Raw genomic sequence first — 71,773 nt, forward strand, 5'->3', positions numbered from 1 at the left:
TTTCTAGTATATCAATGATATGATCCTTTTATTTCCCAGCTAGTTGAATGATTATTACAGTCTTCAAACCAATTCTCATTTTTCTTTAATTGCTTCTGATGCCCTTGGTCCTGTGGAACGACAGGGTCTGCTGCTCAGTGAGTTACGAGAGGAGTTCATTGATCCTAATGCTGGTGGTTTTATCTGGGCCAGAGAGGATGGGGAAAGCAGCTGCCAAACGAATTTTCCAGGCAGAAACTCATGCTACTGCCTATGTGAGCCTACAAAATCTATATGATGAGCAGCATGTCTGCATGTTTTTATTGAATTTTCTTTAGGAAATGCCAGCTCTAGAGTGCAATTTGTCATTCCCTTGAATCTTGTGTCAAATATTCAGTAGTATAAAAGATTAACTGAAGCCAAAACAGAAGGATTTGTGCTCATAAAAATAACACCAAGAAAAGGGAGTGGAGGGACTTCTGTCACTGGGATGCAACTACTCAAAGATTGGGAGTTTTCTCCCTCTGTACAGAGTAATGAATCACCATCACCTCAGCCTGGACCTCTGACAACACTGTCCATAGCTACTGCCTAGGCACTGAGTATCACAGTGACTTCACGTGCAAATTCTTTATGCACGAGCACACTCACACATGTGCCATGTTGAGGCTTCTCTCTGCAGACTTACAAATTATGGTGCAGCTCCTTAGGACAAATGGAGGTCCACCTCACAGGGCGATTTTCCATTAGCAGCTGCAGCTGACCTTTTGTCTCCTCAGGAGGGAGAAATCCCAGAAGCTGTGTCTGCACTGTGGCCTCCAACAGCTGCTGATCACCACTGCTGATCCTTGCCCCTGGCAGCCGACTCAACATAGCACTGCTTTAGCAGTTGCCTACCATCAGAACGAACCCTTATCTCTCAGCCTGCAGTTTGTGCTCCGTCTCTTTATTGTCCTCATGTAATCATCAGACATTTCTGCATTTCATCATGATAAATACCAGACTGTTGAATCTCTAGGGCTGCCAAGAAATGCATCTCAGCATAGCACAAATAGAGCTGCTATTTTTTTTTTTATTCCTTCCTTTAGTTTAACATTTGTTCCTGGTATTGTTGTCCCTAGAAGGATAAATAGGGCTGCATCTTGCTAGCAAGTTACTCCAAATACATTACATGGAAGAATAAATAACATGATGTACCAAAGGCTATGAAGACTAACTATATTATTTAGAGATAATCATGCAAAGGATGTGATAATGTGCTATTCATTATACAGGTGCACTGCAGGATTAAATTAGATTGACTCATCTGTTGGTCTTGCACCTTACACTGCTCAGAATTGGCAGAGATTTTCCTCTGTTTGTACCAGCAGTGCACTGAAATAGGAGCACGTCAATCACAGCCCTGCACACCAAGTAAAGGTTTTATGATCACACTACATTGCACAATGTAAGGCGTGAGAGATCCTGGTCATCACCACTTTGGTAAAACATTTGAAGATGTCTTTTCTGTGCCCAACTTTTTAAATGCCATAGACTTCTCTTTTCCCTATTCTCAAAGAAGATAGGAGATGTGCAGTGTGCAAGAAGATAAGAAACACATGGTACCTGATAGACAGGCTGGTAAGTCAGGCATTACTCAAGTTATTTGCACTAGATCATCATCTGAAGGTGCATTCAGTGATGCTGAGTGACTCTCTGAAGTGGGGATGCTTTGATAGACAAAACCAACTCCCACAATCGCTGCTTGCCGCTGCGACGACATGCACTGCAATTTCAGACAGCAGGACAGACAGTGTTCAGTCAGGCTCTGTTTCCTCTTTTCCTCGGTTCCAGTCCCCACTTTGCCAGCCTACAGTCATCATTCCCAAACCACTTCTGCCACACAACCTAGCTACAACAATTCTTGTGCTCCAGAGAACACGTTCCTCAGGTACTTTTCTCTTTGCTGCTGTCTGCAGCTGCATTTATAGCCACCCACTCCAATTGTTATTTCCACTGAAAGGCTAGAAGCCTAATCTTGCATAATCATGCAGTCTAAAAGATCTCTAAGTGAATTCTAATGGTGAAGGGAAAAAAACAGTACAGATATATACAGGAATTAGAAATAGCTGTTATGTTTCGTGTGGGGAAAAAAAAAAAAAAAAGTGAGATGCATAATGCGATACAAACTCACTTGTGCTTGTCTCTCCATACCTCAGAGGCCATGCCCAGGATCAGACCATGCTGTCCTTTGGCTGCTGGGGGAGCCTTGGGGTGGCTCATCCCAGGAGTGGCTCCTGAGCCCTTCTGGCTCTGGTGGCCCTTCCCTCTCCAGGTGACAATTGTTCCCCCTTATATTTGTTAAGACAGATCAATATATGAGCTTTAAAAGGAAAATCCAGACAACCTCACACAGCTTGTGGTATCTTGTTGTACCACAGACAGAAAGACTGATTTTAGCACACCATTTCTTCCTCTGAATTGCATTCACGCACACTGCAGGACAGGGAACCCAACAGTAAAGCAAAAGACCTGGATTCAATTTTCTCGTGAAAGCCTGGGCTTCCCTTCAAGAACATCCCTACAACCCAGAGGAGCAGGAAGCAATCCTCTTTCCTGCCTGTATTTATGAAATGAGTTATTATCCAGAGTCTGATCTCCTGTTCTTGAGCCATTTCCAGGTGCCATGTTCAGCCACAACGCCGAACACTTCTGCAGCTAGTGATGGTCCCTGTACTGACCACACAGCCCTGCTGTTCCAGCCCAGCTGTGGAGCCAAGACCATCCCGAGATCGTTTCTGTGAGGCTGTAGTGAATGCTGTGGCACCTTTGATCTCCATCTCGAGTATCTTCCCAGAGCAAACCCATCCTTCCATTCATCCACAGGTAGCAGCTGTGGGTAACATACATCTCAGCTTGTTTGTTGACTGCTGCCAGCAAAAAGACAGAAGCATTGCTATAGGAGGATTCCATATGGCATGAAACCTGTCTGTGTCCTTAAATGCAGGGATGGAGACACTCTCGAGCAGAGCTGGAGGGGGAAAACATCAACGTGTGGCAGAAAGCAATGGGTTCGGTGAGACCTCAAGTCTCAGCTGGTGTCCCAGGGCTTGGGATGGTGATTTTTGACCAGCAGCTCATGGAGAAGTTTGGGAAGAAGGGACTGAGGTTGTTCAGGAGTAGCATATAGGGAGTGCAAAATGAAAGGGTAGCAGAGGATTCCAGACAAGAAACGTCTGCCTTGATAGCGGGGAACAGAGGCTGTGGTTAAGCAGGCTGGGGGAGGAGGGAGAGCGCAGATGTTCCTTTCTTTTGGAAGGAACCAGCAAGATGCTTTGTAGAGACAGAAGCACAGAAGGAGGGGAGTGTTTCAGATATAGTTTTTTAGGTGGTAAGAGATAAAAATTGAGAGAGTATTGGATGAAATGGGAAAAATAAGGATTTTGCAGCTTGACAGATAATGAAACCAAAAGAGAAGAGGAATAAGCTGACCTCCCCAGTTACTTCCTCACACCCAGGATGCAAGGAACATAGGGCTGTAATGACTGTTAAGGTCTGGGAGACATGGTGAAGAATGCCACCAAACACTGCTAGAATACTTTTCTTGCATTGTGAGGATTTAGGCATTTTCCCTTTTTAAAATTTCCTCCAAACATTCTGAGTCTCATCTCCTTCTCTCACATCTGCAAGAGTTTATATCTTCCAAAACCTTGTAGACAGCTACTAACTACATCTTCCCTCGCATCATTTACTATGTAACTTCAGCTAGGAACAGTAAAATGACAAAACCCCAAAGAAACAAAAAGGCAAAGAAGCAACATGGACGTTTCACTGCATTTGGCAGTAAATCACAGTGACTCTTGTAGTTCAGAGTGCTATCACTGCTGTGCATTTAAATTACATGCGCTTTCGAGGCATGCAATAAAATAAATGTCACAGCAGATAATTCAGGCCTAGGTGCATTTGGAGCTTTGGAGCATCCCAAACCATCAGCAGTGCAGGAAAGCACTGTTTCTTCCCCACAGCAAGGTGATCCCAACACTGGTGGGAGCAAGCTGCTCCACGGCCACCAATGCTCCTGCAGAAGCAGAAGACCAGCTGCTTGCTGGTATCAAACCTCTTGGAGCTCTGTATCTCTGGAATCGCCTTTTCCCCCCAATTAGGAGAAATTTATCAGGGAATTCAAAAGCTATGGAAATGACCCAAAAGGCAGGCTGACGATGCAAATTGCTGAAGCTCTCTTTCCTTAGGAAATCAGCCTAAAACACTAATGACTGGAGAAACGGCTTCACAGCCCATTATTTGGTGGCCATTTACATTTCAAGGTCTCTGTCTCCAGTGAGAGAGCATGTGTGAATCCTTCCTTTCTCATAATTAAAGCTTATGAGCTGGAGACTCATTTTTAAAGTGCCTTGTTCTATTGATCTGTAATGCCACTTTAGAGGTGAAAACTAATTATATTAGATTTTAATCAACTCAGATTTGGTCATGGATAATGCTTTCAGCTGGAGGAATCAAGTTAACTGTCTCTTGCATTTTCCTATTTACATTTTAACTGCATTGTGCAAGAATAATGTCGCATTTTCATTCTGGAGGAATTAGTCACTTACTGTATGTAGAAATCTTCAGCATGGAGTAATCTCACACATATTCAGCCAAGCAGGTAAGCACATACTGAAGTCTACAATTAAAATCCTTAATTAAATCCCTAAATTAAGCACATACTTAAATGCTTTGCTAAAGAGGGATATAATCTCTAACATGCTTAAGATAAAGTACGTGTTTAAGTGTTTTATTGAACCAGTGCAACACAAAGTACATTTGTGAAGCAATGCTGCTATAGGTGTCACCCCACTGAAACACCTGCAATTTGTCTGTGAAAGCCTGCGTGCATTTATCAACACCAACTCCACGTGGCCCGTGCTGGCTGTTCCCACCTGCAGTTTGGGACCTGTAAAAGCCTGTGTAGCTGTGGCTGGGTTGGAGGAAGCTTGGGGTCTGGCTGGTAGTCCCTGCAGAGCCAGAACCTGTCTCTGCATGGCTGCCAGCATCCCTCCTTGCCTCCAGGAGGCTGACACGAAGCAAATCTTATCTCTTGCAATTGCCACAGCACACGTGACTTCTCTGCCAGATCCCAGTGCTGCTCAGTGTGCAGAGGGAAGCATATTCCTGCTTCCTAGTTTATCAGTGCAGCATGCTGGTAAACACTCTGTTTTTTATCATGTGTTCGTGGTATAAGCATTAGGTTTTGGAGGCGGGACTGCTGGAAACAAGCTGCAAAAGCCTGTCTGGGTACAGCTGTGTGTGAAGCTGGGCTTTAAAAATACGCTTTGCCCCTCAGATGCTCAATGGGTTTACAAGATCATTCCTTCTGCTTGCATTGCAACTACTTTGGTGGACTAATAACGTCACCATCACCCCAAGTCTCACAAAACAGTCCATGAAAGCACAGCAGAGGAACTTTTAAAACAACATACCGACTTTGAGGAGTACCCTAAGCATCGTCAGCTTCAGCTTCAAACATCAGTGAGAGGTAGTGAGGTTCCCACAGGTGCTGCCCTCCATACACAGGAGGAACTGCAGCTGTGAGAAAGGCCAAGAAATTGGATGTTTCAGAAATGCAATTCCATTGGGACTTAGGGGTCAGAAACTGAAAGAACTTTAGTACTGGGGCTGGAGGAAGCACTAGGGAAGACAGAGTAATGCTTTTAATTCCAGTGAGTGGTTTGATTTGGCTGTGTGGCATTTTGTGGGTGTTTGCTGTGCTTGGCAGCATCTCAGCACATCCCATCCTGTGACTTCCCCTTGTGGGATGGCCTCTCCATGCCCACAGTGAGTGCCCAAGTCCAGCAGCCACATGGGCGCTGCTGGCCATAAATCACAGCAAATCTAAAACTCTGGGTCACTTTCACTTAATGCTGCTCAGCATTTGGAAAGCATTTGCGTTCTCTCTCTTGCACCTTGATGTCATTAACACTGACAGGCACATTGTTGCATGCACCATGTTCTGATTTCCGTGCAGGACTTGCACACGTCCTGGAACTATCTCCAGGGTGGTAGCACCTGTCCCTCGCAGGCCAGGAGCCCCACCACCTTGCACTTATCAGAGAACGGAGACCAGCCAGCAGTCCTGACTCACCACTCTGCATCCCAGCGTTGGTATCACACAACATGGGAAACACCAAAATCTTACGCCGTCCCTTCGGGCTGTGCTTCAGAGGCAGTGCTTGTCTGTGCCTGTCCATGAATCCAGGCAGATGTCTTCTTGTAGAGATGCCAGGTCTGACTTCTGGGGGGAGCTTCTCACCCCCTCATCGACGGATCCAGGAGCCCCATGAGTGCCCACTGCCCATGGCACTGTACCCGGCTTTCTTCTGGCAGAAACAGACACTTCTTAATGGCAATTAAAAAAAATGTTTTCCAGGAGACAATTAAGACCAGCCAGCCTGTGCTGCAGGGAACCTCTGTGCCCTGGCAGAGCTGCCCTGGGAGGCAGATCCCTACCGCTTCCAGCTCCTGCCCGTTTCCATTTTCAGTGCAAAAAGCCTCAGGTGAAGAAGTAAAAGCCATCCGAGCATTATTTCTGCTTCTTCCCATCCTCTATTGCACCCCTACTTCCAATGTGATTCATAGCAATTAACGTAAGCCCAGTCAAACTGAAGGGCTGCAACCACATGTGTCTGCGAGCGGCAGCAGGACAGTTACTCATTTATTTCTGAGGGCAGCAGTTTGTTTAAAGAAACAATTTCTAATATTCAATAAATGGCAGTTTTAATTTCTTCTTCATACATGATCTTAAAATGAGATTTTAAATTTTTTTATTTATTCCATAAACAATATAACAAAACTCAGCAAGTTAACAATATGACATTTTCACCATACAGAGTCAGTCACAAATATTTAAAACCTTTGCAACAAGAACAACAAAACCAAAAATATTACAAGAATAATTTACAAGAGGATCTATAAAACAGCAAAGCGCTCACAAATTTTCCAGTTTCCTTTACACAATATCACTACACTCTTTCACAACATTTCTTTTTATTACAAAATTTCCAACAAAAGTTTAATTTTTTTCTTTGTATTTTGGTTTTTAAAACCAGAAACTTTTAAGTATACATCCTTTTATTAACACCCGAAGGTGCAAAAAAAGGGAAACCTCACACATACAAACACTTCACAGCACTTTTCTAAGAAAAATATACACTTACAAAATATTTTACAAATTGGCACACTTAAAAATATACAAGATTTTGTAGGCGTCTTAGAGTGATCCTTAAGAATTATACTTCAATTGACTCTACAGAATATTTATAAAGCTTATTCTAAAAGAAAAAAGGCAAATAATTTCCAAACATGTTAAAATTGCAGTGTAAAATGTTAAACAGAAATGGATATGTTACATTCATAAAAAGGGCCATTTAATATTTCTTAAATGCTCAAGGGGGATAAAAGTTTTCTTTAGCACCATAAAACAGTAGCAACTTACTCGCGAGGTGCCTCTAGTTCTATGGAAGTTAACTCAAGGAGCAGTACATTCAAATCTCTGTAGGCAGCAGTCAGAACAGCCGCAGCCGGCGCTGTGGGACGTGAAACAGAGCATCTCCTTCAATTCCTACCCTGCTTCCCACGGGGAGTAAAAGACAAAAGGAGTTTAACCAGAATCTTTTTTTTTTTTTTTCCTTTTTCTATTTTATTTTAAAGTCTTCCCTTTGTGCTTTTGAAACATACGTTTTTTTTTCTTTTTTTTTTCCTATCTATCGAAGGGTAGCGGTGAATACAAATTTTATTTCTTGTTTCCTTTTGCACCAAGTGTTCAAAGGCTCAGTAAACGTGTCTGGCAACCCAAGTATCCTGCGGGATGGAGGACATCCTCCTTTTCTAGATCCAAATTCCCTTAGATGGCTCTTACTCCACTGTCATTAGTGTCACTTGTTTACCTGAGAAACAGATTTGAAAAGCCTTGCTTCTACCACAGACATTGTACTTTGTTTATTCTATATATTTTTTTTTGCATTATTTTACACGCTGAAGAGATAAAGAGGCACATTCTCAAATAGATGTCAGCGCCTTGAACCACGCAACTGCCACCGGACTCCGGGAGCTGCACAGGCAAAGTCCAACACACCGAGTTGAGAAAGTAAGACCAAGGGCCTGATCCTGCACCGACTGAAGTCCATACACCTGATCCTCTCCTCACATACACTGACTTCAATGGAGTTTTCTCTTGGCTCACGCCAGAGCAGACTGTGGTCCAGGAAAGCACTTGGGTGAGCGGTGGCCACTTGCTGCAGGAGCTTCTGCCCAAGTGCTTTGCTAGACTGGGACCTCGCAGAAGGAATAATAGGGTCCAACGGGCATGGGATTGAAACTCTTAGAATGTCATGATTTTGGTTCCTGGCTCATTTGAGCTGTAATGCCAAAAAAATAACAGCAGTCTTGATTTTTTTTAAAAAAAAACAGCTGCACAGCAACTGCTGCACAAGTGACTGAACTTGGCTTTCCTCTCCATGCAGAGCTGGGCTCGGCAGGACAGAACCGTGTGGCATGGCTCACCTCCCTCCACCAGATACCTTGCTAAATCTAGTCTGTAATTCACAACTCTCCATTTTTCAAGAAAACCTCTTATGCTTAGAAATTAAAAACAAAAAGCGAGATGTAAACCTGTTTTTTTTTTTTTTAATGATTATTTCAATCCCCATTGTTGACATTTTTCTATTTACAAAACCTCTATATGCAAGTACCTCCAGCAAAACTGCCTATTAAGGGTGAGCTGGCTGCTGTCAGCTTGCTGTAGGGTTTCTCGTGGAAGGACATTGTCCTTGCAGTGTATTTCCCAAAGGAGAATGGCTGCTTTCCCTGTCCTCGAGGAAATGCATGCTCTATTGATGTTCGTGTTAAACTGTTCCAGTTTGGTCTGATCTCAGCCCATTTTTACAGTCGTTTTTTGTAAGCATCCACTTTCTTTCTAATGTTGCTGCTGATTATAGTTTGCTCAACTGCCGCGGTCCCGCACGGCACAGTTCAAGAGCAAAGCATTACACATCAGGGTCCCTCCACACAATGCCCCTACAGCAAGAGTGGAACAAGATCAAGTAGAACAGACATCCTAAGGGATGATGCAGAATAAACATCTTTATGTAGCTTGAAGTAATCACCCTGAACAGCCAGGAGCCTGACAAAAGATGGCTGGAAGTGCACGGAGATCAGAGAAGATGACAAATTTTGGATGGGAAAGCCAAAGTGAGCATGGGGAGCCTGAAGGGTGCATGGAAAGAGGGTGGAGGACAGATGGAACAAATATCCCATGGCTGCAAGCAGCACGTGGAGAAATGAAAATTCAACAATCCTGACAAGGGCAAATCGAAAAAACTGAAGTTTTATGACAAGGGCAGAGGTGGAAGTGATTTAAATCTTGAGGTAGTGATAGGCAGGTGGAGATCAAAACCAAAAGGGAGAAAGACAAATGTTTGGCTTGCACGGGTAAAACTTTCAGACACAGAGAAGGGCTCGAGGGCTCATGGTGTTCTGTGAGGGACCAGGGGTCTTGAAAATTTCCAGTCAGACATTTTGCTGGGGATGTGGAATGGCAACCAAAGATGGCAGAGAAATTAGAGTAAAAGAAGTGAAGGGAGAGCAGCGAGGATAGGCAGCAGGCATCTGTAACCAACAGTGTCCTAGAATGTATGGCAGCTGTGTTATTCCTTGGTATTCCATATTTTGGAGCACCTCTCTTAAGAATAAATGCTGAGAGAGCTGGGCTTGTTCACTTTGGGCAAAAGAAGGCTCCAGGGAGACCTCACTGTGGCCTTTTCTTACTTAAACAGAGCTTATGATCAGGAGGGAGAACAACTTTTTACACTCTGTGTAAAAGGACAAGGGGGAATGGTTTAAACTAAAAGAGGGGAAATTTAGATTAGATGTTAGAAGAAAATTCTTTACTTGGAGGGTGGTGATGCCCTGGCACTGCTGCCCAGAGAGCTGTGGATGCCCCATCCCTGGAGGTGCCCAAGGCCAAGCTGGATGGGGCCCAGGGCAGCCTGATCTGGTGGGGGGTAGCCAGCCCACAGCAGGGGGCTGTAGCTGGACGGGCTTTGAGGTCCCTTCCAACCGAAGCCATTCTGTGATTCTGTGATATACAATAAAATAGCTGATATGTCTTATGACTTATAGTCATGCCCTATTGCACATTCCTCAAATGCAATAAATATTGCTGCCTGTTCCAGTACAACTTCCTTTGTTATGGGTCACACAGCTAAAACGTTCATCATGAAGAACACAGTGTGGGCCAGTGGAAATGTGCTTTCAGAGGATGGTTCTGGGTCAAAAAGAAAGGACATGCCACACCCTAACTCCAGGCCTGACCTGTCTCCACAGGAGCAGTGGCTGCAGTATACCAAAGAATGGAGCCAGGAGCCCTTCATCCTTCAGCGTGCAGGATGAACGTGTTCAGGGCCTGGATCTTGGGTGACTGTATGGATAGAAAAGACAGCTACAGGGGGATGCAGGAGAAAGCACCATGGCACAGGTAAGCCAAACACCCAGGGCTGAAGCCCTGGCACAGTGCTTGTCTCCAAGATCCTGACCATCTTCCAAACCCCAGGGGTGGGGTGGGATCAACACTCGTTCCTGCCTGCACCAGCTGTTTTTTCATTAAACAAAATGTAATGCGATTTCTGTGCTGTGCTCTCCTGTTGGAACTGCTATACCTCAAGATCTGAGAATCTGCAACTGCTGGAAACACTTTGATGCCAGTCTGACACTTTGCAACTCCAAGTGTTCAATGAGAAACAGTCCACGTTTTTGCTAAATCAACTCAAATCTTGTGTTCAGCCACTCCTGATGCTTTGGCCTTCAGCATGGGCTTGTACAGAGAACCAAGCCTAGTCCTGTGTGCAACACCACCTCTACGCTCGTGAGCATGAGAGTGAACTGCCCGGCTGTATTAAGGCTCCACTTCCTCACCCCTTTCTATTGCATAAGTGTGTCTGAGCCTCACACCCCTCTGCTTCCAGCAGCTCCCAGCTAGCAGGTCTCTTGCATATCAAGGTTTCATAAGAAATCAGCAGCAAAATGCACAGGCTCTCAGTTGCAGAAGGAAAAGAGATGATTTGTTTGTTTGCTTGTTTTTGTTATCTTCTTGGAGGGCGAGGGTGCAGTATGTAGGGTTACAAATAAGGCCTTTCAATAATACATTTAGCATTCAATTCTTAACGCTGTCTAATAAAGTCCAGTCATGTATGATCCGGCCCTGATCAGTGAGATCACCAATAGTTCTGATTTCTTCCCTACGTTATGAACTGAATCAAAGGAAAGGCTCAGAGCTGTGTTTAAACTAATGATTCTGATTTCAAAATTTCAAACTATACTGGCATTGCAAGGTTAGACATTTAGGAAACACCAAAGATATGAAATGAGAGCGCTCTTGACAGGCTCCGCATCAAAAATATTTAAGAAACTACTCAAAGTAAAAGTAAATAGCAATAAATGTATGAAACATATTAGTTCCGTTTTTATAATTATTTTAGAATTTATCCCAGGTTATTATAAAATATATAAAACTGAGATACAAAGAATTAGCAATGTAACTTTGCATTTCAAATGCTCTTCAGCTACAGGTTTTGCTTTAAGAAAACAGACACTTGAAAAGCAGCTGTTTCGTAGTCTCTAGATGCAGACACTCGAGTTCCTGTCAAACTTACCTGGAGTGGTGTTCCGAACTCCTTCACCATTTCAACTCTCTCCTATAATGAAACTCAACATTTCACCATTATGTTTTTCTGCTCATGGTTTTAAAGAGAGGACATTACAATTTCCCAGCATCGGTTTCAAAGTTCCTTTTTTCTTTTTTTTTTTTGTTTTTCTTTTTCCTTTTTTTTTTTTCTTTATGAGCTTTAAACCACAGGGTGAATCCATGAGATGAGGTAAGTAAATTTGGCACACTTTTAGTCATGTCCATAAAACTTTTGGTAAGTTGTATAAGTGAACAATATTGTTTTCATTGTGAGTTACAGGTGCTTTCAAAGGGGGTGGTTAGTACTTAATAACTGGAATGTATCTAGTAAAATCAAAAGGCATAGCTGCAGAAAACACTCACAACCCAATGTTGATAGAGAAGTAAAAATATATACAATACAGTCACTTGTTCATAGTTTGGCACAATTTTTTGTTGTTGTGGGTAATAGTGCATAAACTACTGTACAACAGTATGACTTTTAAAACAGTCTTTCACAGAGAATACCAGGTTAGGTTCGCTTTCAAATAATAAATTCCCACAATTTCAAACTCTTCGTTTCAGCACTTACATTTCAACATACCACAAGGCATATTTTGAAAGGAACGAACGAAAAAAAACGAACAAAAAAAAGAAACATCAAACGTCTTTTTTCTAGAAAAGGGAGTCTCTTCTTCAAATACAGGAAAAACCAAAAATGTTGTTTCTGCTTTAAGAAGAATGGAGTCTGATTCCCTGCAGAAAAACCAAACATTTTATGCCATCTTAGTTAGCTTGTGTGGAGTCACCACGACAGGATCAAATGTGCTAAACTCTGACACAGGAGATGAAGCTTTATGATGCAGGTTAGGAGATAAACAGCAGAGGGGGCTAGAAAGCACTCAAAATTGCCACATGAAGCTCAATTATGAATGAGTTTTCATTTTCAAACTAAAGAGCCTTTAGTTTAGAGATCTTGGCTTTTGGATGCATAACCTCTTTTTTTTTGTGTTTTGTTTTTTACAAAATGTTCAAAAAAAAGTCTTTCCTTTTCAAAATCATTAAAAAGATCGTGTAATCTTTTTTTTCCCCCAATAAATAAGTAATTAAAAACTGAAGAAGCCAAACAGCAGAAAAGAGTAGCCTTGTTAGTGTTTTTTTTTTTATAACCCCAGCCAAGCCAGAAAATTGGTCATTCTTTTAGGTAGCTTGCAAGTAATAAGTATTTTCATGCATTTAAAAAAAAGAAAAAAAGAAAAAAAAAAGAAAAAAAAAGAAAAAAAAGAAAACAAAAACTGTAAAAGGGGAATGTCTTTTTCATGCAACTTTTGCTTTCAGGAAGGAAAAAATGAGGAACAGCGGGCTTAGCAGGTAGTAGGAAAGTTAAAGGGGCATTCCAGCCAGTTTGGTGCAGCATTACCTCAGTTTCTCAAAAGAAGCTGTCACAGGTGGGTCCTTATGGGTCTGTTCACGGTCTGTTCGCTTTATCTTACAGTTCTCATCCCTCAGTGATTTAGAACTTGATTTATGACGGTACAGTTTTTTATGGGTAGGTCCGTTATTGCCTAAAGTGCTCAGGTTACTATAGTTTTTATCAAAAAAGGGAGAGTGAATGTCTGTATTGTACCCAGCTGAACAGTTGGGGCGACCGGGGTCGCAGGTGGCTGCTTTGCTGTTTTTACTCGAGCCCTTGTTGTTCGACTTGTGGTTCTTTGCCATTCCCGGCGAGCTGCTGTTCGCCTTCTTCTTAGACTCTTGGGGTGTCCCTGCTAAAATTTTAAGGGTTTTCAGTTTCAGGCTGTTCGACTCGGGTGATCGGAATATGTCTGGCACGCTGTTGTGGTTGACGGGTCCCCACAGGGGCTCGATGGAGGCCATCATGAACCTCTGGACGTCTGCCATTCCCGAGGCAATGTTGGACAGGATGTTGGAGGGCTCCTCGAACTCCCTCTGGTCATCATCCAGCAGGCCTGTGGTGCTCCCGAGGCTTGTTTCTGACCAGGTTGTGCCACTGTCCTTCCCCAGTGCCCATTCTCCAGCCAGGCCGTTGTGCTTGCCCAGCTTGCCAGCGGCTGGGCCGCTGTGCTGAACGCCCTCAGCCAGCCCCTTGGGTGCCGAGGCTGGGTTGGCCAGCTGGCTGACAGCCCTGCTGCCACCCACTTGGGCCTTCTCGCTGCTGAGGCTTGCCGCGTTCTTCCCCTTCCTGGTGGATTTGGGTGCCTGCCTGGAGTTCTTCCCTTGCGGTTTATCGGTGCCTTTGTTGGTTTTGGGAGATTTTTTCCTAGTGGTTTTCTGGGAAGAGCTTTGGTTTGTACCCGCATTCTTGCTGGATGAACTTTTCCTCTTAGATTTCGACACTTTGCTATTGGTGCTAATTTGACCAGATGGCTCATTAAATGTTGACAAGCATGGTCTTTTTTCAAGAAGGCTGACAGAATCTTCATCGTTGAACATATGGAACTGAAACTGGTGATTATTTAAAGTAAACCCATTATCTGCCTGCTCCTCGGTCTGCAGGACCCCGCAGTTCCACTTGACCTTCTCGGAGCTGCTCAGAGCAGCCTGGGCGCTCTCCGGGAAGCCCTTCAGGGTGCCCAAGGGCTTGGTGTCAGAGCCAGCTATCTGCGGGGAAAGGTTGGGAGTGTCTGGAGGGGACATCTCCGAGAGCGATGACTGGCGGAACTTATCGGGTGTGAAGTTAGAAATATCTAAAAGGTCCGTGGACTCCTTCAAAGGGGTTATTTCATCTATGCTTTGCTGGATCACTAGCTTGGGACTGCAGTGGGCCAAGAAATCGTCATTAATATCATCGTCGCCATCCTTTTCGCAGGACTTTAAAGAGCTGTAATTGCTAGAACTAACTGACAATGAACCCACTGAATCAAAGCTAATGAGTCTGCCATCATCTGTACTTAGTGTACCTCGCTGGAAATGAAAGCGCCCCTCTCCATTATTAAAATGACACGACTGATAAGAATCATCAGGCTGCACTTGCTGGCTATCCGGCATGTAATTTTTTTGGTAGAGCAACTTGCTGCTATTCAGATTGACTTGAGGGTAGCCAGAGGCCGGGAGGCCATCGGTGCCCGCTGCACCACCAAACTCGCCTGTCAGCGCTGCAGTATCCCGCAGCTCGCCAGCGAATTCCTGCCGGTTGCCGCCAGCAGCCTTGCTGGCCGGCCACACGCTGCCGAAGGTGCTCTGCTCCATCTCCAAGTGGCCAGGAGACTGCTGCAGCTCGGACTCGGACGGCGGGGACAGCACACAGCTCTGCGATGGTTGCAGGGTGGTGAATGGTTTGTCTGCTGGGATGATGCTGGGGAGCGGGTGCTGCTGCTCGGAAGGATGCTGTGCGAAGTACGAGATGCCGGTGCTGCTCGACAAATCCGAAGCATCTAACAGTGTCTGCAGATACCCTCCGGGGATCAGGGGTACATTGGTGGTGATATTAGCAGATGGCAGAGGCTTGTCTGAAGAGGAGGTGGATGGTAGGAAAGGAGAATTTTTAGCAATCTTATCCTCATGGCACTCTGGGAGATGGGAGCTGTCTGAAGCACAAGGTACGTTTTCATCCTTCAGATGCGCCGCAGAGTCCTGGTTTCCCAGAGCCGGGCAACCCTCCGCCACGCTGGCAGCAGCTTTGATTTTCTTGCATTTCAACCTGGCTTCACTTTTGAATTTGATCCGGCGGAGCACTTTCCTCTCCGTCCCCTTGTATTCTCGTTCCTGCGATTTGCATTTCACAGCAGCGATGTCCGTGATGTCATTTACGTGTAATCCGTTCGCACAGCTGGGGGTGGCAATGGCTAACGCCTGCAGCCCTTTCAGGCCTGCATCCTCCTTACTGCTGCAAGGCTGCTTGTGATCAGAGGAGCAAGAGCCCAGCTTGTTCACTGACTGCTCAATGGCTTTAATTCTTTGAATCCTGTGCCTGTTTGCTAGCTTGCATTTTCGCTTCCGTGGGTGAGGGAGGAACGAAGCATCTGAGCCGTTAAGATAGAAATTCTGCTTGTGGTAGAGAGACGATCTGAGCAAATCCAGCCGGCTCTGCTGCCTCTCCTGCCAGAAGCCCTTCAATGGGGCCAGCTTTTCATATTTGCTGAGCAGCTCCTCGTTCAGGATAACAGTTGTCTCGTTGGCATCCACTTTGCTGAGCTTCACCAGCATATGCTTCTCCCCTTTAAACCTGTTAATGATGATGTACTTGATGATAACGGGGGGCTCCTTGCGAGAGACTTTTCGCCGTTTCTTAGGGCACCACTCGTCGTCATCCTCCTCCTTGGGCCCATCCGGCAGCCACTCCTTCTTGTCCAGGATCTTCTCGTTTTCGATGGAGTCCACATCGTACAGGTAGTCGTCACTGTATCGCACTTTCCTCTTCGCCCGTAGCCCATAGTTCTGCTGGATGAAGGAGCTGGAGTGGTCCCGGGACAGGTACCGGCTGCAGTCCTTTATATCCCGCAGCACATCATAGGAGGACTCTGTGCACGTGCTGTCGTCGCTGAACTCCCCAGAGTCTTCCGTGGAGTTCACGGAGTCCAAGAAGTGGCTCCTTTTGGGGCCCACATACTGCACCACCTCCGTGCTGTTGCAAGATTTATTTAAGGCAGCTTTCTCCTCCTCCTCACCATCTTCTTCCTCGCCATCCTCCTCCTCCTCCCCCCAGATGATGCCTTCCTCAGACTTGAATTGAGAAGGGTCGGTGGCACCACCGGGCCCCCTTTTCAGGGTGCTCCTGCTGTCCCTTTTGGTGCAGTTGCCGAAGACACTGGGGAAGAAGTTGAACTGGGCGTCCTCTTGTAGGGCAGTGGTCTTCTCCCGCACGTTGTCCTGGAACGACTCGTATCTGATCTTTAAGGAGCAGACATCGCTTCCCAAGGTCGAATCATCATCATCAAACATGTAATTATCCACATCTTCCTCAGAAAACAGATTTACAGAAAGCTCATTTTTGGAGCATAGGTCAAGCAGCTCAATTTTACTTTCACTAATGAAAGATTCAAAATAGCCCCATTCCTGGTTGGGATTTGTTAGTAAGGGTTCCTCACCATTGCATTTGTCTAATAGTAATCCCTCGTAATAATTTTTCTGAGTGGGGTCCTCTGAATCACTGTCAGATTTTTCTGCATCTCTTTTGTCCGCTGCCCTCGATTTATGCATAGGGAAGCTTAAAAGCTGGTCTGAAAGCAGTTGATCCCCATATCTCATGGTTTCTCCTGTGCTCATGCAGTGAATCCCTATATCAGAGACCGAACAGGTGTCATAATCCCTATTTATATCCCCCACTTTCAAGCTTATTCCCGGCTCCGCATCAATGCCGTCCTTTGATTCAATGAAGCAGCCCAGGCAGGTCCTGCTCGGCTGCATCAGGCAGTCTCCGGTCAGGGCGGACATGCCTCCAGGCTCCATCATGCTGAAGGGAGCCTTCTCGCAGTCGCCCGGCAGAGACCAGGAGCTCATGCCCTTCGTCACACAGGACGTGAGGGAGATGGCGTGGGCCGAGGAGTCGTCCGACGCGTGCTCGGGGACATCGGTGAGCCGCAGCGGGGATGGCGGGCTCAACGAGCAGGGCTTCTTTGCAGGCAGGGGTGGCAGCACACGGTGGCACGCCTGGGTTTCCTTTGGGGCTGCTGTCAGGGCCGGGAAGGCGTCGGTGGAGTCGGCAGCGCTGTATGGCCTCTCCTCGCCGTCCGAGGTTCGTGGCTCTGGAGCAGTGGGAGGAGAGGGAGGGAGGGAGAAAGAGGAGAGTTTACATCTCGCAGCCCTGTCACCCTGCTCCCCCTCTCCCCGAGTTCAGGGGTGACTCTTCCCCACTGTAGGGTGGCAGGCTCCTCCCCACAAGATCGCACTCTCAGAGCTAATTAATTTCATGATGTACGAAAACCAAAGAGGTAAACGCTCTGCCCCCCACAGCCAGCTGGAAGAGGTACAAGATTATGTTTAAAAAACCAAAACCATCCGCTCTTTCTTCCTAATATACATACCGTTACCTGGATACTGCCTTTCAAATCTGACAAGGTTATTAAAAAACAAAACAACTCTAATAAAAATGTTCCCATTAACATTTACAAAATTAATAGAAAAATAAGATTCTTAAAGAAACAAAACATCCTCCCAGCAGTGCCTGCAGCTGAAACGCACCTGAACTGCTGCAGGGTCAGAGTTAGGGCTGATTTAAATCCGGCATCCTTCCTGCCACTGTCCGTGCCCAGGGAAAGCAGGCGGCGGGGTAGAGTTTAAAGCAATTATTAGAAATACTGTTGTTTTTGCAATTCTTTCCATTTTACCTAATCTTTAAAATCTCTTTTGCATTACGTAAGGATTTTTTCCCTTAACTTAAGGATTTTTATTTCCTTTGCCTTATAATAGTCTTTTATGGCAAAGTAAAATTATTTATCTAGCTTCTGGCTCAGCAGATGGTATGACCCTTGAAATGGAAATGTCTTTTCATCCATGAACATGCTCTGATATCTCCATATTAAAAAAATACACAAATGTGTGATTCATAATAACCAGAGACCTCTGCTACCCTCAAGATGACTCCCAACGCTCACATCCCAGCACGCCTTACCTGTCCAGCCATTTCATGGAAAGCTGCAGGTTGGTGGGGCGAGGCCCCACTCTCTGTGAGCAGAGGAGCACTGAAAAGCACGCAGAGGGGCACGGCCTGGCCCCACCAGGAAGATGGGGTAGCAGCCTCTCCAGCACAGCCAGGAGTGGGATGCTCACACATAGCTGGCAAACATGGCAAGGAGCACCCCACTGCATAGTATGGAGCTGCTCTGCTGCACATGTGTTGCACAAAATCCCACCAATCCGACCCCAAAAGCTGCCACTAGTTCTGGGCTCCTGGTAGTCTCAGGAATGGAGCCATCGTTTAAGACTTAAGTCAGGACAAGGAAGCTACAGAATAGGCTTGAGCAACTTCACAAACTCTAAACAAACCGAATCAGAAATGCAATGCAATGCCTGTATGCATCCTCAGCAGACAGACTTGCTGGGGATTGGTGCTGTTTCCCTCCCTCAGAAAGGGTTAAAAAGCAAAATAAAGCTCATTCCGGGTTCCTCCCACTATTTTTAGATGAGAAATGCAGAGGTGGTACCTTTTTCCTTAAGCAGCAAAACAAATTAACCAATGCACTTTCACCTTAGAAGTAAAAGAAAATAAGAATCAGCTTGGAGCTGGCAGGAAGCATGGAAAATTTGAGGATAAAAGAAGACTATGAATGCTGCAGCACTTGAAGAAAGGGGGAGGTGGAGAGCTGAAATTCAGTTTCAAATGCTGCATTCAATACACAGAGATGCTATAACATAAAATATACTGTCTCTAGGTGTGTTTTTTTTAAGGTTTATACTTGTAGAAGTGAACTTAACTCCTGTGAAATACAAATGCCAAAACTTGATTTTGTAGAGTTTTTATTGTCCTAAAATCAGGCATGCATTCAATTGAAACTCCAGAGTAAATAACGCTCCAAGAGGACTACCATCAAAAAAGAAAAAAAAAACAAAACACTGGAACACCAAAAAACCTTTTCAGGTTTAACTCAGCAACTGCCCAAAAGCAAACAGGCAGCCTTTGCAGAAGAACACTGGCCATCCCACTATGAATCAGCTCCAAAAGGAGGCCCATCCCTGAGTGTGCATGCCCCGTGGGCTGCTCTGGATTAAGCTTGGCCAGTGCAATGAGCACCGACTTACAGTGAGGGTGAGATGATTCAAGAAGCACCAGCAACACCCCTATGTCATCAACAGGGAGGTGGTGGCATCGGAGCTACTTAGCGGCTCACTGCTTGGGATTCAGCAGCAACTCCTACACGACAATGTTTAATTAAGACCTGTTTAACTGGATTTCATAGAAGTGGTGTCAGGAAAATCAGAAATCACCTCAGTCTTTACTGAGGAGGTACTGTCTACCAGATGAGATGAGCGGAGCGCGGCTAGAAAACCTCCTTGTAGTTCTTGCAGCTGCCACAAGCTGTGGCCTTACCTCCTGCCTGCATGTGTGCATCCCCAGATGTGATGGGCTGGCAAAGACAGAGACCTTCAGAATTGCATTGTACAGGAAAGCACCGGCATATGCTTCACCTGCCACCAGCACATGTTGTGGGGTCCTCGGGGCACCCACATATCTGGAGTTGCTCCAGGTTTTCATTGATGAATGAGAACAACATTTGCCTCTGTGCATTCTCACTAGAGTAAACCTCACGTTGGCAACACAGAAGGATTTGAACACACACAGCACTGGAGAACAAAGTACTAGATACCTTCCAGGGACCAATTTACACACACTGCAAGATTTGTAGGTCAATACAAATTCTGAAAAGCCTTGAAATTAACCATAAAAACACAAAGAACTGAAAATATTGAGCTCTGCTTCAACGCCAGACTGCCGCTGCACTTACTGTGGCTAGTGACGGGAAGGCCAAATAAATGACACAGGAAAATGCTCAGAGGAATTTTTATTTCAATCAGGTTTTCAGGCAACAGAGCGCTGCTACTCCTACCTACCTAATGCTTTCAAAAGCAAGTAAGGAATAGATTACACCAACACAAGTCAGATACTTGGGGCAGGCCGCTAGAAGAGGCTGCTCGCTCCCAGTGGTGTTGCAGAGGTTCCCAGTTTGGTGACCGTGACCAGCAGCACGCACTCCTGCACACAAGTGTTCCAGGCCAGGCTGGCCAGCAATGGGCTGCAGAACAGAGGTGGCACTGAGCTCCCAGGTCTGACCTTCTCTGCCGGTCAGAGCTAACCCAGCTCAGTTACTTCTGCCCAAGATCCAACTTGCCCTAAATTTGCAGGGACTGAAAATCCTCTACCAAATCTGCCTGAGAGTGGCTTATGTGATTGTGAAGAGGGGGAAAGATTCCCAGCAGAGGGGATACATAATCCCATGCGACTTTTTTTCCCTAGGAAACCAAACTAAAATCTATAATTCAAACTGCGTGTGCACAAAAACATTTCCGACCATGCATATGCATGGGCAAAAGCAGTACTTGTTAAGACCTAAAAAGCTGTAGATCCATAGCTGGAGTGCAGAAAATACCCACTTACTCTACTGCTCTGCATCGTAGAGATACCTGCAAACCACTAAAATTAAATACACGAAAGGCATTAGAAAAATAAGTTGGCTTGCGAGTTGTCACTGCTCCCTCACGTACTGTAGTTAAGTTCCTTACCATTTTCTTTCACCCCATTAATCAGGATAGTTTCTTGGTCTTCTGAGGCACAATCCTGCTCTTGTTGGTCATCCATCAATTTAACCTCTTTCTGTTCATTCCATGCCCCACTGCATCTGGCCAACCTGCACATTTCCAGAAACATAACCACAGTCAGTACAATTCCCAAAATCAGCTCAAGGAACCGTGAATAAAAAATAACAACAATAAAAATAAACACACGACATTACATGCTGCCCTTGCCCTGCTTAAGAGGACAAATGCTATTTTTTTAGGCTATCGTATTTTCACTTTTCCACTCCAAAAGCCAAGTCCAACATATTTCAGCAGGGTTAAAATGATATATATCCCCATTTCCTTCCCCAAAGTCCTGCTTTAGAAGGTGGAGTGGTGCTCTGCACTTCCACAGTGCCTTTCACATCACCTGAGATTGCTTCGCTAAAGCAGGTAAGCGTTACTATCCCCATCTGGCAGATGGGTTAGCAGACATGCAAAGAGTAGGGGACTCGCCCCAGGTCTGACAACAGCAAGCAATTCTGTGGCAGAGTTGGAAGAAAAAGTCAGATGTGTCAACTGCTAACAGCTCGCACAAGCTGCCAGATAGTGCCCTCCTCCTCCAGGCACTGCCAGGCACGAGAAACTTCACCTTAAGGAGCTTTCTTGAATAAGTATCTCCAGCCTCGTTTTTCACTGAAAACACTTCTTCACCACCAGAACTCCTTCAGAGAGCTGCTCCCGTTCCCGTGCCACCTGCCAGTGCTCACAGTCCACACCACGTTCAACTTCATCTTGGCCCCATTTGCATCCGCCGTTTCTCGGAGGCACCAAACCCAGGATGAGGGTCAGGGTTAGGTTCTCTCCATTCCTCTGCTGAAGATGTGCCGTGTCGAAATCGCCGCCCGTGCCAGGAGAGGGACGCGGTGCAGCAGAGAGACATGGCTGAGTCCTGGCACAGGCAGCAGGGAACAACCTGATGAGCAGGACCACACCTCTTCAACCCGAAATTAAAGACAGAATCTGCTCATAACTTCTGGCAACCTGAACTCAACTTTCGCCCCCTCTCACAACAGGTAACAGATGGAAGCACTGTTTTTTTTTTGTTTTTAAATCAGCGTTTGTCAGTGCCTCATCTTCCCACAGTACTCACTGCCCTGGGTTCAGCAGCCAAACTTCATTCATATTCAGATTTGCAGTGGAGCCCTCTTAATTAATGTGAAATCTTTACAACCGTCTTAGTAAGCGAAACCTTCACCGAACTTAAAGATGTTGTGACACCAAGAGTAAGATAAGAATAACAAGCATCAGTAACCCAATTCCTCTGCATATTTAGAAGAATATTTAACTAACCCTCAGAGTTTTACTTTGATGCAAATCCATATTTCAAAGCTCACGACAAGTCGCTGGTTCCAGTAAGCCTCCTCTCCCTCGCCTGCAGCCCGGGCTCCCACCAAGGCTGACAAAAGGCAGCTGAGCTCAGCTGAGGAGCTCCAAGCCTCACACCAGGCACCGGTTGGAGTACTTGAAGAAGATTAACTTTTAAACATGAAAGCTGCTCAGCGTTTTCCAGGACCGGTCTGTAACATCATGCCTCCTTAGTAACATTGGCCTATTGAATCGGAGGCTGAAGCGCTACGTGGGCCAGCGGGGCTTCTGAGAGTGGCTGCTAGTGGCATGAAGCTTTGGGAGAAGGAAAAGCTGAGTTAAATAAAGAAATCCAATAGGCTGTAATTGGCTCGATGGGTTTTGTACACCTTCACAGCTTGCGAGGCGCGAGACCTTCCATGTGAATTGACTGTAGGTGGATCAGGCTGGAGTCCGGAGTATTTGGCTACGCATGCTCACAGATCTCAACCTGCTGCTCACGGTTCACTTCAAAGCACTCCAAGTGCATTTGTGGATGATCAGACTGGCATCTTCACAACACAAACAGATCAGCATTCCTGTCTACTCTGATCTCTGCTGTTATTCTGAAGCACAGAGGTAGTGCTCCAGGAGAGTCCCATCCTCCTTCCCCGTGGAGCAGGAGGCTGTGCCAGCAGGCACTGCTCTGCCTGCAGTTCCCCTGCCCGTCCCCAGCCGCAGGGATGGCTGCGCCCTGGCACGCCAGTAATTCCTGATGGTCACCAGCAGATGCAAAGTGAAATGGAGAGGCTGTGCTGCAGCACTTCACTTGTCACACTCTGTACCTAAGGGACTTCTGGGTTCAGAGATAACATCCACACTTTAATTTTTTCATTTCCCAAATTATTTTCTACCTTACTGACATCGCTGGCCTCCCCTGCACCTTGTGGTAATGCACCTGGTACTTTCTGTGCTGTGTAAAATGGACTGGCTTTTGCTCAGTTTCAGCCTGCTGTCCTCCAAAGGATGGGCACTGTTTTCTCATTTTACAGCACCAGCAGAAATATGGCCTCAGTCCTAGACAGGACTCGGAGTATGACCGTTATACAAATATTTAATAATAACAACATTCATTAGGAGAGTCACGGCAATATTTCATGTTATCCAAATACTCATCGTAGATGAGGATACCACCAACCCTTTTCTCACTGTTCAATGTTTAACCTATGGGAACCAGGCTGAAGGACAAGAGATGATCCAGAACTTGCTGCAGAAAGATGAATTTTGCACATCAAGCCTCTGCCTAGCAGCAAAACAAGCTGAGGCCTATGGCCACATCTTCCATCTACCCACATCACTCAGAAGCACGAGCACCATCTCTGCATGGGTTTGCTTACCTGATTTTTTGCCAGGGTTTATCTGTTTATAGCAATTTGGTGTAAAATGCCACAGGTGGCCTGTTTTCAACTGGTAACATAATCATATTAAAATAAGAGCTTGCGATGAATAAAACATAATACAAAAGCAGAAACAATGATTCTCCAATAATGTGGATTTGTCACTTGCAGTGCACAAAACATCTCGAGAGAGAAAACAGTAACGCGGACATAAAACACCAGCAAGCTTACAAAGAAGGATCCCAAGCATTCTTAGGAAGGCATTGTCCTCTTGCCACTGGGACTTCTTGAAGGAAACAGGAGCAAGGTCTTACGTGTGTGTCTGTGGATGTGTCCCTGCCTGCTGGCTTCTTGCTGCTGGGGTGCGACTGGGTTTTGTGCTGCCCTGGGGCTGCCTGCCAGCTGTGCGTGTCGGAAGCGGGATCTGCAAGCGAGATGTGAGGGCAGCTTCGCTTTCTGCCCCTCATTACTTCTCACTGATGCATCACAGGCAAACCTCACGGAGACAGCAGAACTCACTGGGCAGAAGCCAAGCTACCAGCAAGCAGGCAGTTGGGTGGTCAGAGGCAGAAAAAGACAGTCTATAGGAGGGGAACCCGGGTAATTTTCATCTCCTTTTGTTATTTTTCGGGATGCGACTGCACAAGAAGGAGGGAAACGCAGAAGGGAAGTTTCTGGTGGATGTGATCCAAAGACTGGAGAAGACAAAGAGGACGATGAAATGCAAGACTGAAGGGCTGTGCCTGCAGACAACTGCTTGTCTTGACTGAAGTACCTTGAGTGTGGAGCCGAGCTCTAGAAATGAGCTGGAAAGAACTGAAATGAATTCAGACAGGGGATCTTCAGATACGGCTGAAGAGAGATGAAGTGCAAACGAAACAGACAATTTGAGGTTTGCAGAGACCTATTGAACAAGAGGACCTCTCCAGAGCACTGTGACCACAGAAGGTCAGCTCCCAAGGTGGACAGGGAGAAACACCAGCAACTGCGAAATAAAGCTGACAAAGGGGCTTGACGCAATGCAGAACAAGAAGAAACTGAAGACTGGGAATAACAAAGCAGAGAAGAACAGCTGGGTCTCTGGGAAGAAAAGCTAAACCAACAGAGAGCAGGGGTATAAAGGTGATCAGCAGAGAATATAGTGGGTAGCAGGAGAGCCAGAACAGAGCCATATGCAGACAGAAGAACAAAGGGGAGAGGCTTCGGCTTGCAGACAGCGTCCAGCCATTGAAGACACACACGACTGAGGTCACGCTATTATGAAGAAGCAGCAGGAGGAAATTCAGTCACCAGCTTGAAGTTTATGAACTTGACTGGAGCTGGAGTGGATGGAGGAAGACGATGGTGAAAGCCGTGGAGTCGGACGAACTCCAGGTCTCTGGAGGAGGAGAGCAGGAGCACAGCATGCCAGGCTGGGCTTCAAGGGCAGGCAGGGTGGTTCAGCCATCAGGAAGAATTCCTAAGAACAGCCTTGTCCCGACTGCACCACGTACTCTGGGGTCTGCTCAGATCACAGCTGGTGTAACTGAAAAATTTGCTAGCTATGAAAGGAGATGGAAGGGAAGGAGCTGCAGAAAGCTAGCACTGGAGCTAGAAAATAATCCAACTAGCTTTCAGCAAGAGATGGACAAATTAACGGGCAGAAGGACAGGAAACAACTGCCTGTGATAGCAGCACACACGACTCTGTGACCCTTTCAGTCCTGCAGCAGATGTCAGCAGAAGGACTGCAAGTGCCTCAGAAAAAACCTCAGCACCACAGCTGAGAAAATTCTCCCCTCCTCACGTCTCCTGTACATTTTCCCACTACTCATGATAACGGGGTTGTGCAAAAGCTGTTAGCAACAAGATCGTGTGCAGATGTCTGGCAGAACACCAACGCAGCACCCAAAGTGGATCCTCCCGTTTACCTCCTGTCACCTCAGGAGCAGGTCCATGGCCTCATGAGCAGGTGTTCTTCAGCCCAGCTGGCCACATAACCCAACATTTTTGTGTGTTTTTCTTTAAAAACCCACCTGGTGCTTGAGGAGCTTTATGGGCAGTGCTACTGCTGGAGCAGCTGTCTCAGAAGACAGACGTGGTCAGAACGATGCCCAAGCTGAGGCTCCGTGAGCTCTCTCTGCTCCTGGTGACATGGCAATAGCCCAAGCACACTCAATAGGACACATTTTGTCAGTTCTTTGGAGTAAAATGAATGTAATTCTTTTCCTATGAATGCAACCAAGTATGCAAAGCAACAACAACACGAGCAACACTCCCTACAGGAAACAAAACTGAGGGGTGCCAATTATTTACCTACAACAGAGGAGGAAATGCTCGAATTACAAAGCTAAAACATCTGGGCATGTTTCCACGTTCAAGTCAAGTAAAGGACAGGCTTTATGTGCACTTAAAACAGACACATTTTTGTACAGCCTGGATTTAAGCACTTTCTTACTGTATCCATTTTACAAGGGTGGAAGATTTACACAACTGCGAGGGAAAAATGCCTCTGCTCAAAGCTTGTCCTCTACAAAGACAGCACCGAGCTGCTTTGCTTCTTTCTCACCCCCAAAACACCCTTTTTCCCCAGCAGGGAATCCTGAAGGCTGTCTGCACAGTGCACAGGTGAGGGTCCGTCCCTCGCTGCTGCCGGAGGTGCTGCGGGGCGAGGATGTGCCCTGGGGCTGCCCATGGAGCTGCCCTGCAGAAAGCCTTCTTGCTGCCTGCGCTCTCTCTTGGGAGGCAGAGGGGTCTGGCTCCTGGCCCCCTGCAGCAGCAATGAGCTCAGCAGTGGCCTGGAGGTGCTCAGACACAGCTGGCTGTGCCGGCCATGGAACCAGTGCCTGGCGGTGTGGATGATGCCCATGGCACTGAACATCTCCTCGTTCAGATGCCCCCAGCACCAGCATCATCCTGTTGGAGCTTAATATACTCCCGAGCAGAGAAAAAAAATCCACCAGGTAAAAATAAACAGCCTACTAGAGTGACTGAAAGCCCGCCTACACAAATGGGAATTGTATTAGCTGGACTAGATTATGGGTTAATGATAGCTGTTCCATAATTAAAGTTGTGAGAGTGTTTCAGCTTGAAGCTGAATAAACAAAAGGTCACAAGCACCCAGACAAAGCCCGGCGTGCCAATTCCTATTTGCGCACACCTTTTACATACCAAGTGCTTTTTATTTGCTGTAGATCATGAGGGTGGATGGAGAGGGAGTATCCACAGTGAAGGAAAATCTTTTTATGGAGAAGTGGGGGAAGAAGTGAAGCAGAAGATGTGGTTTTTTCTGCAGAGTTGTGAATAAGCGCAGGTGTTGGAGCGAGTTCTATATATGCAGTTATATCGTTCAAAAAAAGAGCTTTAGAGAAATTAATTACATGTCAGAGCCTCTGACAGGTCTTTTAAGAATTATGATACTTTTGAATGAAAACATTATATACTTAAAAAGAAATACCATGTAAATGTCTCTGAGATATTTACATTCAGTGGAGTAATAGTAGAAAAGAATTCAGCTCTCTCCGCGGTACAAATGGATGCTGAACATGCTGCACTTCTCCTAACAACACCTTCTGCCCTAGGTGGACTTCATTAACTCTCAGGCAGAATTAAAAGATCGAGTTCAGGGCCATCTGCCACGAATCAGATGCAAACAGCAGTAACGCTCTCTCAGAACGCTCCCCGGGCTGCAGCCCTGACCGCACCGCTCCTTCCCACAGCAAGGCCACCGCCTGCACGCCTCCTCTGCGCTCACCAGGGCAGCGAGACCTGCAGAGAAAAATACATTTTTGCCTTCTCTTTTCCCCTCTCTTTTTGACCCAATAAAACCTGTGCACACTGTAAGATAGAGAAAAAAAAATACACAATATACGTGAGGTTTCCAGAGCCAATATGTTTCGAAAGGCGAAGTTCCGAAGGAAAGATACAGCAGGAAACGATCCTCCCACTCTGCCCATCCTGGTGCCCATCACGGCCACCGATCCCTGGCCATGGAATGGATGCCAGATTTCAGGGTCCCAGTTTCAAAGCTAGAAAACTCTCATGAGGAAATCCATCTCCTTGTAGTTCTCTGCACTTCTGTCCTATCGATGACAGTGACCATGGGAGAAAAGGCCAAGTGACGGAGAAAGGCAAGACCAAGGTCTTAGAGAGTTCATTCCAGCAGCAAGACATCTAAGGCCTGCAGAGGAGATAGGGTTCGACAGAATAAACGTTAGCTGAGAATGGGTTTGGCAGTCTAGATATAAATATGGATAAAAGCCTCCAATTAGGAAAAAATCCGGGAAAAAATGAAGTTGATAAAAAAAGAGCTCGCAGAGAAAATGGAGAACACAAAAATCATCACAAGAAGAAACAATTTAAGAACTCGTGTGTTCCCAGAAGGTGTAAAGGATGGATGGCTTGTTAATATTCATAGCAAGCCTCCACTTTCTTCTCAGCTGAAAGCAGATGCAACAATTATCACAGAGCCCGAGCCCCAACTCCAGCAGACCCTGAGACATGATATTAAGAGCTGACTATTTTAGAGCAGAATCTGAAATAAATGGCAGTTTCTGACCTTACTCTGGGAGGACTTAAGGTGCAAGTGTATCAAGACCTGTCACAAACAACTTTAAGGAAAAGGGAAGGAAGTGAACAAAATTATAGCCTTCCTGACAAAGCACACATAAAATACAGAAGAAGCTTTCTCTGTAAATGTATTCTCACACATCATGAACAGCAGTATATCATAAAGGGAAAAAGGCAGCAATTAAAAGCCTCGAGAAGCTGAAACGCGTGAAGGAACGTCTGAAATACAGCGCGTTTCAGCTTAATGGTAGAGGAGGGATCGCTGCTAAACCCAAAAGTACCAGGAGATGAGAACGGGCTGAAAGAGAACGCGGGTGTGCAAGGGGATGGGGTGAGACTGAGGGGAACTGGGGAAAACCGGAACCTTGTGGGTAGAAGAACGTACAAGCATCAACGTGGAGAGTGGAGAAGCTGAAAAAATGAGAGCAGCAAGGACAGCCAGAGCCCAGCAACAAACAGCAAGGAGCAAGGGGGATGGGAAGGCAACGAGGAAGCACAGACCCGGCCTCAGAGCAGGGCAGCGCTGCGGAGGAGGAGACCGCTGACCCCAGCCCGGAGAGCGCAAGCGAGCAGTGGGTAAGCTCATTATTTAGGTAAGCAAAGTGTGAGGCTGAATGCATCCGCAAGAGAAGAACCCAGGCACCCTGCACCACGGCACAGGCACACAGTTTAGAACTGATGTGCTCTGTAGCTCCATGAAGGTCACAAATGAGCTGGGCTCATTATTTCCTAGCAGACCCGATTTGAGTAATTAGGAAATCAAAATGCAGCCAACGCTCAGGAAAAGCACAGCTCTGCACTACGCTGTCCCGTGCCACAACATCTCCGCACAGATTTTCAGAAGTATCTAAGAGCAAATTGCTAAGAAATGGTTATGGGAGGCTGGCAGGGCCAGGACGAGAGGGACTGACTACACACAGCTTCAAACCTCAAACCACAGCCGCCAGCCATGAGCCACAGAGCACAACTCGGGCCCGAATGGGGGAAGTGAGGCCCTTTGTGAAGCACCCCTGCCTCACCGCCTGCATTTCCCCACTGGTGCCTGGCCTGCTGGAGCCCTGGGCACCTCAGTGTGGCCACAGACAGACCACAACACCACTGCCCTCCTTAAAAGCAACAGCATTCCGAGCGTGTCGTTCTCACTCAGTCGCTGGATCTGAAGTTAAGATCAATCAGAAAAGTTAAGGGCCTGCGTTTCTGAGAAAATGAGGCCAGAATGATTAAGAACTCCAGCTCCTGTAAACCTGCAGAGGTAGAAAATTCAGTGAGATGTAGGGGTGTTACCTTACAAAACCACAAGGACCTCTCCAAAGCTAATTACGTATCAGTCCAGCCTAAAACAACAGAAGCCATTAAAGAATAGTTCAGGGTGGAGATTTCTTGATGCAAAGAATTGCTTTATTTAAATAAACTTATTTTACCAAAATTCTCTTTCTACTGCACTATTTACGTATAGGTCTACGAGACATTATCTTAAAAGCTAAGCAAACCCTTCCTGTGAACCTAATCAGGAAATACAAGAGACCAAGGTCAAGTACATTAATATTACCGAAGCTTTCTAAGAAAAGAGATGCTTCACGGTTCCCTGCACACTGATATTATCAAATAACTCAGCTGAAGAACGGTGTGTAAAATGTTGTTTAAAGGCGTGGATTAATACAGAGCCAGAATAGCATGAGGAAACGCATTTCACAGAGGTCCACTGAAGAAAAAGCTCAGTTCTAGACTTCAAGATTCCCTGTTAGAAAGCAGTTTCTTCTCATTGCTGTTAACAACCTGGCTTTAAAAAAAAAGAGAGAGAGAGAAAAAAATCTGTATGAATTTGTAATACATCGAAGTTTGGACTGAAGACAGCAATTAAGCCGGGTAGTGTTGGAGGATAGGAAAGCTCCTCAGGATATCCGCAGTAACCCCAGTGGGGTAAACATGTCTCTTTTCCAATACCTTCAAATTAGAAATTTTATAGTGAAAAAGAAATCTTACAAAAGCTCATTTGTCTCTTATTAGCAATTAATATACACGGACTCAGGATAAAAAGTGCTCCTTTCTAAAATCTGCAGAATTTTCATAAAAGCACGGGTAGAAGGACCACAGAACTGAGTGCCTGGATCAGACAGGGGAAGGAGCAAAGCTGCCACAAGAGGAGGAAGGGCTCCTTCATCCTGTGGTCACACAGGGACCATGTGGAGGAACGCCGTGCTGACAGTCCCCACACAGGGCACACGAGGGGCCCTTCCTGCGTGGCTGCTGTGCCCAGATGTGCCCAGATGTGCCCAGATGTGCCAGGTGGGAGCACTCCCAGCACCACCCAGGTTGCAGGGCTGCGGGCTACAGCAGCCCTCGGGAATCCAGGTGAGCCAGGCTGCCAGGGAACAGCCAAAGATGACAGTGGTCCCCAGAATGGCATTACTTCCCTCATTCATGTGGAACCCCTCAGTCATTAAGGGTGATTTCCTGGCCAGTCCCTCTGGGTCCCCCAGACAAGGTGTCTGCAGGAGGGACGTGCGCACGGCCCTGTGCAGCACCCACTGACCTGAGCGTGTTTCACGGCAGAGCAAGTGGGCTCAGCCAGCCCGCACAGCTGGAGCACCACGTCCTACAGGGAAAACAGCTTCAAAGTCTCATCCCGTGATGTGCTTCTGAAGGAGCTAATGCTCCTGACTAAAAAGGGAATAGGGGTAGGTAGAAAAAGCAAATGATCAAAACACTTATCACACAGCGAAAAGAAGTTATCGGGCCTGATAAGGTGTCTGAATTGATGATGATTATAAGATACCATCCATTTTTAGCTAATAATTCAGAAAAAGGATGAATTATTTGAGGAATAATATGTGATCATTTATTTAAAGACTTATTATAATGTATATGTTCTAGGAAGCAGAGTTAGGGCTGTATGAACACATTAACACTTGCTCATCTGGGCTGCTGTATGTTCAACCAAAGGCAGAGATTTAATGGCCCTGGACGAGGTTTTAAAAGCGAGTGGCTGGTTTAGTTTATAGGGCTCCTGCATTTATAAAACAGCAAGTGATTTTACAAGGCTGTTTTATACACACTCTACTTTCCCTCCACTTCTCTATTCACGTTCAATAAATGTGCCAACATTTGCCTTTGAGAACTGGTTCATTTATTTAAAATTCCCAAACAACCCCATCCGCAACTCCGCATGCCTTAGCAGTTCACCCAATTAGTCGAAAGTGTCAATTAAATATGAAGATACGTCTCTTAATTTTCACTCGGAAAGATGTTGGGTTCAGCCCAGCACCGGGGGTGATTTCTGAAGGCAAAATCCTGCCTTGGGAGAGCCCGCAGCTCCTAAGATATCGGTCCAAACCTCTGCCTGTATCCAGGTAACAATTTGGAATGCTGATATCTAAGAGGAGAACTATCTGGACAGCTGCCCCAACTCCCTAGGAAGCAATGTTTGGTTAAAGTCTTGGATATCACTGAAAGAATATGTGGAGATGTCACACTGTGGCTGAAGCATTTTTTCAAGTGCTGAATTATTCACCCGTGAATCTCTGATGTGAAATCCAAATGCTCCGGTACTGCCCTGGCTTTAGACAATGTCTAATTCCTTTCTGTGTCACGGCGGGGTCCCTTCATCAGCCTTCTTTCATCTCTAATCACAGTGAGGTCATGGATTATTACTCATATTCACCACACAGCTCGGAGTCGCTGAGCCTGGGACTCTCGGTGCTCCGCCTGCACCAGCCCAGCACCACCAGCAGCGCGCAGCATCCCGCCCGGCCACCCTTCTGCAGCCAGGACGATGTCAATATGTTTCCCTGCTCCTTCCCTGTGAAAGCATAGTGGGAGGAAAAACCATAAACAAAGGCATTTATCAGCTTTTGCTGGAGGTGTTGCTCTGCATATCGAGTCGCGCGGCTGCCATTGTTTCATTAGGAGGAGCTGGGTTACGTCTGCAACGTTAACGAGTCTTGGAGAACAGAGGGAAAGAGTACTACAGGCATTGCCGCGGCGAAGACAAATAGGTAAACATCCTGCGCCTGACACTAGTTAATACATCACAGCTTTATTCACTTAAGGCAGCCACGAAATCAATTCTTCAGTAAAAATAAAAAATTTGTATCCAAATCTGCGCTCAGTGTATTAGTGAGGCACGAAGCGATGGAACGGGAGGAAATCCACGTCTATGCAGCAAGCTTTGGGTCTGCCAGTGTGCCTCTGCCTCATGCGAAGCCCCGCTAAGGACTCTGTTTTCCACAAACCATCATTTTTTTCCTTCATTTTTCCTCAAAACCAAATAATTCATCTTTGTTCAGCTTCCTCACATGGCCCCGCTGCCGCGTTCTCAGCCCCTCGAGGACAGAGCCCACTGTGGCTGGGAAAGGATCTTGGGCCAACCAGTAGCACTAATGGAAACCACAGGAACTACTACAAGTAAAAAACCCTTCTCTTTGAAAATGCTAAAAAAGAATTAACAAAACACATTCTAAACTGGTCAGAATCCCAGCTTCATTCTGGATAAAATCCTGGGCCTTACACCCTAGAGAGTGAGACCAAGACAAAGCCAAAAACCAACCGGCAGCAGTCTCCTCAAGTGTAACCCCAAGGGTGAAGTCATGGCCCCTTTTAGGCTGAGGTTCTTACTCCTCGGACTGCAGTTAAAAGATGCACAAGGAGATCTTGGGGATCCCGTGCTTTGCACAAACAACTTGAATCCCATTTCAGATTTTGCAAACTATTTAGCGCTTTTTGGACAGCAGTTGTCAATTACATGGGGGCTTGCATCTATTTCGAGCTAAAATTGATTGGCAATTTTTGAAGAATGCACTGCAAATTGCTCTGCTAATCACAGCAACTCAAGCCATGCAACTATATTAAAATAACATTAGTGCTAAGCCAGAAGCCGAGGACATCAAAGAAATGCTGAGTTCAGGTTTCCTGCTCTGGGTTCTTCATCTTGCCCACTTGTATCTGCATGCTGTAGCCTCTGTGGCTTTCTCCCAATGCTTTGAGATTCCAGATGGCTGCTCACCGATTCAGTGCTAACACCATTTTGTGTTCCGATGATGCTTTCGTTCCGTAAGCGCTGGGACATGCTTTCAGAGGATGGCCTTGTTGGGAGCACTGGGTACTGACCTCCCCGGGCTGCTGGCACACGGCGCTTACCAATACAGATCAGCAGCCCCGTGGTTTTACAATGCAAGCATCAGTTGCACCTGGAAAAGACTTAGCTGAAAAGTAACATGTCCCTTCAAGGAAACACTGACATGCAAAATAAGGAGATGTTAAATTCCTTTCATGCCAAGTTGCCTCCAAGACCTTTAGTGGAGACTGGGAGAGACGGGGACACCACAGGTACACAGGTGGATTGCTCCTGAGTGCCAGTGTCTGCTCTGCCTCCCTCCCAGCACTCCAGCCCTGAACTCCAAGAGCCCTGCGGAGATGTACGACCAAAGCACCTAGCCTACAGTGTGCTCTAAAAGCACTTTCTTTCCTGTGCATTATTTTCCAGCTATGCAGTTCAGATGAGAAAGAAATCAAGATGCAGAGCTTCATCCACACAAAGCAGACTTCTTCCAGACAGGCACCCAAAGCTGGTTCCAGTCACACCACACATCCCCGTCACCGAGCACCCCCATCATTGGGCATGCCCATCACCAGCTGTCCCCATCACCAAACCAACCACCACCTGTCCCCATCACCGAGCGCCCTCGCCAGCAGACGAGGACAGGGGAACAATTCCCTTGCCACCAAGGTGACAAACACAAAGGTGGCGAGGGAAGGAAAAATCACCCAGCATTCCCCTTCCGTGCATTTCACTTACGCTGGTGGAAAAGTCTCCACAATGGATTAAATCAAAGTCCGTCGCCAAGTTCAAGAACACGTTTAATGCAGATCTATTCATTTCAAGGAGGGTCTGCACAATGAATAGCTTTCCCCTTCAAAAATTATTCAGACCCATGTGCTTCCTTTTCATTCTTCTGTATCTTAACATTTAAAAGAGAAATACAGCATATTTGTAACTGGAGAAACATTGCACAAATCATAGCCTGCTGTAAAAGTGTATTTCACAAAGACTTTACATGGTGAAGGGACAAGGACCACTTGTTGATAAATTACTTTCACTCAGAGAGAGGAATGACATATTTGTGTGCACTGTAAGTGGTGCTATTGTGGAGCAATTTGATGGAAGTCCAGTAAAACGTGGTGTGCTGGTTCCATTTAACCTCACCTACGTCAAATTAATGGACAGGGATGGTGTCGGTGGGCAAAGCAGAGTGCTGTGTATGCACGGACCAAAGCGCCAAAGCACCCATCCTGAACTGTGCCCTGTCACTCCCCTCGTCCCTCCAGACCTGCCCACAGAACAAGGAAGCGAGCGGCTGCATGCTGGGGACACAGCGACGGCCCACAGGAGGAACTTATCAAACAGCAATGCAGAAATTAAGTATTAAAGTGGTGCTCCAGCTTTGTCTACAGCTCTCGTTTAAGGCAATGTTAGCACAACATCCTAAAGTCACTGAGGGGATCCCTGTCTGTTACCACAGAGAGATGATGCTGAGAACAACGCAGCAAGCAGAGCCTGATTTTTCATCCTGGATCTTAAAAATGGGGATTGGCACGTCGAAGTCTACCCGAAGGACGGAGAAAGGCTGCTCTCACAGCAGGACAAGGCCTGCAGCAATTTAAAGTGATGGCTTTTGGCATGCCACGTTTGAGAGGTTAATGGAGAAGGTATTGGATGGCATGTCTCAGCCTGTTTGTTAAACCTACATGATGTCCTGGTGCACACTAAAAATCTCTGAGCAGGAACTGATAAATGGGCTGCAGCAAGCTTCCAGCTCCAAAAGCAGACCCAAAGAGATGTGAGCTGTTTCAGAAGAAGCCAATTTACCCCGGGCACAGTGAGGTGGAGCTGGCAGCGCCAGGGGGAGCTGTGGCTGCAACAGGTCAGCCCCATGCATGGGGACAGGAGGAGCTGCGAAGGGCTGGGGTCAGGGTATCCAGGCTGATTTGTGGGTTTGTCGATATTTCAGATCAGGTATGAGCTGCCTGAGAAAACGGGACAGTTTCAATGGCAAGCAGAGTGTGACTTCCGCCCCAGGAGTGACAGCCAGGCTCACCTCCAGCTTGGCACGCTTTCATGGGACTCTATGGGATGGCAGGTTTGGGGGTCATGGGTCAGGTTCACCCCTACCTGAAAAACACAACAGTCCTGACAGAAGAGTGGCTTATTATAGCAAAAACTGATCACAAAGGAAAAGAAGTAATTAAACCACTTGGTGAATAATCTACAACGCGTCCTCACTGCTATTTGGCTGGGAATAACCTTCTGGAAATGAGAGAGCACCCCAGTGCACAACAGGTTCAGGAAGCTGCAGAAATCCCAGATGGCAACATGACAGCTCTGCAAAGCCCAGCGCTCCCACGCGTCTGCACCGACCCCACCACTGGAAATCCTGCTCCACGGGAAAGGGCACGGGGAAGAAGTGTGCACAGAAAGATCCCTGAGTGACAGGAACCTGCATTAAGAAGCAGATCCAGCCCAAACGCAGATAGGCACAGGGCTTTGGCTGAGTGGTGCTTTTGCAGAGGGACACACATGCAGCATCAGCAAAGGAAGCCCAACCCAAGCAAGCACGGAACCACAGCTGGAGGCTCACGCTGACTGAAGGCATCTCCAGCAGCTGACAGCACAAAACACGGCCTGGTGTTTTGGTGAGCACCAAGGACGTGCCCCGCCAGGACAAAGCAGTTCTCCCACAGAGTCAGGCACAGGGCCGGGTGCTGTGGGCGCGGTGCCACGTCCGTCTGCTAGGTGACAAATGCCCGCAGCACGTCACACTGCGCCAAGAGCCCATCAGAAATTAATGGGCCTGAGGGAAATGACGCGTGTTTTGTTGCACGATCTCCATGCCCATTACGCCCATCACTGGCATGTACACCGCTGGTCACCTCCACCTGCTGACGGACTCTGGGCCTCCCTGCTCTCAGCGAGCGGATCTCGGGGGTGAATGGCACCAGCAGGTCAGGTCACCGCCACAATTCCTCAGCCTGCAGCACGCCGCTGCTTTTCCAGGTGTTGATTTGCTAATATTGCACTAATACATCCCTGATAGGGGTTCTTTGTATAGCTCGGGAAGAAATGACACCATTACTCTCACTCTTTAGATCCGATTGTGTGCGGGAGGTGAAGTGCCACTGAATTTATGCTAAGATTTTAAAGGATGCTATCAATTTGAAACTCACAAAGTACTTCAATTTTTTTCACCTCAGTTAACAATCTCGCAGCACTGCAGAAGTGAAGGGTTTCAAACCATCTAAATTTAGTGCTTCCCGCTCCCCGGCACCACCATCTTCGCCTGCCTGGTGTTCTGCCTGTGCTTACGCTCCTGGAGTGGGTGACAACTCAACAGCATCACCTGCACCACAACACTGCGCCCGTCCTGTGCTGCGGAGGAACACTTCAAACGTGACCCAGGTACAGCTTGGAGGCTCAGACAGCAAAATCACGCCAACAGAATAAAGATTTGGGTTCTTTTATACGACGCAATTTAAGCTGGTCCTACAAGTGCTGTGCACCGAGGGATTAGCCCCGTCCCTCCTGCAGCACCCCGCCAGCCTGGCTGCTCCGCACCCCAGCTCGTCCTCCTGTGAGCGGCTGCTCCAGCTCCTGCCCCACTGATCTGCCCGGGATGCACAGCTGCAGGGTGCCGAATTATTCCCCCTTCTTAGAGAGCTCCAAATGAAACAAAAATTATTGTAGATGGCAAATGGAGTTGGAGAGAACAGTGTGCAAATAGGTGTATATGGCACCAGTTCACTACACAGAGGTCTGTGACCTGTGCCCATGCACGTTATCATGCCACACGCTACAGGGAAACCAAAGGAGTGCAAGATTTTCTTTGCAAGTCTTGAAAACCTTATAACATGTAGATGCATATCGCCCAGAAAAATATTCCAGAGCAAGTTAAAATCTGCCTTATAAAAACACAGCTCTAAAACGCTTCAATGGATGGAAACCATTTTTGGTTTTCATTTTTTTTCTTAAATTGCATCTGGGCTGACAGCTTGAACACTGAGCTGCAGCTCGTGAGACAGAAATACCAACTCCGTGCTAACAGCAGTGCTGCTCCCATCGCTATAATGATCTTAATCAAAGCGTATTGTGATAAAAAAGGGATTCTGGTTTGACTGCCTTCAGCATGCCCTAGCTATCCGAGTGTCCGGATTCCATGTTACACAGGGAATCTGCCTCAAAGGTTTTCCAGGAATGGCAGTGACAGCTTTTCAAGGTGCCAGTGCTGTATGACGGCAGCGGGTGAAGAACAGCCCCTGCACGGATCCTTGCTGTGTGCGGTCCCCACGGCACCTGGGCAGCACCCAGCCCCATGGCAATCAGCCCAAACTGATGGGCCGGACCATCCCCGCTGCAAACACGGCGCGCTCTAATTTGTGGCAAAATGCAACAGGTGCTACAGCACAGGCGGGGGAATGTGAGGAGGAGGAGAGCAGTGCAAATGGGAACAAGCGCCAGGAAAATGAGACGTGCAGAGGGAGATGCTCTATTTAAGCACTACGCCAGCTAAAAGTTAAGCAAACAAGCTGATGAAACAAATAATGCTTTCCTACCTCCCACCTGCTGCTAGATACCATGGCAGAAGTGGGTCACACAAGTGCAGGTACTGACAGCAGGCAGTGGAACACGCCGTGCTACGCGCAGCCCTGGGTGGCTGCGGGCATGCTGAGGTGTTCCCTCTGCCAGGCTGCTGAGGAGCGCGCCGGTTTGTGGCCAGAACACCACAGCTGGGCATTCAGGTTGGACATTAGGAAAAATTTCTTCTCAGAAAGAGTGGTGCTGCACTGGCACAGGCTGCCCAGGGAGGGGGTGGGGTCCCCGTCCCTGGAGGCGTGTGAGACCGTGGGGATGTGGCACTGAGGGACATGGTCGGTGATACGGTGGTAACGGGTTGACGGCTGGACTTGGTGATCTTAGAGGTCTTTTGCAACCTTGACGATTCTATGATCCTATCTCATGGGCACCAGGCGTGGAGCAGCGCTGCAGTGCCAACGCGGTGCAGCTGGAAGGCACTGCACACGTGGGCACATCACGCCCTGGGCTATCCAGGCATCCCCCCAAGGCCGGGGGCTGCGTGCCCCACTTCCACGCTGACCCGCTCTCTTCTCACTGAACTGGTTTGCACTGGAGGAAGCCCAACTGCAGAAGTGGTTTGGCTCCACAGTGGCATTTCTAGCATCCCGCTGTACAATCGGCTATGAAAAATAGGAGAAATTACAGAAATTCAGTCCCCTTCATGCTGTCTCTAAGCGCTGATTAATTACTGTGGCTTAGATAATAGCAACAGCTCCTGTGCAGAGACAGGAAGAAAGGTATTTATGGGCAGCCCTGAGACGTGGCCGAGCCATTACATTACAGCTGTGACCTGCAGCTCTCCTCCCTTTGCAAGGCACAAACTGTCCTTTCCTGAGTTGCACGCTGAGCTTCCTCCGTTCATGAAGCTGACATTTATTCCACTGTATTCACCAAAGAACCTAACACGCAGGATGCTGTTACCCGAGTGTGCTGGCACTAAAACAACTCTGTAGATTGCTGGTTGCAGGACAACTTGAAACAAAACTTACATTAGATTGCTGTAAACGGCTACAAAAATAAAAAGGAAGAAATCACGCTGCTGCCTGGTGAGCATTGATTCTGTGCTGTCTGGGCACGATCTTAGGATTCATTGTGAGATGTACGAGGCTAAAGCAGAGAGCAGCAAAGGCGTGCAGGTGGGGTGGTCCACCTCCCAAGCCCCCACGTAAAAAGCAGGCTTCCTTAGAATTTCACAGCCTCACAGACACAACCAGAGAGAAGCAGGAGACATTCCTGCCCTTTCCCAGCAGCTAATGTATTATTCCTTAAAAATAAAATAAAATAAAAAAGGAGAAGAAAAAAAAATCGGAGAAATGCAGTGCCTTTATCCCCTTGTGTTGTTTAAAGCTTTTCTCACGGCACCACACAATGAGCTTTCTCGGGGAAGCAGAGCAGCAGCCTTCCCTAACCGCAGCGACGCAGTTCCAGCTTCAGTGCTTTGAGAAGGTGCTGGGTAAAAAAGAAAAAAAGGAGAAGAGAAAGAGACCAAAAGAGAGAAAATGAATGAGAGCACAATAGGGAACATGAATTGCTGAGGGAGAGGGAAAAAAAAAAGGAAGCAAGTGTAGGTATAATTGCAAAGCACCAGCACGCTTCTGGCACTGGGGAAAAAAAGAATTGCGGATGATTCAGGAGTATGACAAAGAATCCCTTCAACAAGTTGTCTTTTATCACAACTTTGCTGCTATACGGCTACACTGCAACAGGGAGAAATTGCATCATGTCAACAGCAAGTTTATAGAGATAAACTGACTGAAGACAGTAGCAATACGCTGGCAGTTACTTTGTGTTTTGCTTATCGTGCTGCAATAAATTCACCGAGAGCAGCATAAACAGCAGATTAGAAACAAAAATACGTCGCGCTCAGGAAAGCCAGCTCCTCCACAGCCTCCACTGCTGCCCAGCCATGGATGTGGGCCACCCCTGGGCTCTCAAATCCCAGGCCTGACGAAGTGTGGCGAGCAGCTCTGGCCCCACCAGTGCAGGCTGGGGTTGCAGAGGAGCCCCCCGCTGCTCCCCCGCTGCAGCCCCGCACTGCTGGGAGCTCTGCTCCGGCCCGGACACGGCTCCTGCTCCTCCTGGTCTGGATGCAAATAGCGAGCACGCAGTTGTCGGATTCTTTTTTTACATTCTGAAAGCTGAGACTTCTAAGTTTATCTCAGAAGGACACTGGAAAGATGAATAGAGAGAAATTATGCAGAGAAAGAGAAAATATTCAAAGAGTAGAATTATGTATGCATAATTGCCTGGCTCCCTGGGGTGCATGGGCGAGTACACCAAGTCACTTTGTGAAATCATTCCCCACAACTCCTGTATCCTAATTATAGTGCTGTAAGTGGGGAGAAGCTAATTTTTCAACAGTCCTGACGGGGTAACGGGAAGAGCCAAGAGGACGCAGTTAACCCCTCGCCTACCGCAGGCCTGCAAGCAGAGGCACAAACACAGAGGAAAGAAGCGTGCAGGAACCACACACCCCAGGGCAGGAGGATCATTTGGCGCTGCCAGTGCTCAGTTCAGCGCTCCTGGAGCCCAGCCAGGCAGCCTGCATGATGGATGTGGCTGCAGCATCAACCGAATCCCGCTGCAGGTTCCGAGCAGCAACGCAACCACGACGGCGCGCCCGACAGCTGGGCTCCAGCCAGGCGGCAGCTCTCGCAGTCCCTGTCTGGATCTGTTAGAAGGGCCCTGTGCCCCAGGACAGCCCTGCCCAGCCCGGCCCACCCACTGCTGGGGCTGAGCCAGCAGAGGAACCAGCTGCCGGCTGCTGGTAGCTCTGAACGCACGCTGCAGGTTTACGCTTGCTGAAAACGCTCCTGGAAGTCCCTAAACTCCCCTATTTTGACTAAAGCTGTCACTACTATTTTGACCACAATCCCTCTAAATTTCTTGTGCTTGTTCTCATTTACTACAAATCCCTCAGAAGGTTCCAGTTAGGACTGTTTATCAGAACAGATGCAGGTACACAATACTGAAAAGAAGAAAGATGCAATTGCGCTCCATCTACCCATCTGGAGCAGGCAAGGACTGCTTTTCCTCAGCAGCCCGGACACAGTGCCACCCAAAGCACAGCAGTATCACATCCAGCTTCCTCACCAGGGATGGAAGGCTGGGCAAATACTCACTCCCTAGGAAAGCTGTCTACAAACTTTACAGATATTCACGGGATTTAAGACAGAAGGGACCACCAGCTCATTTAGGAGGGCCTCCTACTATAATAGGCAATCACATTTTGCCCGGTCACCTCCCCATCGAGGCCAATTATTTGTCCAGAGATAATTTCCACAAAGACAGGTTGGACTTCAAACACTGATCTCAGCACATGAAGAACTCAGCACAGCCTTACAAGTGATGAACTCTCTGCCAAGCCCATATTAATATCTAACCCTTAAGTTCCAAAAATTAAATAGTTGAGTCAAACTGAATAGTTTTGTCTTTTTTTCTCCAAAGTAATAGACACAATTTTATTACGAAGTCCTCTCACATTGTCTCAAGCTCCTCCAAATTACAGCCATTTGAATGGGATCTGAGCTCCCCTGTGTTTAACAAACCCATGATACCGAGGGTGGCCAAACTTCCCAACTTCCCACATACTGAAATCCTCGTCTGGCCAAGAGCCGGGGAGGAACAGCTCTGGGCATGCAGGGGATGGAGAGCAGCGAGGAGCAGATGTGGGTGCCGGGAGGGTGGCTTGGCCCCCTGTCCCCACCGAGCACTAGAAGGCAGGGAAATGAATAACTACGTTGTTCTGATAAACCTAAAATCAGTACAGACTGAAAGAGACTTTTATACTTTTGCATATTTTCTCTGTTCCTTTGGAAAGATCTGCTCAGTCTGGAGAAAATACGTCACTTGCAGACCCTCATTAGACACGTGGAGCACCAGACCTGCAATGCCACATCGTGACAGCAAGAGGTGACAGCGATGGTCACTGCACTTCCTTCAGATGAGGAGGTTCTGGCTCAGAGCCTTCCTTGGGGTGATGCGGGATTCCCACTCTCCCCGAGTGATGCTGCCTTTGTTAACCTCAATGAGAAGTGCTCCATCTGCCCACTCAGGCAAGTGGACCCACACCTCGTGTCAGCCATCCTCACGTCCTCCCCAGCAAGGGGAAGATGACACGACCATGGAAATGACATCACCACACACTGAGCAGACTGGAGATGGCATCTAGCTGCGGCACACAAGGTCAGTGCTGCAAAGTACAGATGCACAACACTGTCTGCACAAATGTACGTCTCTTGCCCTTGGGAGAACTCCCAAGATAAGAGCATTTAAAAAAACAGATGCAAAAAAGAATTAGAAGATGAGAAGTGGGGCTGGGACCACAACAGGGTAACAGGAGTGGCTCACCTCTAGCTCAGATGTGAGCCCAACGCAGCAGCGAAGCAGGAATTTCCTGACAGATGGTTTATTGCTGAGCACGTTACTGGGCCTGCTGTAAACGTCAGCAGGACGACAGCCTCCTGCACAATGGTACAACAGAAATGACAACACCTAAATGAAGACCTGAACTGCTGTCTGCAGTGAAAAGTGGTCCTGTCTGAACCAAGACTTGTAACTCAATTGGTACAAGTATATATAAGTTCTCTGGGTGAGCTTCAGGGGTGTCAGTACAGGACCCATCAACCAGGCTAACTTCCTACTTCTATTATTTGTCAAATGCCCAAATGTGCTCTCAAACTAAAACACGTACAGATGTCACAATGATGTACTCTACATTCAGTTTGCTGCAGCACTGCTGTGTCTATCAGCAGACAGCGGGGAGGTTGGCTGGGCAGAGTGGTTACAAGGGTGAGGCCACAGACCTCCATAGTGCTAAACATGTGTGCTTCTTGCTGACAAAGGGAAGAGCTTAGGGAGGTGCTGCAGGTCTGGGAGACGTTCCTGCAGGAATCTGCTCAAACCACTTTCAGCATAACACAGGAATGTGTGTGCAAACGTTAGAAGGACACAGCCAGGGTATATCACCAGGACATGCATCACCGTGCGATGGAAAAAGGGCAAAGAGGCTGAGACTGTAGGATGCAGGGAGCATTGGGCGAGGCTAGCAAAGAGGAACCCGCCATGCACTGCAAGACCTCGGTAATACAACCGCAGTATACTGCATTTAAAATAAAAGCCCTAAAGGAAGATCAAATTCAGGAATGCCCCCATGCATTGCCAGCCAGCCACAAAGATGTCAGGGCATTGAGAACAAACTTTCTCCCTTTGCTGAGCCCGGCCCTTGGCACCTGCTGGGGACAGACCACGTGGAATGGGGCTGTACAGCACAGGGATGCTCTGAGATGGTCGCCCCGTAAAGTGTGCTCCATCTCCGGCACATCCATGGCCATAAAAACAGGGCAGGCCTGCAGGAAGGGAGGACTGCATCACTCTTCAACACTTGGTGCTCCAGTTAGGCACGGATGATGTTCTGACAAAATCAATGGATCCGGATATAGCAGCACTTGAGGTAAACGTCGCTTCAGAAGGGCTCTTGTGTTGGTTTCTGGAGCAATGAGGAGTTTGGGGGGGGAGAAATGAGAAACAAAGGAGCATCAAGAACTACTGGAAGCGCTGTTTGTATAACAAAACGTTTCTCAAGGTGAGACTCAATACTATCTGAAAATTATTCACTTTTTCCAAATCTTCTTCCCACAGCACTTGCAAAGCCTTTTCCTATCTGTGCAGAAAACTGCTGTGGATGGACACAGGGACAGTCCCCGTGTACCTGGCTCATGGGCTCCACAGCACCTTTAGCTTCTGCAGCCCCATCTGCAGAGGGGAGTGATGTGGCCCCAGTCCTCCACCAGCAGCCTCGGGTTCTTTGAAGGGACGCGCTCCCAAATGCTGTGACCACACGCTGCCACCGGCCTCCTACTGGGACACCGCAATGGTTACGCACCTGTGCTCCCCCACACTGCCAACCAGACCTGAAAGGTGCATCTCTGAAACACCTCTGGGTAATGCACAACCAGGGCACCAGGAAAACAGCCCTCTCAGGACAGCACTGCTGGGAAGGCGAAGCTGTCGGCGAGCACTACACACAGCAACGGGAAACCCAAACCGCAGCGCAGCAGCAGAGCTGGCGAGGAGCCGAGGCACATGAGCTCAGCGTTTGGGCTGGGTGCACAATCTGGGACGCAGATCACACACAACAGCACACATCAGAGATCCGATTCACACCGTCACATAGTCTTTAATTTCTGCATTGGCTTAAAAAAAAAAACAACAAAAAAAACCCATAAGAAATTGAGAATCTTCCCCTGCCTGCTGCCCGGCAGCAATCAGCACAAGCTCCCAGCCCTGGCTGGCACCACGGACAGTGCCACAAAGGGAAGGGATGTTTCGAAAACGTTTTTAAACAATTCAATTTTAAAGCAATTTGTGCGCAGCGGCACCCGGCATTCTCGACTGCAGCAAACAGACAGCAGGCTGGATCAATTGTGGGGCGGAGGTGGGTGCAGGAACGCGGGAGCAGCAGACTGTGGCATTGAGGCTAATAGCTTTGTAGCAATTTATTCAGTGAGAAATGCTGCACAGAGCGACGCGGGGGTCTGGCAGAACGCGGGCAGAGAGGGCTGGGGGGGGGCACAGACCCCAGCTCTGGAGCAGCAGAGAGCAGAGGAGGTTGATACCAAACACTCCAGGGAAAGCAAGCAGCTCTTCCTCCCTTACAAAACAAGAGGAGCGACAATTAATGGATCCGAACAGGCCATCTGCAAAAAAATGTCTCACTGAAGAAATGTCACATGAAAAAAAACCCAGCAAGAGAAAAGCTTCAGGGCTGTCACAGCATCACTCCACGTCCAGTGCTTCCTTACGGTTTCAGGTTCGTGGCTGTGCCGCCCTAAGCAAAACCCCGCAGCCAGCAGGGAGTGGGGCTCCTCATTTTCCGTACCAATTGCAGGGAAACCCCACGGCGTCATCTCCAGCCCTACCACAGCTTGGTCCCTACCACCTTGTCAGAAGCAAGGCCCGACCTGCAGATGTGCCACAATGCCTCCTCTTCTCCCCGGTAGCGTTCATCCATGCTTTGTTGTTGTGTTTAAGGCATGGACAAGGAGAGCTCATTTTGCAATAGAACAAAAGGAAATGGCTTTCTGGAACTTGGTTTTAACAAATGAGCAAAAAAAAAAATCACGTTCAATCATCACGAATGCCCCGCGATGCAAGCTCAAGAGCTCTACATCTTGCAGACAAAATTTGCTTTCAATTGCTCCTGCTGGTGTTTGCAGCCCAAGGATAATGTGATGCTCTTTCCACATCGCACTAGCTCCATGCCCAAGCACATATGGTCTGGCTAACTAAGAAGCCTTGGAAAGGCTGTCAACAAGACTAGGGGAAGGTGTGCATCTGTGCAGAAACATATGCGTGCCCCGGCACCGCACGCTGAGCCGCGCAGAGGCTGTCACGCCCAGAGCGCGCTGCTACCTGCCCAGGTGCAGCAGAACCATGGTGCAGGAGCATGAATTCTGCCGCCAGCTGCTTCCATGCACCCTTCCCTTGTTTCCACCATGCTGCAGAGCAGTCTACCACAGTCTCTTGCCGTGGTATCTAAAGAGGATGCTCCCGCTAACGCCACCAATGTGGGCTTTCCCAGCATAGCTGCTGTTGCCCTGATTGTGTACCTGCTGGCGGGTCTGCATGAAAGCTTTATCGCGTCTATGAAAATCTCCCCCGGTACTAAAAGCAATGGAATAATCTACTATTGCAACTCGCATCCCTTAGAGAATTCTGCAGTTTAAAAAAAAAAAAAAAGAAGAAGAAGAAAAGAAAAAAAAGACTGGTTGAATTTGATTAAACCTTTGGAACCTCTCCAATATTTCCAGTTATTCCATCTGTAGAAACACTCTACTGGCACTTGGCACATTTATAGCATTAACTGCCTTCTAAATCAGCAGCAGTTCTGCCTAACAATTTGGCATTTGCACATTGCCTTGTAAATTACCCACCTTACGTCTTTGGGTACGAGGACGGTCCCCTCCAAAAAGCCTATTACTGCCTTACAGTAATTCTTGAGGAAGAAAATATCTTCTTATGGGCTTGTTTTCTGACAAAAAGAGGGGGGGAATGGCATTCAGTGGGCACAGTATTAACACTGTGGCTCATAGTGTTACTATGGCAGTAAAATGAAACCCAGTGCAACCAGCTGGTTGCTACACTGCTATTAGATCCTCTTTTCTGTTTTTGACCTTTCTAGAACACTCTGAAATGCATTAATCTATTCAAAATCCATTTAGGATCTAAAGCACGATGCAAGGTGAAGGTGTTTGTGAAGCAGTCTTCCTATCGGGCAGCGCTTACAAAACAATTACAATTCCACGGGCAAGGATTTGCTTGCTTTTGTGTGCTACTACAACGGAAATGGGAACCAGGTTAGGAACAACTGCGGATCCAAACCAAGCCACAGAGCAGCAGGAAACCACTCAGCAGTATCGGCAGCGATTTGTGCATTTCTTGCTTGAAAACAAGAGCAGGGAAGGTCGGCATTGTTACCTCCCCAGCTCCAAGCACTTTTCCTCTTCTGTCTACCCCAATCGTCAGAGGCAAAAAATCCCCCCTCCCCAACAGCTCTCAGCCCTGAGCTCTTCCGAAAACGCCTTCCCCTTATGTTTAGCCACACCAGACCCATTCTTCTCACGCCTCCCCATCAACACAGGGTAGGAGAGAATCCAAAGGAAGGGCCCAGCTCCTGCAGAACAGCCCTTCCCAGGCCCGCACCCTGGGCTGTGCTTGGCTGCCTCCTCCCTAGCGTCAGCTTGGCCAGTGGACACTGCATCTTTGTCACGGAGGGGAGAAGGACAAGGCACTGCAGTCACTCTCCCCCTGCCTTTTGCTTCTGAAATATGCCTTGCTGATTTATACACATAGTAGGACCCTGTAGCTTTAGAAGCCCATGGTCACTTGAGGACTTGGAGATGGTCCCCGTGCCGTGCGTGACTGCCTGGAATCTGACGCAGTGCCGAGACACGGATCAGATCTCCGTGCTTCAGAAGTGCTGGCCTCTATTGTTGGGGCTAAAAAGGAATTTCTTGCTTCCTACTTTGCAGGTTGAGCTCCAACATGCGGAGCTGTACCGCTCTGATCCCATCCGCCACAAGAAGCAGTGACTCAAACTGCCTTACTCATTGCTGCTCTTGAAATTAGGGACTTAGTTAATGCTCCCCGTGCTAACATTAAAAAAAATTGCATTTTTCTGTTCTTCCATATTCTACCCTATTCCCTCGCTCGGCGTGTTTCCTATTGTAACTCCAGGAAGGACTGACTTCCCTTGGCTGCACTTAACTTCTCACCTAACCGCAAGCAGCCACCTGCAGCACCAAGGACCCACTGCCTCCTTCACCCTTTGCCAGAGACCCCCCCACATAATGGGGTCCCACCGCACATCTCACCCTGCATTGGCCAGACCCCATGCCCTGTGCTCTGGTGGCACTGGGTGTCCTGGGGACACAAGGGGATATGCAGGCCCCCGAGCTCAGCCATGCAACCCGGTGTGCCCCTCGTGCCTGCCCCAGGGATGCAGCCCAGGCCAGAGGGCTCCCACAGCCCCGCCAGCCATGCCCCCAGCACAGCAGCAAGGAGGATCTGGGCCTTGAGGCACGGAGAAGGCCTGAGCTCAGCACTTCCACCAACAGGGCTGCTCTCCAAAAAAAGGGACAACCCTGCAGCACTTGATGAAAATGTCTGCTCCCTCACAAAAAAAAGGTAAAAAAAAATAAATAAAAAAGCTCTCCCTGCAGCCAGCAGCCAGCGATGCATACTAGATGACTGCCTTCTCAACATGAGAGCAAAAGGGCAAATGAATCACATTACACTCCATGAATAAAAGCAGTCTTAATGCAACAGCTACTTAATGACTTTGTTTTCAACGTGCCAGGCAGCGCGGCCTCATTTGCACGGGTGATGAGCACCTCGAGTCCCACTGCAGGTAATGGGAGCCACCGGCCCCACACCTCGGGACTCCCCCCCGAGCCCCTTTCTTGCTTAGGGCCCCCCCAGGAGGGTTTCCCGAGTTAAAAGCTGGCGGTCCCACAGACACAGGTTAGTGGGCATGGTGATGGGGTGACGGTTGCACTAGAGGATCTTAGTGCTCTTTTCCAAGCTTAATGATTCAGGCCGTCCCCCACAGCTCAGCCAGCACGCAGGGCAAGGGCAGCAGGGACCAGCACCAAGCAGTGGGACTGAGCACAGGGCTCTCTGCCAGCAGGAATGTCACACGTTCCCCTGGAGGAGAGAAGGACCTGTGTAATGCTCTGGTGTCTGCTGGTGAAATATGTTGGAGGACAACCCCTCCAAAGCAATACCAGTCCTCTGGCAAACAAAAAAAGTCCAACATAAACGATGCATTGCCAAAACCTCTTCCTTCATTGTAAAGTACTGCTTAATTTCATCCCTTAGGCATCTATTATCTCACAACCCATATTATTTTTCCAGCTATTACTGCTTAATTTTCCCCATCCAAAAAGTATGTACAGACACAAGCCAATTTCCCTCTCGGCACGATTGTTTATGAGAAACAAGCAGCTGTTTCACCGGGGTCCTAACGACCAGACCATGAAGTGATGCTCCCCTGCCCCTTGCTGTTCCCCTGCAGGAGGGAGTAGAGATTCTGAAATCTCTCAAAGGTACAGAATCCGAAACCCTCTTATGATGGAAAATCAGCAGTGAGACTGCTGGTGTGATGCACCCAGAACAGACCCAGGGAAAGCCTGAGCTTCCCAAACTTCAGCGCAGGACAGACAAATAACGGCACATAAATTCAGGAACCTGGGTCAAAAATGATTGAAACAGTTGCAGAATATGACTTAAGACAGTTGCAAAATACTGCAAAGGCAAAAAGTAAGGCGGCCAGAGTTCCTAGTGAAAGCACTGGTGTGCAGTGAGAGCTGGGTGTTGATTCAGGTCTGTATTCCTGCAGGTCTTTTCCATTCAGAAATAATGCAGTCTGTAAGTCCAGTTTGGGTTGAACATTGCTGACACTTCTCCCCTTCACACACTGCTATTTACGGCAGCCTCGGGATGCTTGGTGCTTGCGGGGCTTACGCTGCACTTCCCGTCAGTAAAGCACCTGCACTTCCAAGGGCTCCCAGACAGCAGGCAGGTGTGGGACAAGGGAAAAGCACGGGAAAGCATTTCCTAGGGACCAGCAAGCTCAGGAACTGGCCTGGCACCCCTGACCAGGCACCTGGCTGTGAGGATGACCACTTCCCACTGGGACACATGGGCTCTGCCCAATGTGCTTCTTCTGCTTCGCCTTCGCTGAGCGCTTCATTTGTACTTCCTACCACGGCAAAAAGCATCGCTGCTGTGTTCTGCTCTGTCACTATCCTGCCTTCAGATACTCAATTAAAAAGGAAGCTCAAAAAGCAGCTGCAAGCATCAGCAAGCATCAGCGCTTGCAGGCGCTCCCGCCTTGTCCAGGAGGTGTTACCGCAGCAAATAGAAATTGCAAGCAGAGGCCGCGTGGCCATGAGTCAGGAAGGCAGAAAGGCGTGAAAGCAAAATGAATGGAAAGGCAACAAACCCGCAATATTTCAGCGCCGGCCCCGAGCTCCTGGCAGGCCTCCATCTCTCAGCACCGCCGGTGCCAGGGAGCTACTGGGGCTGTAGTTACTGCATGCCAGGGCAGCGCCAGGCTGCGGCCACCAGGCACTGCTGGGCCACCACGAGTGACAGCGAGGGCGAGGGGCACCCACCTTCCTGAGATCTCTGTGCACCTGCGGGAGCGGCCAGCTCCCCTCGGCATGGCAGGGCGCTCAGCAGCCAGTGGGGAGAGGGTTTTTTAAAGAGATGTAAGAAGAGGATTTGGTATTGAAACACACGCCACAGATGGTGTAGCAGACGAGGATTAATTCATGAATCATATTTCTTAAGTGATACAATCTCTCTTTTCAGTTCCATGCTTTCCCTTTTTGACTCTGAAGCGGGGATCTGAGATGCCCTTCCCAGATATGAATTTTGCATGAACAAACATTGCAGGAAAAAAAAAAAAAAAAGCAGCAATAAAACAGAAAACCCAGATGTGTGAAGCGAAGTTTTCAGATCCAAGCAAACGCATATCCAGTCTGTCTAGAGAAGAAGGCGCATGGAAGCACAGTACATGCAGGGCATATGCCAAGTGCACCACTGGCAACTGCACAGAGCAAACAGCATCACCCACAGGGCATGGTGCAGGCGTCCACCCTTCGCAGCTCACTCAGCTCTGGCCACTTTCTCACCTTCAAAAGGTGCCGCTACCCCCGGCTTTCATCATTCAGCTTTTTCAGTCAGTTTGACAGAGCAGCACCATACACGTTCAATAGCTTTGTTACGCCGCCTCACACTTTACTGGTACAGCTTTCCCCTGAACATAAAGCTTTCAGTTAGAGTAAGGGCGAAAAATTACTTACCCTTAAATTACTTCAACCTTTCTCTGCTTTGTGTGTGATGTGGGCTTCTCTTTTGGTTACTATTTCCAGATTTGGTCTTTGGGTAGGTGAATGGAGGAGGAGAATGAAAGGAGTTGTATTTGATGACGATGGAGACTGCAAAATAAAGAGAAGCACTTTAGTGCGGAACAGGCCTCTCCGTACATACATATCTGATCAAATTAAATTAAATTAGCGACACCTACATAAATGCTTCCTTCTGTTTTCAACACCTACAAACATCACAACCACCGAACAGCAGCGCTCCCCAAACCACTTGGACATTGAGCTCGGCCGTGGGAAGAACCGGGCCGGGGCTCCCGGACTGGGACAGAGAACCACGCGCTAACGCTGCAGGAACACCGACACAACACCCAGCAGTGCTTCCTGCACGCAGCGCAGCATCCAGCCCCTGCCCACCGGCCTCGGCCAAGCCCTAAGTGCGCTAACAAAGGCAGGAAGCTTTTCTGTTCCATTTCACAGAGCGCGGAAGAGAAAGCACAAATGAACAGTGCTGCTCGAGGCATGGAGGACGGCGCGGAAACGAGAAGCCGGGTCTGCTAACCCAGTGCCCCCGCCTTGCCACGCTGCAACGCAACGCTGCTGGGAGCGCCCAGCAATGCACGTGTGATCTTTTCTTTTGGTGCTACAAAACATATTTATAAATACATGAGGAAATAACCTGGAGGCGCACTCAGACCCGCTGCCCCCAGCCCTCCTTCCGAAGCGCCCGGCGAGAGCTACGTCTGGAAATGCAGAGAACGCAAAGCACTCGTGGGCAGCAGAAACCCAAAACGACCATTTCCTGCATGTGTTCAACGGGCACGAGCAAGTACACGAGTAACCTGGCACCGGAGGAGACGCGGCATGCAGCATCCCTCCAGTGGGACTCCACCGAACACACAGCTCCCGTGGCATGGGCCCCTGCTTCGGACCAGCAGGTGGGCACAGTGAGGGCACGGCCACAGGGCAGCAGCCCCAAGCCCAGGGCTGAGCAGGCAGCAGCTGCAGGGCAGCGCAGCCAGGAGTGCACGCAGAGGGAAACCTGCAGGCAGGAGGACGCTCAGCCAGAGACCAGGGATTCATACAGGGAACAGCAGTCAGAGGCAGGCACCTGCGTGCAGAGACCACGTCTGTGGACAGCGCCCTGTTTGTCACCAAACCCAAGCGCAGGGAGAACACAGAGGGTGTTTGATCTCCATACGCACTGCTGCTTAGCGAGACAACCGCATGACCTCAGGCAGCCTTGGGATGCCTTGGACAAAATATGATGGGAGGAGGCGAGCAGGGAGAAGAAACAGCTTATCCCTTTTCATCAGTGTGTGAGTTTCTGTACAGCCAGCCTTTTACGGGCTGTTATTTCAGACTGATCTTTAGGGCTTGTGACAGGGAAAAGGAAGATGGAGGACGATTTCAGCAGGCTGGGAGCAGGCTCAAAGCCACGGGCACGCTGCACTGACCCCTGGCAAACTTCAGCTGCTGGCCCAGGCAGGTAAGAGCATGGCAGCACGCATCATCCCCACTGTCACTGCGGGTCTGTGCTGCTCAGCACAAGTGGCAACACAAAGAGATCTGGATTTGGGATTTGGGTATAAATTACAGAGCAACATAAGAGAATTGAAGAGGCAGCTCCGCTCTTTCCTGCATCACCTCTTTCACGTTTTTAAGCCCATTATGTTTCTTCCCATTTAGCTGCTTCATTTTGGCTCCTCGCTGCACCAAATTGTTCCACGTTCACAAAGCAATGAAACCGAATAAATAATCACAAACTTGCATGCAAGAACTCCGAGAGCTGCGAGGGAAAGAAGAGAGGGCATCAGCAGATAGAGACAACTCGGAGGCAACCTGAGGTTTGGTATTCTGTGTCAGCCTGACACACAGGGGAAATAACCCTTTAATCCAGTGCAGTGTATTTCATTTACTGTAGTGTTATCCAGTTCGAAGATGTTATGAAAGGAATCCCCAGAGAGACTTAAGACTTCAAAACCAGCCTGAGTTTGAACTTAATTCCACCGTTGCAAAGGCTGCAGCCGGGGAAGATGACCTTTTCTGTACCTTGCATGCCAGGAGCCATTCTGCCTCATAATGTCACGCCAAATTAGAATATTCTCCTTTCGTTTCATGCAGGATTTTGTTTTGTCTTTTCTTTTTAATTAAAAGCATCTGTCACTATTAATGAAACAGCAAAAAAAATAAAAATAAAAAGAGAGAGAGAGAGCGAATCAATAACCCAAGCGGACGGCAGGCGGTGGGGCTGGGAGGTGGTGGGGCAGGGTGGTGGGGTGCTGCTGGGGGCCCTCCTGCCTGGGAAAGGATGAAGACACACCGAAGTGCCGGTCTCTGTGCCGCTGAGCTCTTCCTGGCCTCACCTGCAGAGAAAGCTGAGATGCATTTTCAGGACAACCGTAACTCTGGGATGGCGGAACAGAACGTGGAGAGGGGCCGCACCCTGGGCTCCCCCGCAGCCCCTCAGTGTTGGGGCCCTCCAGGCAGCGCTGAGCCTTCCCCACTCGCCAGGAACACGGCTCTAGCTGGTCTCTTGCATCCACCTCGTCCACGGGCCCTCCTACTGCGGGGTGAAAGGCCAGCGTGCACTCGCTGCAGCTTAGCGTTCAGATTTAGTGTGTAATTAAATGTAAATGTGTGTTTTTCAAAATCTGCTCTCACGCAGAACAGTAAATTAATTACAAAAAGTCTTCATAATGTGAAATTATTTAGCCCGCTATATGCAGTACAAATAGCTTTATTATATCATTAATAATTAGAAGTGTTCAGTCAGCACAGTTGAAAAAAATGTAAACGAAATATGTCAAGGATACGTTGCTTTCTATTCTTCCTGGTTTCTAATGCCTTATTTCATGGTAGATAAGTGAAAAATCTCTTTACCTGACTTAGTGAGAAGCTCATTTACTCATGCAAATTTAAAACCGAGTGTCATAATACAATGAAATTATAAAAACATATCAAGAAGAAGTTAGCGAGTCACTAAATTTAGCTCCTAGTGGAGCTCAGCTTGCCTTGCACTGCAGGTTAGGGATGAGCTACCACGCACTGCACACATACATGCAGTGCTCCAGAGCCCTGTGCAAGCGCCGGGATGGCACCGGGCAGGTGTGCTGCCTTCCCCTGCCTTGTGGCACTCCATACTTCACCCAGGACTGGGATACACCTAGCAGAACACATTATGAAGCACCACAGTGCTGGCCACGAGGTGCCTGGCTGCATGCAGCCCACAGCCCAGGCAGGACCACGAACTGTGCTGCGTCACCTGCAGGCAGAGCATGGGCACCGCGGCCCCAGGCCAGGAGCTGTCTCTGGGTCCCGGAGGAGCCTGGTATAGGGGGGCTGAGGGCTGGGACCCCACCGCTGTCCCCACAGCGTGATGGGAAGCAGAGATCCCCACGCTCCTGAGCCAGCAGAGAGACATGAAAATAAGACGCTGCAACGAGAAGCAGGACGGGAACGAATGGAAAAACATCAAATTCCATTAAGGGCTGTGTTAAAGGTTTACAACGGTCTCCAGACAAGCCCGCTGATATTCCCGAGCCTTTATTGATCCACAGGTCAAACCAGAAACAGAACTATCTATTTTAGAAAACAGCACTTGGAGCTGTGCGCGTCCTTCCCCACGCCGCGCTGCCACCACCCGTCCTCATCCCGCAAAGCTCAGCCCCACAGGAGGAGGCAGGGAGACGTCCTGTGCGAGGGCTGCAATCAAGGCGGTATATTCTGCACCCACGCGCGGTGCCTGACACGGTGCTCGCTGCATCTTGCTCTCTTAGATTGCCACAGTTGTCAATTTTATTTTTATCCTGAGTTAGATATGAATCAGGAATTGCAAAAGACAAAACAACACACTGCAATCATCCAGCGTGCCAATTAAGCTAAAAGATACCCGGGAAATCAAAATTAAATGCCATATCTATGAAAAGAAACAGACAGCTTCCTCAGAAACCAAAAAACCATATTACAGGAACGCATTTGTGGCAGCACAAAAATGGATCCGAAGCAGTTCCGCAACTCACTGTCATCCCTCACATCTGCATACTGTAGATCTTCATCAAATTGTGGATGTTTTTGCACATTTATCATCAAGATTTATTGAAGTTGATTCCATAAATTTCATTTAGTTGTTCAGTGCTGCTATTTGTTTCCAAGGCAACAAACGCACTTTGCCCAAGCGGCGCAGTACATCACGGCTGTTCGGGATTTGGGGGTCCCTGCCCCTCGTGGCACCCGCCGTCATCAGGGACAGGTTTGGATCCACACGCTGCTCCCAAGCAAAGGCAGCACCCAGCCGATGAAAGCCACGGGTTCTGCCAGCCAGGAGGCGGTTTGCTTGGCACGTGCAGGGCCCCCCTGAGGAGGAACGCAGAGTTGGCTCAGTGCTGTCCCCAGTGCGCTGGGAAACATGAAACAACCTCGTGCTGTCCCCTGCAGCTGCGCAGTGACAAGGAACAGGCTTACTGCTGGCCTGGGATGCAACGAGCAACCTATTACAGCTGTATGAACCCACTGCTCTTACCACTATTCCTGGGCATGCAAGTGTTATGCTCCATGCATGGCATCCCTCGCACAGTCAGGGATGTCACCAGGGCTACAACAGCCACCAGGCCCAGGGGCCCAGGCTGGCAGGCTCGCTGCTTCATTCACAGACACGGATTCTGCTGTTTGCATAGGAGCACAGAAAGCATCCTGTCCCAGAGTGAGTTTACAGGAGCACCAGTGAAAGGCAGCACTGAAGTCACGGTGCTCAGCATCGGACGCGCGTGGTCCTCCCCTTGTCAACTGGGGGATCTTGCAGGCAATGTAAGAATCCTCTACTCAGCAGCAGGCAGAAGGTATAACCAGCCATAGGTAACACCTGTGTTATAAAAGCCTGTTTTTATACCAGGCCTTGCAAGCACTGTGCTGCTTCTCACAGAGCTCCCAGCAAGGCCACAGGGACCAGAGTGGGGTGCGCAGGGCAGCAGCACACAGGGTCGGGGTGCAGCGTGTCCTCCCCGGCAGGAGGCAGGGAGCTGTGCTCGCTGCGTGCTGCTCACTCCCTCCTCACAATAAACACTGTACTCTGAAGCACTGCTTGCAAGCTGCCAGCTGGGCAAAGACACGTGGCTGACACAGCATCGGGGTATCTCACTGCCCCTCGCCCTTCCTGCTCACCGGTTCTGTTCCTGTGAACCAGCAGAGGATAAAAATGCTCAGAAGAAGAATGGACTCCCCTCTGTAGCTATTTGCTGGGGTGGCTGCAGGAAGGGCGGGCTGCTACCTGAGTACTGGCAGCCCCAGCCCTGCCTGCGGCCCAGCTCCATCCCACTCAGCGCTTCGCCTGCCCCAGAACGCTCAGCAGGAGGAAGACTTCTGCTTCTCTCCTGGATGAAGGCGTCCTGGCGTCCATCTGGATCCTGGTCACGGCCAGCCAGGTGGCCAAGCAGCGAGGTCACCTCCAATGCAATGCCACGTGGGTTCTGGCCCCACTCCCTCTCTGGGGGCTGCGGGACAAGGCCCAGCAGCAAGCAGCAGCCCGCAGCGTGCAGGTGGCAGCTCCTGCCCCGCCAGCCTTGCTCCCCTCAGCATCCTGCCAGGCCCAGCACTGCGCAGCACGGGGTCACCCGGCGGTCTCAGAGCTTGTGCTCCCTCCTGCACCCACCCATGTTTGTGGGAGAATGAAGGAGCTAATTCAGGGCTTTGGTGAGATGAAAGGAAAAGCCTTAATTAAAATCAGTTTTAAAACCCATCAAGATTTTTTTTTTATCTTGTTCAGATTAGCAGCCATCCTAAGAGTATGCTGTGAATTGAAATGCACTGTTTCTCCTCAGACACTGTGGGCTTTGCACACAAAGCCCTTACGACATCCAAACCCAGGCCAACCTGGGTAATAAAATAAATACACGTGAGGGGAGAGCGCACCTCACAGTAACCACAACGATTCAGACTTCCTCTAAAACACAAGTAGTGCCCCCTATTTTGCCCAAACATCCTCTCCTCTAACCCAGCTCTGAGCAAGCCCTCCTAGAAGCGAGCCACCGCTATTGCAGGGCACAAGCAGCAGTTTGCCTTGCACAAGAAAGCCAGCAGTGAGGTGACGACAGGGCCATGGCACCCACATTCTGCAGAGCAGAAGACACCGAAAGGAGCAACTTTACTGGGAGGCTCTGTGCTGGGCTCCAGGCCCCTGTCCCGTCTCAGGGCAGGGAAAAGCACGTGTTTGCACAGTGGGCTGATTTTTAAAGACAACACATTCCCAAACGAGAGTCACTGAAGCTCTCTGCACGTTTGTAGCACTCACATTAATCTCAACAGAGACAAAGTAATGAGAGATCAACGGTGCATGATAAATGCCATTTATCACCACAGTCCCACAACCCATTGCTCAGCTCTCGCAAACTCTGCGCGCCCACTGCCACCTTCTGCAGCGAGGTGCTGGGACAGCCGCTGAGGAGCGGCCATGGCCTCGCACCAGCACGTCCTGCAATGAACAGCGGGCACGGAGAGGAGTCTCCTTACCAGCTCCTCCCAGCTACAAAAATCACACCGCTCTTGGGAAAACCCTTCCTGCTTGGTTTGTCCAGCAGCTCCCATCCTTGCTGTCTGCATACCACCTGTACCATCACTCTGATAGCGAGTCTTCTTTAAGAAAAAGAAGAACCAAATCAATTTCTTGGGAGGATAAACTTGCAGCTAAAGGGAAAAACTACAATTACACTTTCCAGCCATGAAAAGTAAATCAGATGGCACTGAAATCCCAGCAGAAAACACAGATTAATTAAAGTCTGCACTTTCTAAATCTGTTATTCAACTAAACACAGCTGTTAAAAAAATGATGCCTTTGCTGTAATTTTCATGCACATTCAAACCACTGAAATCCAGTGCAAAACACTATTAAGTGCATTTGGTTAGCTGTTGAAGTTGCATGGGCAAAGAAATTGCACTTGCATGTTCCACTTTGGCAAGGACCACATTGGATGGGTTGTTCTGCTCCATGCCAGGCTTCTTTTGCACATGCTCCATACAAGGACATGGAAATTGGAGATGAAGACTATGACTGACCCTAATGGGCTCCACGTGGCCCGTTTCCCATTGCAGACTTCCAGCAGTGGGGTAGGCTGAAGGACGGTGACCACCTGAAACATAGCGGCCACTGCAGCATGCCCATGGCAGCAGCCAAAAGGGCCCACAGTTATTGCTCTGGGGAGCTGCTGTAACACCCCATGCAGTTCAAGCACTTTGACCACCCGCCTGCTGCAGCCAGCACTCCCTGGCTTCCCTGCACGGCCACGAGCACAGCTGACACCAACCTGCTGTCGTGTACGAAGAAACACGACAAGCCTGAAACAAAAGCTTCCCTTCTCTGTTTTCTGCCTCTCCAAGTTAACATCAGAGATCAAAGTGGAGAGCTCCTTGCTCTGTCACAGAGAGAAGTGAAATTGCCCTGATTTGAATGCAACCTAAAATGCACTCTGCAATTCAACTCAATCATTATGAACTTACTTCAGAGCCCCGGCACAGCTGTTCCTCCCCTCTGGAAGAGAAAATAATACTTGAACCTTGCTTCCTTTTAAAGAGGGAGAAGGCCTGGGAGAGCCCTCATTTCCTCTCCATGTTTCTGAAATCACTGTAGCTTAAAATACCATTAGCGTGCTCTAATACAGTAATATATTAATATTGGCAATAACTCCTCGCCTATATCAGTCTGTAAAGCCTCTCCTCATTTGGACTCGTGGTGGCTGCAGCAAATGGCATCTGAAGGCGAGCACTGGGTAGAGCCGAATGCAACACTGCGCTGCATGGGACGCCGCCAGCACGGGGACCCCTGCCAGGATGTCCTGTTGGAAGCGCAGGATGCAGACCCACCGCCTTCCCACAGAGAGGGGCTGCCAGGCTTGTGCCAGCTGCAGGGCTGTGGCCATGGAGTCACAGTGTTTCTGTGATATTTCTACCATAATGCTACTGCAGGCACGCGGCCATCACCCAGCGCCCAAGGACACCCAGCAGGCACCAAGAGGCAGCACCTGGGACAGCGGTTTCAGCTCCAAGGGGCAGGAGTGCTGACCAGCGTTTCACCAGCAAGATGAACGTCACTGCTTTTTCAACTCAAAAAAAAAAAAAGAGGGAGAAAAGCAAAGCTTCATGGGCAAAAAAGCCCTGCAAATTCGGGGGGAAACGTCCAAGGACAGACGAACCGCTCAGCCTATACATGGCAGTGGGCAGTCAGCTATGCGTCACACATCTGCACAAACCAGAGCAACTGCTCTGAAACATCACAGGATGACACCAAGCCCCTCTCACCAGGCTTCATTGTAGCTGGCTTCTGAATACATCACCTCACCTCACCTGCTGCTATTGCTGCTCCACCCCATCCACCTACTGCCTGCCCACCTACCACAAGTTCCTGAAACATGAGAAGCTACAAGAAAAAACAATTAAACCAAGGCACGCACCAGTATAAAAAGAACTATTATTTTTGCCAGGAATGAGCAAGATGCGCTGGTAGCAAAGTACTTCCTATAATCTCCTATTACAGGTTGAAGGTTTTAATAAAAAGAAATAAAAAGAGCTCACATTTTGATCTTTTCCCAGAGCTAGACATGGTTTAATTAGTTTGATCTCATTATGTAAACTGGAGAGGAAAAAAGAACGCCATTAAAGCAATATCCCACTGGTGAATGAGACAACCTTGACACCAGCCAAGATATTTTCCTGGAGAAGCTTCCCCTACCTGTGACTCAGGTCCCACACCTCTCCCAGTCCCAAGGCCTTCCCGAGCCCGCTCACGCTCCGCTCCCTCCCAGCTGGCACTCCAACCAGCAGCATTCCCAGCTTCCTGCTCTGCAGTGATGCCAGCAGTGAGAAGCGAGCTGGATGTCGTCAACTCAGTTGTATTTATCCCCAGATCACTCAGCGCATTCCTCGGAAAAGATCAACTGGAACTAAACACTGCCATAATATACCCCATCTGTTAAAGCAGATACTTCTGTAATAATGCATTTAGAATTCAATAAGAAAAGCGAGAATTACAAACAAGGTGTCCGTAATGAGCCTCAATATAATTATTAAACCAGATAAAGTAGGCCTGGTTTTCAATACAAGAAAGTTATTTGTACCTTAATGATAATGAAATGTAAAAAGCATCTGTAATTTCCGCTGAAATGTATTGCAGAAAGTCAACTTAGTGCATGTCACTTTGTTAAGACTATTCTTATTATTGTGCTCGCAATGACAGCAAAATGCTTCTTAGTTCCAACTCCTGGGATGTATAAAAATATGATTAGAGCGCTATAACAATACAACAATGGATTAATTTGCCCAACCATTGCGTTTCGGATCTGACAGAATTTTATGATTTATTTTACCAACTGAAAGGTGGTTATTTTGGGATCCTGGCTCATAACAAAGCGGTGCAGTGCAGTGTTCTGAGATCGTCGTTGTGCTCCAGCACCGCTGCAGGGTGACAGCAACACCGGGCACCCAGTGCTGCATGCCAGTGCCATGGCACGCCGGGACACGGGCTGGGCTGCCTGCTGCCTGCTCACAGGGCACAGGTGGCAGCGGCTCTTTGCCTGGTGAAGCCGCACCCGGAGTAAATGGAGCTGATTTGGGGGATGCTGAACGATATTGCCTAGGTGAGGAAAGGAGAGCATAAAGAACTAATCAGTGTCAGACAGTACCACTAACAATGTAGACCAAAAGGTGCTGAGAAACCTGGCATGAAGGGCAAGCGATATAAAGGAAAATAATTAATAACTCATCTGTTGAATGTCAATGGGATCCAGCCTCTACAACTACAAGATTAGCACGGAATAATCAGAGATTATTAGCAAATTCATGTGCTCACTCTTCAGTTAAATTGATGCAGTTTAAAAGCGGGTAGAAGTTGCCATTTTGGCCTAAAATGGAGACCAGAATGGAGTTTTCTAACACAAAAAATAAAGCCCCTAGGACCTCAATCAGGGCGCTATTGAAAAGGAAGCGAGCGTGTGCTGTGGGGCGGGGGGAGGCACAGCCCAGTGCGCAGAAATCCCCACGGAGCCGGCACCGCCCACAGCAGCCAGTGCTGCGGGCAGGGTGGGAGCAGGGCTCACCCTCCTGCATTTCCTTCGCTATTTCCTTCCAGGTGCCCCTGCCCTGCCCCAGGCACCTCTCCCATTCATTCTTGAGTGGAAGAGCTCCTTTATTTGCACTCCAGCAGATGTGCCATGCTCCCACCTTTTTGGCAGCCCTTCCCGCAGCGTGACCACGGTGTTACGCTGCAGTCCTGCAAGCATGGGTAAGCCTGCATTAAATCCATGCTGCCACGCACAGAGGAACAAATACTTCCTTAACCAAATAAGAACAGTTGGCGGGTCCTGGTCTAACGCTGTGCTACAGGAAAAACATTTCAGCAGGGCTTTGGAGACCAGAGATGCGTTTTGGGAACACCACCCAGAACCGCATGGCCAAAGCCGACCCTGCACGTCCCCCATCCGATGGCACTGCCAGGCTAAGGACGAGCAACAGGAGCAAAACGTCCCTGTTAACCACAGCGACAAGGCACAGAAAAGCAAGAGCAAGAGGATCCTTCCCCTGCTGATGCCTGCTGCCTCCAGCCGATGCATCATGCCACAGCCCAGGGGTGCCCCATGCTGACACTGCAAGGACCGAAAGCAACATTCACCTTCCACAGACTTATGCCATCACAAGCAAATAAAACCACTACTTCATTTCAGGATCATTGTTTCACTGATATCCTCAGCTTTTAAGCAGTGAGACTTATTATGGAGCAAATTGCCCAAATCTTGCAACAGACATTCTTTTTCCTAAAGGAGATTTTTAAGGAGTAAGAAGGTTATCCTCTCCTGATATTCCCACACAATTCTATTTATTTTGCAATTAACTTTTGTGCTTATTATTGGGATTTACAAAAGTGAACTTGGCCAAGTATAACGCACCAGACACCCTTTTCACTTGAAAGTTGAATTAACAGTCCAGAATATTCCAGGTAGACCAAAAATGATAGGGTCAGGCTCAGCAGGCGTTAAGATATTGCAAAGCATTGGTGAAGTTTTCTGAAGTATCTCAAGCTCCAAGTTGTACAAAAATACCCGACAACAAACAAACAAAGCAAAAACTATAGGACGGTCAATTTCCAGATTTTTTTCTCCAGAGAGTTTGGGGCAGGGGAGCTGTTACTGGGGGAGGCTTCCAAGCAGGATGTGCAATCTGCATCTCAAAATGGACACTCGGTGAGAAGGATGGGTCCAAAACCATCTGATCTTTGGGGATACTGTGCAGCTCAGATCCATTTCTGGTATTTCAGAAGGGTTTTGGCCCTCCCCAGATGTACAAGCTGATGCAGATGTACAAGCTAGATGTACAAGCAGATGTACAAGCTAGATAGAGAGATGCCATGCATTTCAGAAAGGAAAAGGAGGATAAAGGAGAAGCGCATGTATGTATGTGCACACAACATCTTCAAACTCTTCCTACTGTGCTTCCCATATGAAATCTTATGAGCTTCCATTCATTACTAGCAGAGTTCTTGCTGGATTTGGATGATTGCCCAATTGCTACTGGTGCCAGAAACCCAAAACATCAGAGGGGTGATTCATCTCATGCCGTGACAGCTCTGGAGCTGGGCTAAGAGGAGGGGAAAAACAACACACAAAACCCCCAAGCACTGTGACTGAGCCCTCTGTGTGCCTCCCAGCCACCTCAGCAGTGAGAAAGCCAAGAGGAAGGCAGCACACAGCCCCCAGTGCACCCCTGCACTGCCTGCCTTACCCGAGGGAGCTTCTCACAGCAGCAGCAGCAGCAAATACAGCTTCACCTGTGTGTTTTTTGTGCGCCCCACAGCAGCTAATCACCGTAACAGAGCAAACCTGGATGTCCGTGCTGGCCCAAGGTCTTCCACACAGATGCCGTTTAAGGCTTGTTTATACGGTGCTCACTCATCCAAAGAGTTAGCAACAAGAGAACAAGAGGGGCTTTGTACCTCCATGCTCTGCTATGTTAAAAATTGATTTAGCATAATGGTTTCAAAGAGATTAAAATCCAATTTTGTAAATCAAAGCAAGAACTGTACTGAGTCACTTCTACAGAGGCAGAAAAGAACCTGCTGAATTCTGAAAACGACAGTCGCAGCCCTGATCCTCTATTAACGCGGGGAAAGTAATTAACCAATCTAAGCCGCAGTTTAATAAGCTGTATTTTACTGTATGGATCCGCTCTTTATCCTCACACCAATAACAAGATGTGATTTTTATCTGAGGTGTAGAAGGTCTGGAGGAGGAGAACAGCAGCGCTGGGTTAGCTGCAGCTGTGCTGGCAGTGTCGTTCCGAGGCCAACAGGAGCTCCCTGCTCCTCAGAACGTGGGCTAGCATTCGGGATTAACGTTTGAATTCCTCTGGTTCTATAAACTGCTTTCGCATCAAACTTCATCAAGAAAAACAACAACAGCAAGCAAATGGGTAAAACGGGATAAAATGAGATAAAATAAATGGGCTGTGCAGATGTCCTGAGAAGAACTCCGACACACGAACTACCTCCTCCAAGGAAAATGCATTTCCTTTAATACACCGGATATGCAGATCTAGCTGTGGAGAAAAAATCCACACATTCAGAATCATTTATAGCAAGTATCTTTGATGGTTATGGCATCTTTTGAAGAGAAATGTAGAAATACTTAACAGGGCCTGATGCACACCATGCAGCACGGAGATGCTGTGTGATGCAGACAGCCCAGGACTCATTAGATCCTTTAAACAAATTTTGCAGCATTTCTCATGAGCACTACAGACGTTGTATCAGTAATTCGCACATGAAAAAGCAATCCGAGCTTTAAAGAACACCTGAAGCTGTACAGAGGAATGTAAGAAATTGCAGATCTTCAAGCTCATGTATTTAAAACAGACAAGGTGGAGTTTGTGGTTTTATCATTTTGTTTTCTTTTATAGGGATGATAATGGCATTGTTCCTGGATTGCTTTTAATGCAGAATTTAGTTACTTATTGTGTATTTCTTACCTAAATCAAGAACCCTGTGCTATTACGTGTAAATGTTTTCTGTCTATCAGCATTCATTTTCCCAGTGGAAAATCCCAGTGGAAAGACAAGAACTTGTCCCAGGGACAAATGTAGGGATTCCAGGCAGGCACAGAAATGGGCAGGAGGGAGAAAGCCATCTCCCCCAGACATTACCCCAATGGATTTTGAGCTGGGACCTCTGAAGAGCAAGTTTTCTGAAGTCTCCCAAGAGAACAGAGAGATGAAGGAAATTCCCATGGCAAGTGAGGCACCGTGCATCAGTCCTGCACTCTCATTTTTGTCTTCCTCAACAAGAGCCTTCACCAGGGATGTCCCAGGCCCTGACCCACCTCCGCCAGCACAGGAACGCACAGTGCTGAGAGGGGACACGAAAGAGAGCTGATATGCAAATGAGAAAAATGAACATTTAAATAAAGCAGCCATTAAGAACAGATTAACTCTGTCAATCACTGTTCACTTCTGTTTTCTCGTGTACACGTTGGAGAGGTTGCACGATTACCAGTTTCGGTTTTCCCAACGTGTATCTAGTTCTGCATTTCCAAGTACAGCTTCCCGAATTGTTGGGTTCTTTTAAATGAAGTGCATTTACCCGTGCAAAGGAGAACAAATTGCTACTTAAACTTTCTTCCATTGTCTACCTGCCTGCAATTCACAGCCTTTTTGTGCCTGCCCTGTTCAGTTTTCACTTTGGCATTCCCTTCATTTCCCTGCAGAGATCTGGATCCTGCTGCAGGGCTGGATACCGCTGCAGGGCTGCAGGGGCCTGCTTGGCCTGTGGTTTTCAGTGCCTGGCAGGGCAAGGAACTGAGCTCTGGAGGTAACTGGTAGCATGACACGGAAGACCATTCAAAATGACTGAGAACCCAGGGATACACGCAGAATGCGGAGAACCAACAGCTGCACCTACACTGCTCTTTGGGACACGGCGGTGCAGGAAGCGAGCCGGCTGCCTGCCCATGCCCAGGGCCCGCCAGGCAGGCTGCAGGGAGCAGAGGGCATGAGAGCTGGAGGTGCCTCGTGCCTGTGCTGGTGTGAATGACCACGGCTGGGAGGAACCACCGCGGTGCTTTGTGACAAGCGCTATGCTACCGTCCCAGCCTCTTCCGAACGTCTGCATCCCACGTCCTGCACCCAGCGGAGGCACAGGGCTGCCTGCCCTCCAGCACCCCGCACCTGCAGGAGCTGCCGTGTTTTACTGCGCCTCGCCCATTCCATTCTCAGCTTTTCAAAGGGTGCTCTGCTGCAGCTTCTGCTGCGACAACGGCTGTTCTATCTCAGTGCTTTGCAGAACCAACTCCTGCACCTTGCCACCTTCCCAGCCTGCTGGTGCTGGAGCCAGGCTCCGCTCACACAACAGGACGAGGGCACACTGCAAAGTGTGATTCCCAAAGGCAAGCAGCCTGTCAGCCCACAGGTCAGGTGCTCAGTTTCACCACCGCTTCCATTTTGTTGGCAGCGTGGAGTGAAGCCAGTTCTCCCCTAACCGCCCGCTCGCTCACTCCCAGCACTCATGCTCCCCCCACTGCCGGTCCCAAACCACACGAGCTGTTCGCGCTGCTCCCCAGGCAGGACAATCTGCCCATTTCCCTCTGCCTTCAACGAGAAAAGAAGAGAGCGGGGATGCAAACGGGGGAAAAAAAACAAAACAAAGGCAGTCAGGAATTGGCATCTCCATCAAACGCACTGTCATGAGTAACATAAAGCCAACACAACACAAAGACTCTAGGCCATGTAAACACGTGTTGCCTGGAGTTTTGGAGGGCCGCTCAGGGGCACGCTGCTGGGAGGGGCTGCCCGGCCCAGGGCTCCCTCCTCCCACAGACAGCAGCACGCAGCCCCCAGCCCCGCCTCGGAAATTCGGAGAGCCCAGATCTGATTCTCATCTACTTTGTCAAATTTCTGCTAATTGCTGTTAACGCACTTCCTCCGCCAGAGCCTTTATAGCTTAATTCCTCGTGGGCATTCTTTCTGGAGTTTTACTAAGTACAGAAGGAAAATGAAATCTAACTAACATGCCGGTGATGTAATTGCTAATGGCCTCTGTAACAAATGCACACAGGGTTGTGCGTTCTTTTTTCTTTGCCACCAACTGCCTTCATCACGTTTTGTAAGATCACAAAAATGAAGCCAAGGAAGCTGCAGTCCTATAAATACTACGGAGCAATGAGGCTCAATATGATGTAATGCAGTCCAGTATCTTATAATTAGCACACCGGAAAGTACAGTGAAATGACACTGGACTGAAATACTGGAGCTCAAGCTTTAATAAAACACACATCTTCGTGTCTTAGACTAAGATATATTGTCACCGCAAGCTACGGAACTTCAGATCATCTCCAGTCGCCAGCAAGCCACAGCTAAGAGGAGTTAATGCATTTATGCATCTCAAGACAACAAGGGCGTAAGATCTATAACCCTAAAACAATATTATGCATAGAACACACCTTTCATCATTACACATTAATAGATTTGGGAGGGAAAGTTGGAGGGGTGGTGTTACGTGTCAAAATTAATTATAATACCAATAAGCTGAAATTCAACAGGGAAGATCAGGTTGTCTGAATTATGGTGTCATCAGCACTGAAAAAAACATCAACTGGAAGAGGCTGCAGCCTTTTGCTGCAAATCAAATTAAAAACATCCCAGACCAACCCACTGCAGAGAGTTTCAAGTGACGAAGGACGGTTCCAAGACAGCCCAAATGTGTCTAGGATGCTGTGTGGCACTCCAACTGCTAGAGACTTCATTTAGGTCTCACTTTCTATCATGGGCTTACTAAAATTTGGGACCAGTGGCCACAAACTATGACACGTCTAGAATACCAGGTTGTTTGCTTCCTTTGTAAGGTGAAGCCATAAGGGAAGCATAAGCTCCATTTCTGTTGGACGTCCTCAGTATCACCCCAAACCTGGCATTCCCAGACCAACCCATAAAGCTAGGAAAAGGAACTCCACCAGTTCCAGCGGTGCTGACAACGTGCCACGTGGCAAACAGGGAAGAATACTGTGACTAATGCAATGTTACTCCACCAAAACCAGAAGAAAACAACAACAACCCCCACTGTGAACCTCCCCCAAACCCGAAGCATTCAGTACACATTTGTGAGAGCTGGGGGACTAACAACAGAACTGGGAGAAAAGATGAGAACAAACAAGTACTGCCTGGGCATTTAATTCTCAGAGTCAATTAAATGCTAAAAATAAAATTCTGCATGAGTTAGTGCTAGACAAAAGGATTAAGGAATGAAGGACTTATTTATAAACATACAAATGAAAACCTGGTTAAGAAGGAGTAGGAGAATTAATAAAAGAAAAAAATAAAAAGAATAATTCAAATACGGCTAAGGAAGGGAATTCCTTTATTAAATTTGTCTTCAAAAGTAAATTAAGAAAAGATGCCTGCACTATCAGAGAGCAATGGCGAGCTTGTAAAAATAGCCACCACTGAAGGGGAGAAAAAGGGAGTATCTGGAAAATGCAGACATGTGCCAAATCACTCAATCTGTGCAATTAACCAAAGGAATCAAGTGTTGTTATTTGAGAAGAATTACTTCTTAAAGGGAAATTTAGCAAACGCCTTCAAAACATAAACGTAATACCTAAGTCTGAAAATTACTTCAATGAACGGATGCAATTAACTTTCATTCCTAGTAAGAGAAAGGAAAAATATTAGGAAAAAACCTCTCTGTCACGGGTAGCAGCTCAGCAAGCTACAAGAAGTGCAAATTTGCCGAGAACACCTCGTTATGCACATTTGGTTTGTTAGAGCAAATAATTTATTTAATGAAAAGAAGAAAGGAAATGCCACATGGATTACAGCAGCGTTTCTGAGACTCGATTCTGAAATTAAAAGGAAGAATCATGCAAAATGGGAGCATCCTCGATTCTCCCCGCTTTAGGAGGATCTGGGATTCGGTACCTGTAGGAACTGACACCAAGCGTCAGCGATTTTTGGCCCAAAGGGCAGAGTTCACGGAGACCCACGGCCCAGGGATACTTTTCCACTGGCACAAACTGCCCCAAAGAGCCACGGTGCATTTACACACCTAAAAGCTGATTAAAGATTCACGAAACGAAATAACTGGAGGAAACTGCCCAGGTATCGCATGCATCTATGGTAGATTTAATCTAAACAGCTTTATTAACAAGCTGGAAGAGGAAAGAATGTGGTTTATTAAATTTCATCTCCGATGCACTGAAATGCATTGCAGAGCTTGACAGAAAAAGAAATAGATCACAAGAAAGTATTGCTTTGATTGTTTGGGACATCTTCGATAAGGAAGGTGCCCACCTTCTCTCAGGACACCCCTTATCAACATCACTCCAAGAACAGATTTCCTCGTCCTCTCCAGGAGGAGCTTCCAAGCCTTCCAGATTTAAAAGAAGATGGAAAAACAGAATACAATGATTTTTCTGTTTGGAAGAGTAAACCTAATATTGAAGAGGATATCGCCCACAGTCCAGGCAGGCCGAGACGGAGATGCTGGGAAAGCAGTGATCCAGGCAGAGACGTGTAGGGGCACAGGGCAGGAGGCTCGAGATGAAATGGCAGAAAGACGTGGCAGCTAAAAAGACAGCTTGGTTTCAGAGGCAGAAAACACAGAAGCAGGGATCACATAGCAGGACGTTGCAGTCTCCTCTCTCTACAGATGTAATTAATCCATAAATGGAATAATGTATTCACTTCTGGACACCTCATTACCAGAAAGTCATTGACAAATTGAACAGCGTACAAAGAAAACAAAAAAAAAATGTTTAAGGGTTCGAAGGGAAAAATTTCTAAGGAAAGATGAAAAGATCTGAATACGTCCGGCTGTAAGCATGAGCCCGGCATAGCGGGTAAGATATGTATCTACGTGCTTCAAGAGTGTAAACATCAAGCAGAAAAAAACAGCATGGGGGGCTGTTAGGAGGAAAAATGGAATGAAATTACTGAAAAAGAAAGCTTCAGATGGAGATCTTCTTGCCCTATTAGGATGCACAGTTAGCAATGAGGGGATGCAGCACACGCACCAGTGCAAGAGAACCAGGGTGAGCCAGACAACATCTGAACAAAGGTGCAGTGCAGAGAGCTGTGCACCGGCCTGCGCTGGGAACTTCTATTTCTGGTTTCTGACATCAGCTTCTCTTATTTTATAGAGTGATACAAAATCTATTAATGGATTTTCACTTTAGTACCTTAATGTGAAAGAAGGGTCAGGACAGCCAACTGAAATGAAAGGCAAGGCGCATATGCACGGCTCCCCAGAACTGACCCAAACTAAAGGATCCATTTCCACCCCGACTCGCTCTCCCAGAACTCCAGCTTGCTGCTCATGGCAAAGCACACTGCAAAGGGAAAAATGACGTTAGCTGTGTTCAGGGTGAGGTAATGAAAGCTGATGCATTGCAGCCATTCGTCACCATGTCCAACAGATGCTGCTTTAAATAACCCAAACTGCTCCTGCACCTCCTGCCCATGCCACCAACCCTGCCCAGGAAACAAGCCTGCCCATCAGTCCCATTTGCCTGCAGAGATCCAACCAGCTCACACTGAGCCCTTACGTCTGGAAGAGTTCGATCCCAGCACATGGCTCCTCTTCTGCTTACCGAGCGTATCGAGTAACTTCGGCCAGCGTTATATCGAAAGAAGATCATTTAGGAATTAGACATAAGCCTACAGCATCTTCTAATGACTGCTGTCAATAAAGTCAGACCCAGCACTGCACCAGCCCTGTGCCCACCTTCTGCAGCACAAGCACAGCCCGCAATGAGGACAGCAACTTGTTAAGCAATCCCCCTCTGAAAATGCTACAAGGAGGGATGGTAAACTTTCATGATGTGAAAATACCAATGTTTGTTGCTTGCAAGGACCAGATTTACAGCGAGCCTCAGCCAAGCAGTTTGTTTCACACCTTCAAATTTAAGGGGAACAGTGTTTTCCACTGGAAAAGGCGGCCCAGAAGTTGCAATAAAGCAGACACAGAAACGTCAATCAGCGCCGGCGTGGAGCTGTGAAAGCTTCCTGAAGGAAAGCACAGCAATCCTGCTAAACCACCACCCGATGTAAGGACAGCGAGCAAGAAACAAGCGCTGCGCTCAAGAGGAAAAGGCAGGGAGCTTGGGGAGGGCACCTTCCTCCTCCAGTCCTCAGGGTAATATTAAATGCAAGGAGAGCAGGACCACGCTGCCGTGCAGGGAAGGTGATGCTGCACGAGGGGACCACAGTGGCTGCTCCTGGCAGCCCCCCCCCCGTGATGAGGCTCCCCCAGTTGCTAACAAGCCTCCTTCTGCTTTTGTCTCTGTTGTTAAATATTCTGTGCTGCACAACCAAGTTTCTCCGTATGAATCGTAGGCTCCAGAAAACAAGATGTTGCAATGACTTGGATGACACAGAGAATATCTTGCTGTGTCCTTAGGGAAAGGAAAGAGGAGAGAAAACACACAGGAAAACGTACCAGCTCCTGTATAAACCTACTCTACACTGTGGGCAAATTTCTTTTTCTACAACTCCGCGTGGGTTGCAGCAGGAGGAAGGCGGCAGCAGCGAGGGCTCCTCTCCTCCTCCAGGAGGAGCCAACGTGAAAATTGGATAATTTTTCATTATTTCATCTAAATAGGAAAAAAAACACACCATAAAATGGCATGGCACCAGGCAGAGAGATGTTGCCTAAGAACAAAGAAGGGACAAAGCATTAAAAAATAGGAAAGAAGGAGTGGGAGTTTTCGTTTGATCCAATTTTTTTTTCAGAATATCCGAGCGTTTTCCTTCTGAGTTCTTAATTTTTTGTCTAAATTTCTCATGGAGCTTCAGCAGCAGCTTACAGCAGCTCTTGTCACCCCATCAGGAAAAGACAGCAGGCTCAGATTAATTTTTGAGGAAAGCTGCTTTCATGCCAACGCACTTGGCAATGGAGAACGCAAGAAGAGCTATCCCAAAAACGCGGTATTTATGAGGAGTGGTTTCTAAAATTGTTTTCACTGTAGATACCGAGAAGCAGCACCTGACTCCCCTCTCGTGCTCAGGTTTTCAGCTGATTACCCTCACAGGTGATTGGAGCAGCTATTTCCCAGAGCCCTGTGCAGAGCGGCCCCAGCCAGACACTCACCACAACTGCTTTCCAAAAGCCAGGGAGGTACGTTGCACATGGAGAACGCACTTTCATACCTCCAGGAAAAAATAAAACGTTGCCCGCAGAAACGGAGAGATTCTCTGGGTGCAGTCATGGTTCTAAGATTTAATTATCTCAGCACAGAACTGCAGGTGTCAATGCTTTGGAGACAAAGAACAAACAAGGCAATTATTCCCAGAAGTCCTCCTTTTTCCCTCTAATAACCATGAGGGTTACAAGCATGCCGAGGTCAGATAACGAGTAATAAAGAAATTTATTTCCAATTGGGATGCACGGAAACCTTGCACTAAAATGGTGGAAGAGCAGCGGCGTGAACCTCGGCGGAGCTGAGATTAATGCATGGCTAAGGATCACGCAGACCATCACAGAGCTGCGTCTGAAATGACAAGGCACAGAATTAACAAGCGTCCTCCCAACCAACCCAAACTCTTTGCCTCTCCAACTTCACGTTGAGCTGTGCCACGTGCACTCAGCCCCAGCCTTGCCAGCAAGCAGGGCCCTGCTGCAAGCACCAGGATGTCCCAGCTGCAGAGTGGAGCTCTGGGTCTGAGCCTCTCTAGGGTCTCCCCTATCTAATGGCGATGGATTAGACTTCTCCTTCGGTGACTTGCATGGTCCTAAGACACCCCCTGACTTGCATGGCTCCAGACCTACAGCACCAGTTTGATGCATGCATGAAACAAGGCAAGAGGAAGCAGCAGGCAGCAGCTGAAACCCTCAGCCCTCACCTACCCGGGCACTGTATGGCAGCTTCTGTGCTGCAGACACCAACAGGCACAGCAGCTCCTTTAGTTCTCATCTCCTTGAAGCGGTAAGGCTACCCACTATTTAAAAAAAGGGGAAAAAAAGAAAGGCAGCCAAACTACACACAACCACGCAGCACTGCGGCTTACTCTGAGACTAAAAATACTCGTGCCCTACCTCCTGTACAGTAAGCCTCTATCGGCTTATTTTTCTGCAATACCAAGCCATAATGTTTTAAGACACAAAGGCAGGGAAAGTGTAATTCTGTCCAAGATAGGGAATCACCCCACATATTCCCACAGCCTCAATCCTAATGGCACGTCCCTGAGATGCAGCACGCTGCTCTCTGCTCCAGAGTCACCGACATCTCATCCAAGCACCAAAGATGCTCTTAAGTAAAGATGTGAATGATGTGAACTGTTAGAAGTTTTATACTCCTAACGTTATGAAAGTTTTGGGAAAATCTTCTATTTTTTCTTTTAAACAGACTTACGTTTCCCTGCTATTCAATTTACAAGGAGACCATTTCACTCAAGCGTTCAGGACCGCCACCTTCTCAGCGAGGAGCCCACCACACATGCAGGAATTTACTTGGAAAGCTCACGAACATAGCAACATACAAAGTAAAATGAACACTTGATTCATCCCGTGCAATTTTATGCAAAGTGTGCACTTTCACAATGATGAACATCAAATCATAGAATCATTTGAGTTGGAAAGGACCGTTAAAGGCCATCTGCTCCAACCG

General features: G+C 47.9%; 1 protein-coding gene across 2 annotated transcripts; it reads right to left on the reverse strand.

Moving 5' to 3' along the window:
- On the reverse strand, positions 6,713-51,105 carry NEXMIF (neurite extension and migration factor). Of its 2 annotated transcripts, XR_002441474.1 has the most exons (5): positions 50,130-51,105; positions 20,849-20,973; positions 13,092-17,376; positions 11,661-12,427; positions 6,713-7,578 (listed from the first exon to the last, which is right to left on the reverse strand). XR_002441474.1 is itself a non-coding variant. In XM_021405836.1 (4 exons), the coding sequence occupies exons 2-4, from the start codon at positions 20,922-20,924 to the stop codon at positions 12,253-12,255; spliced, it is 4,536 nt and encodes a 1,511-aa protein (XP_021261511.1). In that variant the 5' UTR covers positions 20,925-20,973; positions 50,130-51,105; the 3' UTR covers positions 10,195-12,252. The 2 variants fall into 2 exon arrangements, 1 of the variants encoding a protein (XP_021261511.1); XM_021405836.1 differs by lacking the exon at positions 6,713-7,578 and having other exon boundaries at positions 10,195-12,427.

This window comes from Numida meleagris, chromosome 8, assembly GCF_002078875.1.
Source record: "Numida meleagris isolate 19003 breed g44 Domestic line chromosome 8, NumMel1.0, whole genome shotgun sequence".
In the NCBI taxonomy this organism is placed as follows: domain Eukaryota; kingdom Metazoa; phylum Chordata; class Aves; order Galliformes; family Numididae; genus Numida; species Numida meleagris.

What these genes read in the sequence shown, in the direction of transcription:
- NEXMIF (XM_021405836.1), bottom strand. Translation starts at nt 20,924, where the DNA reads ATGGATGACCAACAAGAGCAGGATTGTGCCTCAGAAGACCAAGAAACT. An exon ending in TAATGGGGTGAAAGAAAATG is followed by an intron (nt 17,377 to 20,848) that starts GTAAGGAACTTA and finishes CCACTGCTCCAG; the next exon opens with AGCCACGAACCTCGGACGGC. An exon ending in GCTTCTTTTGAGAAACTGAG is followed by an intron (nt 12,428 to 13,091) that starts GTAATGCTGCAC and finishes GTTTTTCTGCAG; the next exon opens with GGAATCAGACTCCATTCTTC.